Source organism: Phyllostomus discolor, chromosome X (assembly GCF_004126475.2).
Source record: "Phyllostomus discolor isolate MPI-MPIP mPhyDis1 chromosome X, mPhyDis1.pri.v3, whole genome shotgun sequence".
NCBI classification, from domain to species: Eukaryota; Metazoa; Chordata; class Mammalia; order Chiroptera; family Phyllostomidae; genus Phyllostomus; species Phyllostomus discolor.
Window position 1 is genome coordinate 1 of NC_050198.1, and position 56,268 is coordinate 56,268.

Here is a 56,268-nt window from a genome sequence, read left to right on the forward strand (position 1 = left end):
GGGACCTGGGGCTGCAACCCAGGCATGTGACGTGAGGGGGAATCGAACCAGTGACCCTTTGGTTCAAATGCCGGCTCTCAGTCTAACTGAAGCACACCAGCCAGGGCAGGGCAAGTGCGTGTGTTTTTAATACCTCACACCCAGTGGGAGGACATTCCAGCACACAGCCTGATGGTGCCCGGGGTGTGTTGGGACTCCAGAGCTTGTATTCGTGGGAACGGGGTGGGGGGGGTGCCTGTGGGTTTAATTCTTTGCAGTCCTGTTCGGGACTCGGTTGCTCATCTTTCTTCGTTCTCCCGCCAGACAAGCAGATGCCCAGGGTCCAGAAGTCAGCCCAGCAGCACGCCGGGACGCGCGGCACCCGGCCCGGGGCTCTGAGCCGTCCCATGCCCAGGACGCCGCGGAGGCGCCCCACGAGGGCCGCAACAGAGCGGGCACCCTCCCGTGTGACTACAGATACTCAGAGGACCACAGCCCTGCACACCCACTGTCCCCGCCGCCACCACCACCCGGCCCAGGATCCCAAACTCAAGGCGGCCTCTCGGCCCCGCCCACTCGAGGGCCGGACCCCCGGCCTGTGAGCGCAGCGTCCCTCGCCAAGCGGCCAGCTCCGCAGAGGCCGCCGCCACCCAAGCGCGAGCCAAGACATTTCAGGGGACCCGCCGGTGCCATTCCCACGGGCGCACCTGCGGCCAATCACCTGGCCGCGCCTGGCAGGCCCCTCCCCACGCCGTCCCCTGAGGCCCTGGAGGTGTGTGCGGACCGCCCGGCCCTCCCCCGCAGCCCCGGTGCCCTGGCGGAGAAGCTGAGCGGTGCCCAGCGCGCAGACGCCGCCCCGAAGCCCGCAGCCGCGGAGCTGGACCGGCATGTAGAGGAGCACCCAGCCTGCCCCCAGCGGGAAGCCCCGACCCCTCCCAAGGCCCGGCCCCCGCAGACGTCCAGCATGGAGACCTCGCGCTCCCCTTCTCCTCAGTTCGCCCCCCAGAAGCTGACGGACAAACCTCCCCTGCTCATCCAGGACGACGGGTCCACCAGGTACTGTCCCCCGGGGCGGTGGCCTCGGGCGTGCTTCCCCTTCCGCGAGCTCCCTTCCCACCGAGGGGGGGTTTTCGGGGCGTGTTTGCAGGGCCGCCCCTGAGGGGAGCCGCGCATCGGCCCCAGACACCGAGTCTCCAGGTGGTCCTGGGGACGAACAGGGAGGGAACCACGGCTTCCAGGGGTTGCAGCCTGTTGGGGAGCTGCCTTGCCCCACCCCCACAGATGGGAAAGACGGTGTGGACCCTCCCTTGCCCCCTTCCTCCAAGCCCCTAACCTGTCCTGTCTGTCCCTTGCCCCCTTCCTCCAAGCCCCTAACCTGTCCTGTCTGCAATATCCGCGGGCATCTCCAGAGTTTTCTGTTTGTAACCAGAACCCGTTTTCACGAAACGGGTGTGTTTCACCCCATGCGGTCCTTCCATGCGCCTTTTCGTCTGGATCTTGTCGTGGGAGGAACCTAGGCTGGCATGCGCCTCGTCTGGAAGCGGGAGGCACGTTGCTTTCGTGCCCCGGTGCGGGTGCCCGAGTTCCAGGCGCGCGGTTGTGGGCCGTCCCCTTGGAGATGCGGGTGCGTGCCGGGGCTGGGGCAGCCGGGACCTGCCAGCCAGTCAAGGGCTCTCACTGTGGGGGTGTTGGCCCCTCCCGTCTGCGTGCCTTTGAAGAACTGAGACCTGGAAGAAGCGGCGAGTTTCCGTCTCGTTCTGAAATGAGGGCAGGAGACGATTTGGGTCCCTGGAGTTTCACCGGCCCCCGCGTGTTTGGCCCCCAGGCACCCTCCTGGAGCCTGTTTCTGGGTTGGGGTGCTCTGTCCTTTGGGCACAGTGGTTACTGTGGGTTACCAGGACCCTCGTGTTTGAGTCTCCTGAGTGGGTCGTGGCGCGTACCCGAGTGGCGTGCAGGCTGACCGGCTCCGGGAGTGGCTGTGCGCGCGGCGCGGGACGGACTGTGCGATGTTTGGGGCTGGCCTGTTCGGGCGGCAGGTGACTTACCTGCAGGGGGCGCCCTATCTGACTTACCTGCGGGGGGCGCCGGATCTGAGGGCCACCGAGTCCCATAGAGGTTGCCGTGCTGCGCTCTGCCTGGTCCCTCTCAGCTAGGATTTGATGAGATCCGCTCCATGTTTTCTTCATTCCAAAGGGACCGTTTCTGAGACTCTTCCTGTGGAGGGGGGGACCATTTTCGGTGCTTGACCAGGCGGAGATGCTGTGTTGGGAAGTTACGCCCACCTGTGGCTGAGCTGGGCGCCTTCTATATTGTACTTGTGCCTTTGTTGGAAATGCCGTTTCTGCGCCCACGCGGGGAGCCGCGGGCTGCCTGAGGCGCCAGTTGCTGGCGGCCGGGGGTGGGAAGGGTGCAGTGAAGGGAGGAAAAAAGAGGGTTTCTTGATTCTTGTTGCTTGCATAACAGGCCAGAATTTTCCCTCTAAACTTTAGCAGAGCGAAGTGGTATGTTCTGCATAGTTAGCCTTTTAAAAAATTTTTTTTAATCCTCACCTAGGGATATGCTTATTGATTTTACAGAGAGAGGAAGGGGGGTGGGGAGAGAGAGAAAAAAACATCAGTTTGTTGTCACTCATATGTACCTGCACCAGGGATCGAACCCGCAGCCTTTGTGCCCTAACCCGGAATTGAATCCGTCATCTTTTGGTGTGTGGGTCGGTGCCCCAGGCAACTCAGCCAGCTGAGCCACCCGGCCAGGACTGCGTAGTCAGGCTTTTAAACTTTGCTCAGGAAGGTGATGTGACAAGAATGGTACATGAACCACTATATTTATTAAACACGTCTGCTCTGCACATTTCCACTGGAGGGGGAGAGAACACACAGTTGTTCCATATCAGCCTGCGCACCACACGCTCATGAACGGGGGAAGATCCATCCACCAGGTCAGGGGCGAGAACAGCGTTTAATTTGGGGTCTAGAGCGCCCCTTGGCTCCATAAAACTAGTTGTGCCGGGGTCTCGTTGCAGAAGTGAGGTTGAGCGCACTGAGTTGGAAATAAACTGGGAGTCGAGCTTGTGATTTTGGCTTGTTTTTTTTTTTTTTTTTTTTTTCTTTTCTTCTTTCTTCCTGGGCACCACTAGAGGGCTCTCTTTCCCGATATGTCCTTAAAAAATGCTGGGAACGCGTTTTGTCCTGGTGGTGGTCCTCTGCAGGGTCTCCAGGGGTATGGTCCAGTGACGTGCAGGGGGGGCACCAGCTGCCATTCGGGGTGTCCAGAATGCAGCCCCATCGTATTGGCCAGACTATGGCTTTCCATTTTCTCTTTCCTGTGGGTGCTCTGGATGCGTCTCCAGCTTCCTGTACTGAGACACTATTTTTTTTTTTTTTTTTAAGGAAAAGTGGGGGAAGGGTGGCTCGGTTGGTTGGAGCATCCTCCCTTGCACCGACAGGTTGCAGGTTCTATTCCCCTCGGGGCACATGACTAGGTTGTGGGTTTGATTCCTGGTTGGAGGAAACTGATGAATATTTCTCTTTCTCTCTCCCTCTCTCTCCCTCCCTCTCTCCCTCTCTCTCCCTCTCTCCCTCTCTCTTTCTTTCTCACTCTCTTTCCCTCTCTCTGTCTTTTTTATCTCTCATTCCTTGTCTCTCTCTCTCTCTCTCTCATGCGCCCAAGCATTTTCTCCCTCCAAAATCAGTAAACATGTCCTTGGATGAGGACTTTAAAACAAAAAAAAAGAAGAAGGGAAAAGTGTGTGTACTTAGTGAATGGTTTCAGGTAATCCAGAAGCCGTGAGCCCCGGGTGTGCTGCGAGGCCCTTACCTCACCGGTATGACATGCTGTGCGCGCAGGGCGCCTTCAAGTGTTGGGTGGTGGCGCGTGGAATGCAGGTGGAGAGGGACTCCGCGCCGGCCTCTCCTCCTGGGTGGGCGTGCGGCCCCGGGCGCGCACTCGGCCTTCCAGCGGCTGCTCTTGTGTTGGCAGGATCGAGCGGCTGATAGACAACACCACGGTGAAGATGGTGCCCATCAAGATCGTGCACTCGGAGAGCCAGCCGGAGAAGGAGAGCCGCCAGGGCCTGGCGCGCGCCCCCGCCGAGCCGCCCGCGCTGCCCAGCGGGCTGGAGCGCGACCAGATCAAGACGCTGAGCACCTCGGAGCAGTCCTACTCGCGCTTCTGCCTGTACAGCCGCCCGGGCGCCGAGCCCGAGCCCCGCGCCCCGCCGCCGCCACCCCCGCCGCCCTCAGCGCCCGGCGGCCCTGACGGCCGCGCCTCCCCGCCGGCGCTCAGCTACGTGAAGGCCAGGGAGCGCACGGCGGAGGACCTGAAGTCGGAGGAGCTGGCCCGGGAGATCGTGGGGAAGGACAAGTCCCTGGCCGACATCCTGGACCCCGGCGTGAAGATGAAGACCACCAGGGACCTCATGGAGGGCATCTTCCCCAAGGACGAGCACCTCCTGGAGGAGGCTCAGCAACGCAGGAAGCTGCTCCCCAAAGTCCCCTCGCCCAGGACCACGGAGGAGAAGTGAGTAGGGGCTTACGCTCCGCGCGGCCGGCACCCATTAGGCTTTTAACGGGGTGGGGGTGGGGGGGCCTAGCTGTTGATGTACTTTCTCAACTGCTTTGTGCGGGGCTGGGGGCGGGGTACCTCTCAGGACCGCCCGATGCGTAGCCCGCTTTGGCTATGTGTGGCCCTCGGAAAGAGAAGGTCGGGCATGTCGGAGCTCCTCCTGGGCACAGAAATGATATACACCTACCGTAGGTGCCGGGCCTTCTGGCGTGAGACCAGTGTGGTTGTCACTGATGCCCGTAGGACTCGTTTTTACAGCATAGCCGTTCTTAGTGGGCAGTTGCGTCCCCTCAGGGGATGGGCAGCAATGTCCACATACAGTTTTCCTTGTCTCCAGCGGGAGAGAGGCTCCTGGCCTCTCTTCGGCAGGGCTCAAGGGAGACCCAGGATCCGGGGATGCTTGTAAACCTCCTGCGGTGCCCACCGCTGGCCCTGCCACAGAGCACACCACCCCAGGGTCCCAGTGCGGAGGCTGGGACACCTGTCCCGGGAGGAGCGAAGGCGTGTCCGCGAGGAGACGTGTTGGTCAGAGAGCAGAGGCAGCTGTGTGTGCACGGGGGTGAAAGAGCTAGCTTTCCTGGGAGTTGGACACGCCTCCCTGGATGACGCAGGCAGCCGTCTGCCTGCAGAGGGGCACGTGAGCCGGCCTGTGCGTCACGATGCGCACTGGCTCCATGGGGCGGTGCGCCAGAGTCCCAGCGCAGAGCTGCAGGGGGAAATAGGGCGAGGCAGGGACCAGAGCCGCAGGGAGGCGGTGTGGCTGCCGATAGGAGGGTGCACGGGGTGCATCTCTAATGGATGGTATCCATTGCGCTATCCTCATGCGCCTCGGACACTGCCGGGGAAAACCATCTGTCTGTCCCCCTTCCCTTCCGTGGACACATGTGTACACACGCACCCGGGCTGATAGGCATTTCCCGCCTTTTAGAAACCACGTGCATTAGGTTGTACGCGTATGCCCCTGGCCAGGTATGTGCAGTCCCGATCTTACCACCTGCCTGCTTCTCCCACTCTGGCCGTGCCGCCTCCGCCCTGGCGGGCATCCTTCCGTGGTGGCCCAGGTCCTCAGCGAACGGTCTCCGTGGACGGTCGCGGCTCACTGGCCTTCCGACGTTTGTCCCCCAGGAGAGAGGAGCCCAGCGTGCCGGTGGCCGCGTTCCTGGCCACCAATTCCACCTACTACAGCACGTCGGCCCCCAAGGCGGAGCTGCTGATTAAGATGAAGGATCTGCAGGAGCAGCAGGAGCCCGAAGAGGACTCCTCGGGCAGCGACTTGGACCACGACCTGTCCGTGAAGAAGGTAGGAACGCGGGGCCCCAGAGGGGAGCCCGCTGGGAGGCAGGCAGGGGTGTGGGCTGGCGGGGACCTGCACCGTGGGTGGGGGGTGCCTGACTTGGTCTTTTGTGAACAAGAGCCACAGCTGGACATATTAAGCCCTTGTGGTTAGCCTTCCGTTCTGACTCCGGTGCTTTCCACCTGGATCCCTTTGCTTTCCTTCAGCATTGCGATCCAGTGGGAAATTACCTAAGTGGGCCTTGGCGCACTTGGTGAGGGTATCGTCCCGTAGACCGGAAGTTTGCGAGTTCGATTCCCGATCAGGGCATGTTGCCCAGTTTGCAGGTTTGGTCCCTGGTTGGGGAGCGTACAAGAGACAACAAATTGATGTTTCTCTGTGACATTCATGTCTCTCCGTCTCTCCCCCCCTCCACCCCAAAAGCAATGAAAAAATGTCCTTGGGTGAGGATTTTAAAAAAAATATCAACTAAGGTGGCACCATTCTCTTTCATTTTATTTTTTATTTTTTAAAGATTTTATTTATTTATTTTTAGAGAGGGAAGGGAGGGAGACAGAGAGAAAGAGAAAGAGAAACATCAATGTGCGGTTGCTGGGGGCCGTGGCCTGCAACCCAGGCATGTACCCTGACTGGGAATCGAACCTGCGATGCTTTGGTTCGCAGCCCGCGCTCAATCCACTGAGCTGCACCAGCCAGGGTGCTTGTCTAAATTTTTAATTGCTAATTCTGTGTAGAACATCCTTTTTAATCATGGCATTCAGTACTGGACGTGCGTCTCAGTTCCCTCTGTAAATTGGGAATTCCCAGAATACGAAGCACGGAGTTTCACATGGACCCCGAGAATTTCTGCAAAGAGTCAGGTTGACATGAGGTTTACCATGAGTAGGGCAGAGAGGTCAGCGTCTCTGTAATCTGATAAAACATCAAGAGGATGAAAAGAGGTTTATATTATTTCTTTTCTTGTAAAGACTTTATTTAGTTATTTTAGAGAGGATGCGAGGAAGGGGGAAAGAGGGAAAGAGAGGGAGAGAAACATCGATGTGTGGTTGCCTCTTGCGCTCCCCGTACCGGGGACCTACCTGTCCCACAACCCAGGCATGTGCCCTGACTGGGAATCAAGACTGGTGACCCTCTGGTTCACAGGTCGACTGACCCTCAATCCACTGAGCCACACCAGCCAGGGCGGTTTATTTTATCTCTAAATTAAATGCAGTGATGTCACCGGGAGTCAGTATCCTTCCCCTGGCCTTATGCACCCTCTGTGGTTTGGTGCTGCTGAAGCCCTTGTGTGGTTTGCCCGCTGCGGCCGTAGCGGTCGAGGGCTGGGGGCGGTGACCCTGATGCGTGTTTGCCTGCGCCCTGTGCCCCGCAGCAGGAGCTCATCGACAGCATCAGCCGCAAGCTGCAGGTGCTCCGGGAAGCGCGCGAGAGCCTGCTGGAGGACATCCAGGCCAACAACGCCCTCGGGGACGAGGTGGAGGCCATCGCCAAGGACGTCTGCAAGCCCAACGAGTTCGACAAGTTCCGGATGTTCATCGGGGACCTGGACAAGGTGGTGAACCTCCTGCTGTCCCTGTCGGGCCGCCTGGCCCGGGTGGAGAACGCCCTCAACAATTTGGACGACAGTACTTCCCCTGGGGATCGGGTACGTAGGACCGCCTCTGACCTGGAAATGGGGGGGCTGGGGCGCTGGTGTGGGAAGGTTGTCCTTGGGCTGTCGTGTGAATGGCGTGAAGCCTCACACAGCGGCCTGCCCACCTCCTAGTACAGGGTGCTGTTGAAGGGGAGTGAGCCCTCTCTTCCGGTCATGGAGGGAAACCTGGCCCTCCCGGTACCGGCTTCACCGCCCTCACCTCACGGCATCCCTCGGAGCAGAAGGGCTGGCACCCCCGTGGCTGTGTGCAGCTGCCTCGCCTCCCACCTTCCATTGCCACGTTGAGGCGCCCGTCGGTGGCCAGGTCTTCAGTGTGGCTGGTGTTGAACGAGCCCCTCCGTGTGGGTTTGGGGCAGCTCAGGTTTTCCGAGACAGACAGGCTGGCCGATGAGTTGGGAGACACAGAGTGAGGTTTTAGAAGGCTTCCTCCATGTCTCCAGATAGACAAGGAACACGCAGGCAGACCACGAGGTCCTCCCCACCAAGTCTGCAGTGTCCGGTCATCAGGGCGCTCAACCGATCTTAGCCTGAGCCGGATTTCTGGAATCTGTTATGACCTCCTTCCCTTCTGGCTTGGAATTCATTGGCGTAGCCTCCCCTCTCTCCAGCCAAGCTCACGGCACCTTGCTTTTGCAAGCACCTGAGTGCAGGTGCCCCCAGGGGCAGGTGGCACAGCCTGGCCCAGTGTGTGCTCAGGGGCTGCACACCCAGATCGGCTTCTGTGGCAGCTCCCGCTGTGTGGGCACGCTGCAGGGCGCACCCGCCTCCTGGACGCTGGCCCGTGGCCGTGGCCCACAGTCCTCTGCCCAGCTGCAAAGCACTAGGGTAGCAGGAAGTCTGTGACAGCCCAGTGAACATGAGAAAATCCCACTGAGGAAAGAATTCCTGGCACGCTCCCCACCCCCCGGCCCCCGCTGACATTGGAGTTGTGTTCCTGGCTTCCTTTGTCTGCGTTTGTGACCCTGGGGTGGGGGGGACCTAGGGAACCGATGCGCATGTTTTGTGGGTAGAGGGTGACCTCCAGTGCCCCCTATTGGGAATGGGGTCGTCTGTGTGCCCATTAGTGAGACCCTTGCAAGGAGAGAGGGAACCTACCCCCCATAGCCCTTCGAGTCTCTCCTGCCCCACTCCCTGCTCCCGCCTGAGCCTTGTCTGCACGTCTGCCCGCAGGCTCCTCCTACTGGAAAAGTTTAGAAACCCTGCCTGGAAATTTCTTTCCTTTTTTTTTTTTTTTTTTTTTGCTTCAAGATTTTATTTATTTTCTTTTTTAGAGAGAGGGGAAGGGAGAGAGAAAGAGAGGGAGAGAAACATCAATGTGTGGTCACCTCTCACAGACCTCTAAACTAGGGACCCAGCCCATAACCCGGGCACGTGCCCTGACTGGGAATAGAACCTGCGACCCTTTGGTTCGCAGGCCGGCACTCAATCCATTGAGTCACACCAGCCAGGACCAAATTCTGTGGTTTCTAGTGTCTTGATCACTCTTGGGCTGGTGGGGGCTATTTCTGGTAGCCGTTGCAGGCAGGTAGGTGCGGTCCGAGAGGACTGGGTGGATGGGGGGTGGGTGTGAGGACTGGATGGGGGCCCGCTGAGGCTGTGTGTCCACTCTGCGCAAATTCCCCAGAGTTCTGTGCGGGTCCCGTCAGGGCTGCGTAGTCCTGGTCCCAGAGCCACTGGTGGTTTGGGGGCGTTGGCCAAAGCCCCCCTCCCTGCCTCTGCCGTGGTCCCTCACAGGTGCGTCTCTCTCTCTGCCCGCAGCAATCGCTGCTGGAGAAGCAGCGGGTCCTCGTGCAGCAGCATGAGGACGCCAAGGAGCTGAAGGAGAACCTGGACCGCCGGGAGCGCCTGGTGTTCGACATCCTGGCCAGCTACCTGAGCGACGAGAGCCTGGCGGACTACGAGTACTTCGTGAAGATGAAGTCGGCTCTCATCATCGAGCAGCGGGAGCTGGAGGACAAGATCCACCTGGGCGAGGAGCAGCTCCGGTGCTTGGTGGACAGCCTGCAGCCCGACAGGGGCAAATGACTGGGTCCTCGCCGGCGGGGAGTGGACACACGGGGCCTTGGTGCCGCAGTCCCCCGGGCTGCGAGCGGAAGCACGGCCTGTGTGTGTGTCCCGCAGCCAGAACCCTCCCTGCCGTGGCGAGGCGGCCCTGGGGAAAGCAGGGACTGCCGCGTGTGTTTGGGACGATTTATGGAAGCTGTTGGTTCCCCTTTAGTGCCCGGTGGCTGCCAGTTGGCCGTTCTCCTTCCCAAGGAACCAGACGTGGCGCCTAGTCTGTGGTCCGTGGCAGTCTCTGCCCCGCACCCTTGGGCTCCAGGCCTGTGGTGCATGCAGGGCTCGTGCGTGGCGGTCAGTGGGTCCTGCCTCCCCCGCCTTCGCTGCTGAACCAGCCTCCTGGGAAGCAACGGAGGGCGTGTGCAGGGCGCACGGCAGGAGACCCCGGGTCCACGTCCTCCCGTGGGACTCCTCCCGGCCACGGGCCTCCCTCTTTCATCCACGTTTGTCCCACGGTGTTAGTGTTCCTTGTCTCTCTCATGTTAACGGCGTGCCCTGACCTCACAAAGCCCGTGATGATGATAATTTAATAACATTTTGTAAAGGTGACTACTTCGCCAGTGGTTCAAAACCAGCTGTGAAACGCGTAAGCTGTACGTCGGGTGCCCTCTCGCGAAACCCGCAGTGCAGGGTGTGAGCATGCCGCAACACCCGTGCACGGGGCGCAGGCCCTTCGCCCGCCTCCTGCCCTGGCGGCACGGGGCGGGGGTTGTCCTGCGGCGTGCAGTGGCGTGGTGAGATGTGTGTCTGGTCGTCTCGTGCTCGCTCGATATGTGTCTCATGAGACCAGCGGGATGCTCCTCAAGTTCCTTTCCCCCCAGAACAGTTGTTTTGTGTGCGTACGGTCCCGTTCGTGGTGATCGGCTACGTCCCCGTTTTTCCCTCTTTAAATTGACCAGCATGGCCGTGAAGGCTCCGATCCGTTTCCTGGAAGAATCCAGCCTCCGGTGTTTCCGAGGTCCCATCGCCAGTATAAACCTGCCATTGAGTTCACAGACTCTGCCCCGTGTGTGGATGGAAACGGCAAGATTCTAAAGACAGTCTGTTCACTTAAAACAAAACAAAACACGCCATCGTGCTGTCCATTTCTAGTTGACAAGTCACACACTGGGAGAAAATATTGGCAAGTCACACGTGTGACAAAGGAATTATCTCCAGAATATGTAAAGGACTGTACAAAAACATCTGCCATCAGAGAAAAACAGCCCCGTTGAAACGCGGGCAGGAGATTGCACCAAAGAGGACCAGCGTGGCACATACCTGCGCACAGGGGAAGGCTGGGGAGCCGCCACCGGCTTGGTTGGGACCTCCTGACTTCTCCCTAAATCGTCGTAGGGCTGTGCGTGTCTCCACGGATGCCCACCTGACCACAGGCGTGGTTGATGGCGGGGGGATCCCTTGGATGAGTTCACGTGAAGGTAACATCTGGACACTTGTTTGACGGAGGGATCATTGTCTTACACGATGCCCCTCATTGCCATAAAAGAACTTTCCCAGCAAGTGCGGAGACATCTCTTTGTCAGACGGGGGACCGCGCCGCCTTATCAAAACGCACCCGCGCACAAATGCCTCAGGACACGTGTCCGTCCTTCAGGAGCCAGAGCGGGGGAGCCGGACTCCCGTGCCCACCTCCTTGAGCCGCGCACAGGGGTCCGAACGGGCACGCCCCGCTAACACAGGCAATAAGCCTCTCTCTGGCAACCCACCCACCCCGGAAAGACAGAGGCCTTTCCAGACGTCTTCATGCCCACCGGGGGAAGCTCTGTGACTTGAGCAACCCGCCAACGAAGTGTCCTCCTTGGCGCCCAGCCGCGAGCTCCGGAGACTGGAAGGTCCAGCTGCCTGTTGGTGGACCTCCCCCGGTCTCCCTGCCCAGGGAGGCCACCACCCTCCTTTCCGTGTGTTTGCTTTTTCCTTTAGACCCGAGGTTTCGTCTGTGATGCCTTCCCCTCCGATGCAGTCTTGTGCTGGTGTCGAAGCTCTGTCCAGTGTGAAGAACAGAGTCTGTGTGTCCGTCCCCTGCCTTCGATGTGTCCCGAGCACTTTCTCATACGTGGCCACATGCAGTGCTGTTCCCCTGTTTGCCTGTTCCGTGTCTGGGGAGTACCGGGAGGGGGGGACCCAAAGATTCCTGCGAGTCGATGTATATACGTGATGTTGTACATAGTTCCATTATTGCCTAGAAAACCCGTCTGGTGCTACTGTTTGCCCCGGGCGTTCCTGGAGGGGTGGGGGTCTGCCTCCTGAGCCCGTGGCGTCGCTCCGCTGTGGCACGCCCCGATTTCAGGCAGCCCCCGTGCCCCCGCGGCTCACTGTGGAAAGCGTGTGCAAGGTGTCGCGCCCGACACTTACCTCTCTCTACACACCATCCTGCTTGACTTTCACGAAATAAATAGTGTCTCCGAGTGCACGGCGCGTGTCTCTGATTTACCGACGTGACGATGACGGCTTTTGCAAACAAGGACAGGGTCCTCCCCGTTGGTCGGATTCCGAAAGCATGGATTCACTGCGGGATGGGGTGACGCGTGTGTGTGGCTGCCGATGCCACTCGATACATCGGGCCGCTGTGTTGGCTGTCCAGAAACACCAGGGACAGGGGTGACGTGGGTTAGCTGTTGCCCCAGGCACGCTGCATGACTCGCAGCTGGAAAACACCCACTGTGTGCAGGGCAAAGCAGTTCTGAGCTCTGCAGGCTCTGGTCCTTACGTGCCTGTCATCTTCCTCCTGGCCAGGGCACCTCAGGTAGCAGGTACGGGCGGAAATGACACCAGAGACAAAGGTGCCTTTCAGGTCTCTGCTCCTCCTGCCGCACCTGCCGAGCTTCCCTTGCAGAAGCACGTCCCACGGCCAAACCCGAGGTCCACGCGGGGCAGGGCGGGGTGGGATGAACCCCTTCCGAGCAAGGAGAACCGTCCAGTCTCCTGGCCAAGGGCAGCTACAGGGAAGGATTGAGGCTGCCCACAGACTCCACCCCCTACACCAGGGCCTGCTCGCACCCAGTGGCTGTAACAGACCCCGACCCACAGCCCAAGCTCCTGAAGCAGAGACCCTCTGCCTCTGCCCTCTTGGCTTAGCCTCGCCAAGCCTCAGTTTCCCCCTTTGTGTTTGGAGAAGAGCTACTGTGAGGTCGGGTTGAGTTGCTATGTGCGGCACACGCGCTGAGAAGCCAGGCCAGCACGGGTACGCCTGTATCCCCCTGTTTCCGGCATGCAGCCCGGGTGTGGGGGAACACCTTCCCCTCCTGTGCACCCCCCAGGCACAGGGGCTGCCCTCGGTCGGGGGCATGAGAAATGCCCGTTCCGGGGCATGTCTCGGGGGCCCGAAGCTTAGACCGTGGAGAGGCAACTGGAATCTGCGGATTGGAAAGTCAAAACTCATTCTTTCGCTGGTGTTTAGCTTTCTTAAATGTACATGTAGCTCTCGTACATTTCCGTATTTCATGTAGGAGTGTTGGGGCTCTTTGTTTTGAAGTCTGGTGGTGGTTTTGTGACCAGAACTGTGTCGTAGGAGCTTCTGTGTATACCCAGTAGCTGGCGACTAGTGGAATGGGTTTCCTCAGATGTCGTTTTGCCTAGGGTCACCATTTCTGAGAACCCGTCGACAGCGTGAGGTAAGGACTCACTGTATTTCTTTGCAAGGGCATTTCAGGGCATGGTACGGTTGCCAGGTAAGCGTGCAGTGAAGAACCCCATCTGCTCTGGCTAGTTGGCTCAGCTGGTTGGAGCATCGTCCCGTAAACCAAAAAGTTGTGGGTTCGATTCCCGCTCAGAATGCTTGCCTGGGTTGTGCGGGTTCTGTCCACAGTTGGGGTGGGTACAGGAGCCAACCAGTGGGGGTTTCTCTCTCACATCCACATTGATGTTTCCCTCTTTTCATTCCCCCCCCCCCACACACAAACTCAGTCAGCATGTCCTTGGGTGAGGACTCTATTTTAAATGTTCACTTGGGGTATCGCAGGCACATGGGAGCCTGGGTTGCATCCACCCTGCGTTTACAAGTTTCATATCTCAAGTGCCAGCATATCTTTTTTTAAAGATTTCATTTATTATTTTTTTTATTAGAGAGGGAACGAGGGAGAAAGAGAGAGAAACATCCATGTGCGGTTGTTAGGGGCCATGGCCTGCAACCCAGGCATGGGCTCTGACTGGGAATCGAACCTGCGATGCTTTGGTTTGAAGCCCGAGCTCAATCCACTGAGCTGCGCCAGCCAGGGAAGTGGCAGCATATCTTGACAGACACGGTTCTGAGGATGGCAAGTTCTGGTGTCAGCGCAGGACACTCAGGGTTGAATAGAAGGGGCTCCCAGCCCCTGGGATGGGGCCAAAAGACCATGGCCTTTACACATAATCTTGTGTAGATGTCTATCCAAATAAGCTTTGGGCATGCTAGAACACACACACACACACACACACACGTGTGTCTGTGTGTCCAGAGCTAACAATATATTTTACCCATACGTGTGTGCCAGGCTACCAACTGGGCATCTCGGACACTCCGTGGAGCCGCCTACCAGTGACGGCACAGCCAGCATTAGGTGGCAGGTCTCTGGCTGCTCCCCCCTCTCCCACATCTGTCTCCCCAGCGGCCCCGCCCTCCCCGCAGCCAGCTGCACCAGCTGCACCAGGTGCAGCGTACCGGCAGCCCCAAGGCGGCACTAGCATCCGGTGCTCGGAGGAATGACGTCTCTCAGGCCCCTCGTGGGTGCTGTCCCGTGCCACCCCTGCAGTGGTCCTTTTCGCTCCTGTGAGGTGAGGACGCTGAAGACTCCTCAGAGGTGCAGTGCCAGGGACCTGATGATGCATCATGGATGTGCTTCCCCCCATACCCGTTTTCTCTCTCTCCATCCCCTTCTATTCTTCCTCCCTCGCCACCCCCCCCTTTTTTTTTTTTTTAAAGAAACAGGATTATATGATCCCATCTTTCTTTTTCTTTTTTTAAAAAAATATTTTATTTATTTATTTTTAGAGAGGGAAGGGAAGGAGAAAGAGAAAGAGAAACATCAATATGTGGTTGCTGGGGGCCATGGCCTGCAACCCAGGCATGTGCCCTGACTGGGAATCGAACCTGTGACACTTGATCCCATCTTTCTGAAAAAGATTTTATTTTTTAGAGAGGGGAAGGGGAGGAGAAAGAGGGAGAAAAACATCAATGTGTGGTTGCCTCTAGTGCACCCCCTACTGGGGACCTGGCCTGAAATCCCCCCTCCTCCATGTGCTCTGACTGGGATTTGAACCGGCAACCCTGTGGTTCACAGGGTGGCGTTCAATCCGCTGAGCTACACCACTCAGGGCTGATCTTGTAGTTTTGGAACCTGCCTCTTACTAAGACTGTTAGAAACTTTGCCCCAAATTATTCTTCAACACATGGTTGAACTCTCCTGTGTAATATGTCATTATAAAGACATAAAATGGTTTACTATAACATACTCTCTAAGTGGGCTTTTTAGGATTCCTTTTCTATTTGTCCCCATTGTAACCCCAGGAAGTTCATTGGGTGTGTTTTTCACGTACATCTTTGTACCCCTCCCCATTTGCTTGCTTAGAAAAATATCCAGATCATAGACAGTGTAAGCAGGAAATTCCAGGGGAGCTTGAACCCCCATTTAGCCCTCAGCACTGAGTGGTGTGGCTCAGTGGATTGAGTGTGGGCGTGCAAACCCAAGGGTCACCGGTTGGATTTCAGTCAGGGCACATGCCTGGGTTGTGGGCCAGGTCCCCAGTAGGGGGCGCATGAGAGCAACCACACACGGATGTTTTCCTCCTCCTGTTTCTCCCTCCCTTCCCTTCTCTCTAAAAATAAATATTTAAAAAAAAAATTAAAAAAGATACAGCCCTGGCTGGTGTGGCTCAGTGGGTTGAGCACCGGCCTGCAAAGCTAGGGGTCACCGGTTCGATTCCCAGTCAGGGCACATGCCTGGGTTGTGGGCCAGGTGCCCAGTAGAGGGTGCATGAGGCACACGTTAATGTTTCTCTCCTCTCTTTCTCCCTTCCCTCTCTCTAACAATAAATAAAGGCTATTAAAAAATAAAAAATAAATTTCTTGTGCCTGTTTGGCAGCCTCATTTCTTATATGTAAACACACACACAACCATTCGCCACTATCCCCAGTCTTGGCCGGCTACTTGCTCACTGTGCCGAGTCACCTGACACATCCCCTCCCGTCCTGCTCACGCGGACCAGGTTCCAAGAACGCGGTGATCTCAGCCCCGAGCCGCGGGTCCTGTCCCACACCTGAAGGGTGCCTCTCCTTCTGTGTTCCCCGTCCCTGGCGTTTCCTCCCTTGACCCTCACCCAATAGGTGGCCACCTCCACTAACAACACCTGCACAGGTACGTTCTCACTGTGCTTTTCAAGCAGGGGATCTGTTAGGGACCATTGGTGGGGACAGGAGAGCGTGATGAGGAGCCGCGGCTCAGGTCAAGCACACCCTGCAAGGACTCTGATGGGTCCTTGCTGAACCGCCCCCCCCACACCCCGCACCCCACCCACCCCCGCCCTGGAAAGTGGGCAGACCCAGCGGAGACACAGGGATGAAAACGAGCCCAGGCTGTGGTCATGGAGCGCAGTGGCAGAGGTCATGGTGGGTGGGGCCTAGCAACGAGAACCTTGACGGTGGGGTGGAACGCGGTAACGGGCCGGAAGCCTGTGGAGTGGCGGAGAGTCCGGCCTGCCCACAGCCGGGAGCCCACTGGCAGGACCTCCCAGAGACGCAGGGTTGGCCCAGCCCCCTCTGGGGGCTCTGCGCAGACGCCGAGAGACGCCGCGCTGGGCAGTGGAGCCCCGCCTCCTTTGCTGTGTGTGTCCTGTCGTCGGAGAGTCGAGGTAACAAACGTGTGCCCTATCACCTTCACGTTTGTGAAGGGTACGGTTCACGGCCACTGGGGCCCTGCCCCGTGTCGTGCTGCCGTCATCTCCAGAACTTGCCCACCCTCCCCCGCAGGCTGGAAGTCCGTCCCCACTGGACGCCAGCTCCCCGGCCCCCTCCCCAGCCCATGGCAACCGTGGTCGCTTCCAGCTGATAACCTTGGCCTAGGTGCCTCCTGAAAGTGGCATGAGACTGTATTCGTGCCTGGTTTCACTGGGCAGACTTCCCTTCATGGTCTACCCATGCCAGAGTGTGTACAAAAATTCCCTTCTTTTTCATGCCTGAGGACTCTTCCCCCACGGGGTAAACAGACCACATTTTCTGTCTCCAAATACCCGTGGGTGGACCCGGGGCTTGTTCCCGCCTCTTGGCTACTGTGAATAACGCTGCTTTGAACATGGGCGTGCGAGGGTCTGTGTGAGCCCCTACTGTGGTCTCTTTTGGGGTATGTATCCAGAAGTGGGGTGGCTGGATCTGGGGATAATTCCATGATGAGTTTTGGGACTCGCTCTTGTGCTTTCTTGGTCCTCCTTTATTGTATTTTGAGCCCCTGGCCACACACTGCTTGTTTCACTCACTCTTGATGGTTACCGGCTGCGTCTGGGTGTTGTTTACATTTTGATTCCCGTTGGCGGGTCCCTTGTGGCACGGACTCAAGCAGCAGAAGGTGAGTGTGCACACCTGGGGAGACTGAAGGAGGTGGGAGGAGCGAACCAGTCACGGACCACAGTGCCCGCCCCCCCCCCAGGGCGCCTCATTCCCCTGTGGCACCCAGCAGGTTCCGTGCCCATTCTGAGGCCTTGGTACAGGGCACTTTTGTGCTGTCATCGTCCAACTGCCGTCCTAATGGTTCTAGGTTGCTGGTAGTTCAGGGCCCCGGTTCAAGTTCATTCACACGCTCCGACAACATCCACCTCTCCCGGAGGCTGCTCTGCGTGTGTCTTCTTGACCTTGTTCCCTCTCCTCTTTTGTGTTCCCAGTTATCTGACACCCAGGGAGTCTCTCTGTCTAGTGGGGGGAAAATCGGACTGCCCTTGAGAAGAGGCGGCTTTGTGCACGGTGTTCCCGCCCTTAGCTCCTGGAGGTGCTCGCCTGAGCCAGGGACGCCGCAGAACCTGGGCCGTGTGTAAGGGCTCTGTGGCCACCGTCACTGGGCGCCGGCGTGTCCCAGGACACTGCACCCACAGGGTCCCCATCTTAGGGAAACTGTTTCACAGTTCCGAGAGCCGTGTTTAATTCCAAAGGAGGGACTCCATGGGCCTTTCAGGCTAGGAGCCAGAGTCTGGCTGGATATTTGTGTTTTAATCACTTTTAAAGTGCCCCTCACCCCCAAGGTCCCTGCCCACCGAGAGGGCGTAGCGATTCAGATACGCAGCCACCCAAGCCAAACAGGTAGGAAGGAGGAAGTGTCTCGGGGGAGGAGTTGTGGCTGTGGGGTTGTCCCATGGTGCAGCCACTTTGGGGAACACGGGGTGGGGGGGGGTGGTCCTCAATACATAAAGCAGCCACCTTGCGCCTCAGCAATGGCGCTCCTAGGTACATGCCCAAGACAGATTCAAACATACACCCAGCCCTAGCCAGGTGGCTCAGTAGGCTGGAGTGTCATGCCCACACACCGAAGGTCGTGGGTTCGATCCCCGGTCAGGGCACATGCCTAGGCTGCGGGTTCGATCCCTGGTCGGGGTGCGTGCAGGAGGCAACCGATCGGCGTTTCTCACATCGGTGTTTGTGTCTCTCCGTCTCCCTCCCTCTGTCTCTCTCTCCAAAATCACTATCATTATATCCTCGGGTGAGGGTTAAAAAATAAATGCAAAATAAAGTCAGTTGAACAACTACACCCACACAGGGACTCGCACATGAATGCCCAGGGCTGCATCGTCTATAATAAATAGCCCCCAAATGTCAACGACGGTCCATCCACTGCTCTACATGGGCCAATAAGCTGCAGGCTGGAGTAGGCACACAGCGCACTATGACTGCTCCGTGGAAAGGAATGAAGTACTGATGCATGTAAGGGTGAACCCCCCAAAACACGGTGCTCGGTGATGAGCCGGGCCCTAGGGCTGTGGGTCGTGTGGCTGCGTTTGTATGGCGTGTCTGCAAGAGACAGATGTGCAGAGACAAAGAGTGAGTCAGGGCAGCCCCAGAGCCTAGGAGAGAGAGAAGGAGGCATAACTGCACACAGGGGCTGAGAACATCCTGGAACGAGAGGCTGGCGGTGGTCGCATAGGCTTGTGGAGATGCAGGGACCACTGAACGGTACACTTGCAAACGCTGGATTTCCTGTGTGCCAAGGATGTCTCAGTTAAGCTGTTTTGACAGAGGAACCACAATGGAGCCGTGGTGGAAATGTGCCCGGGGGGGCAAAAAAAAAAAAAAAAAAAATGAGCTGCAGGCGCCTGTGGGCCACAGCAGAACAGTGTCTCCTTTTTAGGATTCTCTGAGGTGCTCCTGCCCTGGAGCAAACCGTGTAGAACCTACAAAGCGGCCCCCTTTCCACTCAGTTCCACGTCGAGAAGCCTCCGTATTCCAAATTTTTCTTCAAGGGTTTTAAAGTGCTGGATACGTGTAGCGTGCACTGGGTACGTTAGGGACCCACAGAAGTTTGATGAGGGGACATCTAGACCAGTGTGGCAGCACCCTTCCCAGTCCCCTTGGGCTCGTCGGGGGCTGGGCTGGAAGGGGCCCATTAGCAGAGAAGGGACCAGCTGGTGTGTGAAGGGAGTGTCGAGTTTCTGGGGGGAGTGAGCCCAGAGGGAGGGCTGGAAGTCTTGTCTTCCGGAGCCTAAAGCCGAAGTGTCCGTTTCTCTCCCTCCTTCGCATGAGGTCGTGGAGATTCATACGATTTATATCATAGCGACAAAGCTGTCCTCTGCCTCACGATGACCATGTGGTCTGGGTGGCCGAGATGCTGGGCTTCTTTCTTAGGAGTTCCGATTTAACAGCTCCAGCTCATCAGCTCTGGGTAGGAAATCGTTATCCAAAACAAACAAACAAACAAACAAAAACCAAAAAAAAAACCTTTAGCGTGGACATCGTAATTCATGCCAGCACCCTGTGTGCAATGACCCTGCAGGTCTTACGCCCCTGTGTCCCAGCACATGTGCCGGGGGGCCTGCACCGCCTCTGCTCCCTCGCAAACCGCCTTCACCCGTCCCTGCCTTGCAAAACCCCCTCACCAGGCAGACACATGTCCCTGGAAGTCCCTTTTCTGTGGGGTTGCTCAGCAGGACAGCCAGGGCTGCGACACAAACGTGCTGGGGAGAACCCGCTGAGTTGAGGACGAAGCGACTTCTCGAATGTGGCTTTGCCCGCACTACAGGATGGTTTAGCGCCCGGGTTGGAGGCCCCGGAATCTCTGGCCCACGCCTGGGACGTCAGAGGGAGGCCGGGACTTTCGCTTGTTCGTTACATTTGATGTTCGTCTCGGGATTATTCTCTTGACTGTCCCATACAAAAGGCGAGTGGGCTTGAGTGGTCCCCTGTCCCTTGGTGACAGACTGAGCCACTTGAGCCTGTGTGGCAGCAGAGGTGGCATGCTGTCTCTTCCCTGCACTTGAATTTCCTCTGGAACACCTTCCATCCCCTTGAGCATGTGGGTCCTGCTCTCCAGCCCTCGCACACACCCCCACCCCGCAGCCAGCTTGCAGCTGCTGGGTGCTGTATTTATCACAGAAGAAACACTCCCAGCCCTCTCAATACACTCAAGCTGACTGTCTCGTTCCTGCCGACGCACCAGTTAAAGTGTTCCCTCCAAATAATTTGTTCAGGATGACCTGGCCCAAAGGAATGATCTTTCTTTCTTTCTTTCTTTTTTAAAGATTTTATTTGTTTATTTTTAGAGAGGGAAGGGAGAGAGAGAGAGAGACAGAGACAGAGGCATCAATGTGCAGTTGCTGGGGGCCATAGCCTGCAACTTAGGCATGTGCCCTGACTGGGAATCGAACCTGTGATGCCTAGTTCGAAGCCCACATTCAATCCACTAAGCTACGCCAGCCAGGGCAGGAATGATCTTTCTAAATATGCATCTTCTATGAACATCTGGCCACATGGAGGGATTCCTGCCGACGGTCGCTAAGGTCTCTCGCCCTGTGCCTCTTGCTGGGACCCACAGGATGAAGTCTGTACCCTACGATGTGCTCTTTGAAGCAGCTTCAATGTCCCCTGCTGCTCCCTCTTTCCCCCCTTCTGTCCTTTTATTGCTCTATGTAAGCCCGTTTTCTCCTATGAAAAAAAAAAAAGGAATGGACTTTCACCTTCAAATACAGAGACAGAACAAAACTCACTAGTAACCCCAGTTGTTTGAGTCTTCATATAGTCTATGATGCACAAAAATAGGAGCATGCATGATACCTGCTTACAGTTTTCTTTCCTTCATTTTGTTTTTAAATCCTTGCCCGAGGATATGTTCATTGGTTTCAGAGAGAGAGAAATGTGTCAGTTGTCTTCCATACATGTTGCAGCTGGGGCTTGAACCTGCACCCTTCTGGTGTACGGGGCGATGCTCTAATGCACTGAGCTTGTTGTCCTCATTTTCTTTTTTTTATTTAAAGATTTTATTTATTTATTTTTAGAGAGGGAATGGAGGGAGAGAGAGAGAGAGAAACATCAATGTGCGGTTGCTGGGGGCCATGGCCTGCAACCCAAGCATGTACCCTGGCTGGGAATCGAACCTACGATGCTTTGGTTCGCAGCCCGAGCTCAATCCACTGAGCTACGCCAGCCAGGGGCTGTCCTCATTTTCAGTGTGCTCCACCACAGACATTTTCCCATGTTGCTGAATGCTCTTTTATTTTAATGTCTGCTTCATACCACACTGAATTAATTACTTTATTTTTAAGTATATTTGATTGATTACGCTATTACAATTGTCCCAATTTTTTCTCCCCTTATCCCCCTCCATCCTGCAGCCCCCTCCCTCCAGCATTCCCCCCCCCCCCCCTTAGTTCATGTCCATGGGTCGTACATATAAGTTCTTTGGCTTCTCCAGTTCCCATACTATTCTTAATCTCTCCCTCTCTATTTTCTACCTACCACTCATGCTTCTTATTCCCTGTACCTTTTCCCCTATTCCCCCTCTTCTTCCCCACTGATAACCCTCCATGTGATCTCTATTTCTTTGCTTCTGTTCCCGTTCTAGTTGTTTGCTTGTTTTTTGTTTTTTTTTTTTAGGTTTGGTTGTTGATAGTTGTGAGTTTGTTGTCATTTTACTGTTCATAGTTTTGATCTTCTTCTTTTTCTTAGATAAGTCTCTTTAACATTTCATATAAAAAGGGCTTGGTGTTGATGAACTCCTTTAACTGGACCTTATTTGGGAAGCACTTTATCTGCCCCTCCATTCCAAACGCCACCTTTGCGGGATAGAGTGATCTTGGATGTAGGTCCTTGCCTTTCATGACTTTCAATACTTCTTCCTAGCCCCTTCTTGCCTGTAAGTTTTCTTTTGAGAAATCAGCTGATAGTCTTATGGGAACTTCTTTGTAGGTAACTGTCTCCTTTTCTCTTGCTGCTTTTAAGATTCTCTTCTTCTGTTTAATCTTGAGTAATGTAAGTATGATGTGCCTTGGTGTGTGCTTCCTTGGGTCCAACTTCTTTGGGACTCTCTGAGCTTCCTGGACTACTTGGAGGTGTATTTCCTTTGCCAGATTGGGGAAGTTCTCCTTCGTTATTTGTTCAAATAAGTTTTCAGTTTCTTGCTCTTCCTCTTCTCCTTCTGGCACCTTTATGATTTGGATGTTGGAATGTTTAAAGTTGTCCTGGAGGTTCCTAAACCTCTCCTCATTTTTTTTTTTTGAATTCTTGTTTCTTCATTGTGTTCTGGTTGAATGTTTATTTCTTCCTTCTGGCCAAAACTGTTGATTTGAATTCCAGTTTCCTTTCCATCACTGTTGGTTCCCTGTATATTTTTCTTTATTTCACTTTTCATAGCTTTCGCTTCCTCTATTTTGCAACCATACTCAACCAATTCTGAGCATCCTGATTATGAGTGTTTTCAACTGTGCATCTGATAGGTTGGTTATCTCTTCATTGCTTAGTTCTATTTTTGGAGCTTTGATCTGTTCTTTCATGTGGACATTATATTTTTGTCTCGGAGCACCTGTTATGTAGTAGGGGGCGGAGCCCCAGGTATTCACCAGGGCGGGGCAACCCAGTTTGCTGCATTGTGGCACTGTACGTGTGGGGAGGGTCTGAGAGGGAACAATTCCACTTGCTTGGCTCTCACCCCACTTTCAGTCACTTCCGCTGCTACCCACAAGCAAATTGGGCCCTTCTGGTGCTGATTCCCAGGTGGGTGGGTTTGTGTATGTTCTAGGACCCTGTGGGCCTCTCCAATGAACTCTCCCGTGAGGCTGGGAATTTCTCCCACCACTGCAAACCCCACAGGTGTTTTCAGTTAGAGATTTTGAGGCTTTATTTCCCTGCCCTGGAACCCTGGGTTGCACAGTCTGTCTCACTCCCCAGTTGTTCCTCCTGGTTTATCCACATGCAATGGTGGGACTGCCTGCTCCACCAGCCACTGCTGGCTCACCCAGTCCTCCTGTCCCTGTCTTCCCACATGTCCTCTCCGCCCTGGCTGCCTATGTCTGCCCCTCCTACCAGTCTGGATGACTGTTTCTTTTACTCCACAGTGGTCAGACTTCTATACAGTTTGATTTTCTGGTGGTTCTTGTTATTTTTTGTTTTCAAATGTTCCGTTGTCCTTCTTTTCGTTGTGTGAGGAGGCAAAGTGTATCTACCTATGCCTCCATCTTGGCCAGAAGTCTGAATGAATGACTTTAATACCTACCAGGTATTGCAGTGTATTTATGTGCCAGAATTAATGCTCCATTACTTCACAAGTTTCTTTCCTTTTATTTCCAAAAAAAATTATGGTCATGACAAATATCTGAAAGTATTGCACAGCCACACATTACTTAAAAAATCGTAATCTGCTGTCATGAACCCCATGTTGACTGCAGGAAGCTAGTCATACCGGAGTGCCTACGGCATGGTTCCTGTCTTGAAAATCAGGCAGAATTGAACCAAGGTGTTTGGGGACACATGCTGAGGGGAAGAACTAACGACAAGCAGGGATGAGGTGATATCTTATCTCTGAAGCTGAGTTGTGGCAATGTGCATTTTTGTTGTACACTTAGATTTTGTGTGCTTTTCTTTGTGTGTGCCATTGCTCACAATGCAAACAGCTGGAAAAACACATCATCCCTGTAGCCCAGTTAAAATGTGTTTGTAACTCAGCACAAAGACTTCCATTCTGTTCATATCCACAATCCTATTGCACACGTGAGTTTGCAACACGCTGCTTGTACTTGGTATATTGTGGACATCTTCCTTTTGGTCATATGATGATTTAAAAAAAGATTTTATTTATTTCTCGAGAGAGGGGAAGAGAGGGAGAGAGCGAGAGAAACATCCATGTGTGAGACATACATGGATCAGTTGCCTCTCACATGCCCCCAACTGCCCAGCCTGCAACCCAGGCATGTGCCCTAACCAGGAATCAAACCGGTGACCTTTTGGTTCATAGGCCAATGCTCAGTCCACTGAGTCACACCAACGGGTGCTGGTCACATTATGTTTCAATGGCCATAATCAAAAGGACTAAAACGGTCCAATAATGGAGAAGCTACGAGAAAATGGAACCCTCGCACATAGCTGGGGGGAGGGGGCGGAGAGGGGAATGTAGAAATCTCCCCACCGGCAGTTCCTACCATCATCTCCAAGGGGCAGCTGCTTGGAGAAACAGTTTATTACCACTTTGTTCAGAGTGGAACACACACAGTATGACCCACGCGTCTCACTCCTGGGTAGCTACTCGCAACAGATGAGAACGTGTATGCTCGTACAAGGTTTTATGTGCAAATGTTCATCGCAGCGTGACTGTTAAGTGCCGAACGGTAGAACCGGTGGGCATGTCCCCACAGCTGAGGAGCGCCTGAGCGAACTAGGGCGCACCCGTACATCTGAACAGGACTCCGCAACGTGGGTGACCCTTGAGGGCAAAGTGAGAAGGGCCAGACCCGAGTTGGCTCTTGTGACGGGCTGTCCCGGGCCTGTGGGTCCCACACTCACGACGCCGTATATTGATTGCTTTGCAGTTCCCCTGGAGTCGCGGTCACCATGAGCTTGCTTGTGCACAGCGCCCACCGCCCAATGGCGAGCTTCGCCGTCGGCACCCTGGGCTGCATCTTCTGCATCATGTCCATGGGCCTGGCCGAGTGGCGGGTGTGGCACATGGATCACACGCCCCTTGTCCCCGGGGGCCTGGCCTGCGTGGGGATGTGGAAAGTCTGCATTTACCGCCCCAGCAGCTACTCCAAGACACACATCACCTGCCACCTGTACCGCTACACGGACGCCTACCCGCCTCCGGACATCCGCGCCGCGCAAAACCTCCTGCTGGCCGCCAGCCTCCTGGGGCTCCTGGGCAAAGAGCTGCTCGCGCTGGCGCTGCGGAACGTCTTCGTGGACAGCCGGCACGCGGACGCCGCGCAGAACCTCTTCCTCGCCGCGGGCACTCTGAAGGTCGCTGCGGGCACCTGCATCTCGGTGGCCGTGGTGTGCAACTACCGCTCGGTGACCAGGGCGGCGGGCATCGCCTTCCCGCCCTCCTTCGCCTTGCCCTTCAAGCCGAGGGCCCAGGACGTGGGGAATGCCAGCAGCGTGGCGGTCCTGGCCGCCCTCATGATGCTGCTGAGCGGCCTGCTCTCCTTCTTTTACAAAGTGCCCCCCGAGAGCCAAGTGCATCCCGTCGTGGCAGAGATCTGAGATTCCTGGCCGCGCCGGCTCTGCGGCTCTGCAACCGCGAGATGACCGGGTGTGTCCGGGGAGTGTGATCAGGGTGCTCTAGGAAAACAGTTTCCAAGGTCTGGAGACGGCGGCCAAGTGGCCCTTCGCTCTGTGTGTGCACGGGGCTCTTGCATTCATTAAAAAAATAATAATAAAATAGTCCCCAAAGACCAGCTGCCCACGCGTCTTACTGAGTCTGAATTTTAATTCCTGTTGCGTGAGTAATAAGAGTTTCTGAGAACCTCACATCTTTTACACTTTGGCTAAAAACAACAGGCCTTATTTCCTGTGGTATATCCATCTGCTGGTAACTAGTAACATCTATCTCAGAACATTTTCCGAGTGTGCAGAAGTACAGTAGTATAAGCAATTTCTCCCACGCCCACTACCAGACTCAACAATTACCAAGATTCTGCCATATCACCTTTCTCTCTCCTTTCTTCCCCTCCGAATCTGCAGGGTCCGGCAGAAAGTAAGGCCTGCTTGAGTGTGTTAGTTAGGGTAATAATATGGGTGTCATAATTTATCATTTTTATTTTAATGTTTCACATGAAATGTCATACGGTATGCTTGGTGTAATATTGTTATGTTACAGAATTACAGGCTAATCATTTTGTAATACAAGATTTTATGATAAGAGAGGCATTATTTGTGCCAGACCCTCTATTTTTCTATTTCCAAAAGACTTTATGTTTTCAATATTTTATTTTAGACTTTAGAGACAGCAAAAGGGAGAGAGAGAAACATCGATGTGAGAGAGAAACATGGATGGGTTGCATTCTGTAGGCACCCTGACTGGGGACCGAACCTGCAACCCAGGCATGTACCCTGACTTGGAATTGAACCTGTGACCTCTAGGTTTGCAGGATAATGCCCAACCAACTGAGCCATACCAGCCAGGGCTCTCCAAAGGACTTTGTTTCTTTTTTTTTTTTTTAAGATTTTATTTATTTTTTTTTAGAGAGGGAAGGGAGGGAGAAAGAGAGAGAGAGAGAGAAACACCAATGTGTGGTTGCTGGGGGCTATGGCCTGCAACCCAGGCCTGCAACCTGGCTGGGAATTGAACCTGAGACACTTTGGTTCGCAGCCCACACTCAATCCACTGAGCTACGCCAGCCAGGGCTATTCAAGTTTTTAAATGTGTTTTGAGGAATGTGTAAAGTAGTTTTCTTTTCATTGGGTTGTTTCCAGAATGGGGACCTTATGAAAAAAGTTACTGTACACAAGTGTGCTTGGACTTATGTGTGAGTGCAAATTGTCAGTATGTGCACTTGGACTTAACATGAATGCAAATTTTCATCTCTCTGGATACAGTGGAGCAGGATGGCTGGGACAAGTGGTAAGTCATTCTCACACTGTCAACACATAGTTACTTACTCTATTCAGCATCTATAGTCACTTTTGGGTGGTGGTGGTATTTCCTCTCTTTTGGGGATTAGTGATACCACAGTTCAGATAATTGTTACAAAATTTGCATTAGAAGCATAGGTCTTGTTTATACAGATCTCGGTAACTGCTCCCAGAAGCCCATGCAATAGGTATGCCCTTGTGGGGGAAAAGATGCCTTTTTCTCTCAAACCTCATGGGTGGTCTAACTAACTTGAATGCCCTCAATCGATTACATTCCAAAATTATGTTTAGGGGCAAGCCAGGAGAGACAACAACCAGCTGCTTCATTCACTGATGGCTTCTTTCAGCAAATATTAACTGGATGTCTTCTGCGTGAGACGTGCCTCCCAAAACGTTCGATGAAGAACTTTGGTGGCATAACATACACATGTCACAAACCCCTACATGATGGCTCACAGCTCTTCCAAAGTTTAAAAGGATTCCATCCAAACTAAACAATGACTTGGGGGAAAAGTTGCTTGTAGATTAAAAATTCGACGTTCTCCCTGGTGTCTCAGTTGCACACAGAGGGTCACGTGGAGTTCCCAGGACAGAAACCAGAGGGCTGACCTGAAATGTCCTTCATCTTAAAACATTCAAGTCTGTGAGAGCACAGTGTTTGAGAACAATTTTCCCCATGACATAAGTCTATCAGCTCTTCTATTTGTTTATTTATTTATTTTTAGAGAAAGGGGAATGGAGGTAGAAAGAGAGAGAGAGAGAGAAGCACCAATCAGTTGCTTCTCACATGCCCCCAAGTGGGGACATGGCCTACAACACAGGCATGTGCCCTGACTGGGAATCAAACACGCAACCTTTCGGTTTGCAGGCCGGCATTCAATCCGCTGAGCCACACCAACCAGGACTAGTCTATCAGCTATTTAAATACGTGTTCTCAAAACACTGCCTGTGGTCCCAGGTGGGATGGGTGTTCTGCTAGAATGTTCAAGAGACCCTTTGCCTCTTTGGGGTTTAAATTCTTTCTTTAATTGAGTTTTTGGGGTGGCATTGGTTCACAAAATCATACAGGTTTTGAGTGCACAACTCAACAAAACATCATCTGCACACTCCACTGTGCTCCCGTTGCCCCAAGCAAAGTCTTTCCATCCCCATTCATTTCCCTTTGCCCACCTGCACATACCCCCCTTTCCCTCTGTGTCTATGGATTATGTGTATATGTTTTTGGGCTAATGCCTTCACCTTCTTTCATTTAGGTCCCCTCCACCCACCGACAGCTGTCAATCTGTTCCATGTGTCCATACCTCTGCTTGTATGTTGTCCATCAGTTTATTATGTTCATTGGATTCTACATATAAGTGAAATCCTGTGGTACTTGTCTTTCTCTCCCTGGCTTATTTCACTCAGCACATGTAATCTCCAGGTCCATGCATGCTGTCACAAAAGGTAAGATTTCCTTCTTTTGTATGGCCAAGTAGTATGCCATTGTATAAATGTACCACAGCTTTTTTATCCACTGGTCTACTGACAGGCACTTGGCCTGTTTGCAGATCTTGGCTATTGTAAATAATGCCTCAATGAACTGATTTATAGTCAACCGGCTCTTCTTCTCTGATGGAGATTTTGTAAAATTGTGACAGCATTCTTTGGTAAATGTCCTTTCCCTGCTGGCCATTATTTGCATAATGTCCTTAGAACTGGAAGGGAATCCCATGCTTTTGCATTTAGTTAGAGATCCTGGCTTCCTTTGCATGTGTGTGAAGGAGCTGCATGACCTCTGAGTCCCCTTTGGACCTGTAGGGCTGGCCTTGGCCTCAGTCTTACCCATTCTTTGTGCAACTACAAGAATGGCTTGTGAAATGCTTCTTAGGTAAAAATCTCATTTCCTCCAATGAAATCTTGCCTACATAGTAGGTATATATAAGGCCAACCTTACAAATAGGGTTGAAAGAGGATATGTGTTATTTAAGTGGATCAAACCACAAGTTACTTGGGAAAAAAAGAAGCTTTTGGGAGACACACTTATTATGAAGTTTGCTTGCACTGTCACCACGCAGACAGTGGCATGTTTGCCAACTGGTGGTCACTGGGGGAAGTGATGGAACTGGTTTGGGCTGTGAAAAGTGATTTTTGATCCTCCACTGCCTTAAGTCTCAACATAGAGCAAGGTGATGGATCCTAAAGGCTTTAGACACAAAAAGCAAGGGGAGCCCTAGCTGCGTGGCTCACTTGGTTGGAGTGTCATCCTGTAAGCCAAAAGGTTATGGGTTTGATCCCCATTCAGGCACATTACTCATGTTGTGGGTTCAATTCCTGGAAGGGGTGTGTATGGGAGGAAACCAATCTATGTTTCTGTGTCACATTGATGTTTCTCTCTGTCTCTCTAAAATCAATAAACATATCCTCAGGTGAGGATTTTTTTTTAAAAGCAGGGAGGGGACTACCTTGGCAGGGTCTGCTTTGGGGTAGCAGGGAAAAGAATTTCAAGACCTTCTGAAGGGCTTTTTGGAGAGATTTTTAAGGGCTACACAGGTTATTTTTTTATAGGAATAAGGCAAGGCAATGTGTCCTCTGCATTTCCCTTTGGTGCAATGCAATACAGAGTGTTCTGTGAGGGCTGGCAGGATCTCTTTCCTTCTTCCTCCCCCTAGAAATCCTTCCAAGGTAAGCAGGAGCCAGGGGGTGCCTCCTGGTATTTGGGCTGCAGGCACACATTGAAGAGGCCAGGGCATTTGTTGCCGACACCAGGCAGGAAGGCGCCCCCAGTGACAGCACTTACAGTGAGAGACAGAGCAGAGCGAGTGGCACAGGTCACTGCTGGCCATGCCCATCTCCTGCCCCAGCCATCCCCTCAGTCCCAGCTTGGACTCCCCGGAAACACCCACAGGTGACAGTTGTCAGAATGCCCAGTGGTTGGAGTGTTTCATGGTTCATGGATCACTTTGATGTTTCTCTTCCTGGCAGTCCCTGGGCAGCCCTGGGCCCTGTACAAGGCAGGCTAGAGCAACAGGAGGCTTGCTGTTTTCTTGGGACAGAGACAGGACACTGGGCAGGTGGCTCCATCTCCCAATGTGGGATTGAAATGCAGAGGCTCCAAGTGGCTTATCTCTGGTCAGAGGTAGTGCTGGGACAAATCCTCAGGTCTTCCCAACACAGTCCATTGTCATCATAGTCAGAGCAAGTAATACTATTAGCATCTGCTGGAGAGAGATTTTCTGATCCTGAAAGTCATTTTTCCTGTGACTGAGGTGTCTGTTTGGAGATATCACACATCGTCATGGTGTCCTCTGCATATTCTCCTTAGGACACTTGTTCTCCCTCTGGGAGATGGGTCACAGCAGATGGAAGATCACCCCTGTTGGCCTTGCCTAGACTCCTCATGTTGGGGTGGAGGGGCCAGACTCCCCCAACAGAGACAACCAGGCTAGCCATGGTAGCATGCATGGCACTCTGGGAAATTTCAAAAGGCTACCAAGACTCCTGACTGGCCTCACTTCTGTTAGAAACCTAAACATACAAATCATAGATTTCTTCCTGCTGCTGAAGCATAGGCATAAAATTACAGAGAAAACATTGCCTTCTTTTTGAAATTACCAATAAATTCCTCCCTGGCCCTGGCTAGGTAGCTCAGTTGGTTAGAACATCATTCCAGTACACCAAGGTTGCAGGTTCAATCCCCAGTCAGGGCACATACAAGATTCCACCAATGGATGTGTCAATAAGTGGGACAACAAATTGATGTTTTTCTCTCTCTTTTTCTCTTCCTCTGTTCCTAGAGTTAAATAAATAAATAGATAGATAGATAGATAGAGAAATTTCTCCCCATAATAGCTGCAAACTGGAGACAACCTAAACATTCATCAGTGGAAGAATGGCTATACAGATTGGGTGTGTGCATACCTGCAGTGCTACACAATAAACATAAACAAAGTGATGTGACACTCAGCAACACAGGTGGCTCTCAAAAACATGATGTTGAGCAAAGGGAACCCAAAGCTCATGAGGGCAAGGGTTGAGGACAGAGAGGTGAGGCATTTGTGGCTACTGACTGGCAAGAGGCATGAAAGAATTTGGGGAGACACAGGAATATTCTGTCTCTTGATTGGAGTGGAGATTACAGGGAACACACATAAAAATTCCTTGACTAGCTACAGTGATCAGACAAGAAAAAGAAATAAAAGGCATCCAAACTAGAAAGAAGGAAGGAAAACTGTCATTGTTTGCAGACAACGTGATAGTGTACAGAGAAAACCCTATAGTCTCCACCAAAAAAAACTGCTCAACCTGATAAGTGAATTTGGCAAAACAGCAGGATACAAAGTCAATTTTCAGAAATCGAGGGCATTTCTTTTTGAAAAGATTTTATTTATTTATTTTTAGAGAGAGGGGAAGGGGAGGAGAAAGGAAGAGAAACATCAGTGTGTGGTTGCCTCTCATGTGCTCCCTACTGGGGACCTGGCCAGCAACCCAGGCATTTGCCCTGACTGGAAATTGAACCGGAAACCCTTTGGATCACAGGACAGCATTCAATCCACTGAGCCATACCAGCCAAGGACATGAAATCAAGGGCATTTCATTACACCAACAATGAAATATGAGAAACAGAAACCAGAAAAAAAACCCCATTACTATAGCAAAAAGAAAAATAAAGTACCAGAAATAAACTTAACCAAGGAGGTAAAAGAGCTCTACTTGGAAAACTACAGGACACTGAAGAAAGAAATTAAGGAAGAAGACACAAATAAATGGAAGTGTGTGTGTGTGTGTGTGTGTGTGTGTGCGCATGCAGGTTCATGGATTGGAAGAATTAATATCATCAAAATGTCCATAGTACCTGAACAAATATTTCAAAACTTTATGTAGAACCAGAAAAGACCCCAAATAGCCTCAGCAATCTTGAGAAAGAAGAACGAAGGAGGAGGGATCACAATACCTCATATCAAACTATACTACAAGGCCATTGTAATCAACATAGTGTGGTACTGGCATAAGAATAGACACATAAATCAATGGAACAGAAGAGAGAGCCTAAAAATAAACTCAAGCCTCTATGGTCAATTAATATTTGACAAAGGGGGCAGGAGCACCCAATGGAATAAAAATAGCCTCTTCAATAAATGGCGTTGGGGGAACTAGACTGGTACATCCCCCAAAATGAAATTAGACCACCAGCTTACACCATACACCAGAATAAACTCAAAATGGATAAAAGAATTGTAAGTTGTGAGAACATATAAGTCCTAAGAGAAAACAGTCAGTAAAATTTCAGATAACTCATACATTTTTACCAATGTATCTCCTAGGGTAAGGGAAATAAAGGAAAGAGTGAACAGATGGGACTACATCAAATTAAAAAGCTTCTGCACAGACTTCCAGCCACACTGTGTCTCCTCGCACAACCAAGATAGGGACAACAAAAATTTAGAAATAGAATAACAACCAAAACTGGCAGAAAATTCATCTGAATGTAAGTCAGACAACCAAGAAGTTGAAATAGACCCATTCATCCAGACCGGTAGGAGGGGCAGAGTTAGGCAGCCAGTCAGGGTGTGGAGAGCAGAGAATGTTGGGACTGGGTGTGTAAGGCATCCGGGGTGTGCAAGACTGCAGCGGGAGGACCCTGAGTGCACAAGTGGCAGCTGGCAGACCCCGGCCAAGGGGTGGCAACTGGCAGACCCAGTGAGGCGGTGATTGTGAAGCAAGGCACTGCATGCAGCCCAGGATCCCAGCGCTGGGAATTAGAGCCTCGGCACACTGATTGAGGACACCTGTGGGGGTTGAGGCACACGGAGAGACACCCAGCCTCACAGGAGAGGTCATTGGAGGGTGCCATGGCGTGCACTAGCCCACCCACACGGGAATTGGCACCAGAGGGGTCCAGTTTGCTCGGGGGAAGCAGCAGAAGGGACTGAGGTCCCACGGAAAATGGAGCAAGGCTCATTGCTCCCTCTTTACCCCGCCCCCACATATAAAGTCACAACCCAGCGACTGGGGTGCCCAGTTCTAGTGAACACCTTAGGCTCCACCCCTCACTGTAACAGGCACGAACAGAGCAAAAAAAAAAAAAGAGATGGCTCAAACAGAAGACCAAATGACAGCCCCAGAACCTATCGTTTTAAGTGAGTGAGAGATAGCCAACCTATCAGATGCACAGTTCAAAACACTGGTGATCAGGAAGCTCACAGAATTGGTTGATTTTGGTCACAAATTAGATGAAAAAATGAAGAAAAATACACAGGGAACCAATAGTGATGGAAAGAAAGCTGGGTCTCACATCAATGGAGTGGACCACAAGGAAGAAAGAAACAACCAAACAGAAAATGATGAACAAATAAGAATTCAAAAAAAAAAAATGAGGAGAGGCTTAGGAACCTCTGGGACATCTTTAAATGTTCCAACATCTGAATTATAGGGGTACCAGAAGGAGAAGAGGAAAAGCAATAAGCGGAAAACTTATTTGAACAAATCATAAAGGAGAACTTCCCCATTCTGGCAAAGGAAATGGACTTCCAGGAAGTCCAGGAAACTCAGAGAGTCCCAAAGAAGTTGGACCCAAGAAGGAACACACCAAGGCACATCAGAATTATATTAGCCAAGGTAAAAATGAAGGAGAGAATCCTAGAAGCAGCAAGAGATAATGAAACAGTTACCTACAGAGGAGTTCCCATCAGACTGTCAGCTGATTTCTCAAGAGAGACCTTACAGGCAAGAAGGGGCTGGAAAGAAGTATTGCAAGTCATGAAAGGCAAGGACCTACATCCCAGATTGCTCTATCCAGCAAAGCTTTCATTTAGAATGGAAGGGCAGATAAAGTGCTTCTCAGAGAAGGTCAAGTTCAAGGAGTTCATCATCATCAAGCCCTTATTTTATGAAATGTTAAAGGGACTTATCTAAGAAAAAGAAGATAAAAATACATGTGTAGTAAACTGACAGCCAACTCACAATTATTAACAACCACAGCTAAAACAAAACCAAAAGAAACTAAGCAAACAACTAGAACAGGAACAGAACCGCAGAAATGGAGATCACATGGAGGGTTAGCAACAGGGGAGTGGGACGAGGAGAGAGGGGGAAAAGGTACGGAGAATAAGTAGCATAGATGGTAGGTAGAAAATAGACAGGGGGAGGGCAAGAATAGTATGGGAAATGAGGAAGCTAAAGAACTTATGACACATGGACATGAACTAAATGGGGGAAATGTGTGTGGGAGAGGGTGTGCAGGGTGGAGGGGAATGAAGAGGGGAAAATGGGACAACTGTAATAGCATAATCAATAAAATATATTAAAAAAACAGGGGAGTGAGAGAGGGAGAGAGGGGGAAAAGGTATCGAAAATAAGTAGCATACAAAAAAAAACTATGGCATATTTACACAGTGAAATACTATGCAGCAGAAAGAAAGAAGGAGCTCCTACCCTTCGTGACAGCATGGACGGAACTGGAGAGCATTATGTTCAGTGAAATAAGCCAGTTGGTGAAAGACAAATACTATATGGTCTCATCCACAAGAGGAACCTAGTGAAGAAAATAAACTAGAGAACGAAACAGAACCAGAGGCATGGAAACATGGAATAGTCTGACAGCAACCACAGGCAGGGGGTGGGGATGAGGCTGGAAATAAGGGGAAGGGACTAGGCAAGGGACAAGCGTGAACGACCCATGGACACGGATAACAGGATGGGGACTGACTGTGGGAGCAGGGGTGGGGCCTGGGTAGAGGAGGGCAAAGGGGGAAAAACTGGGACAACTGTCATAGAATACCAATGAAAATATTGAATAAAAAATTGCTTGAGCTGCACACTCAAGATTAGTATGTTTCACTCTTTGTAACTTACACCTCAAGGAAAATATAAAACCAAAAGAAGTACAAAATTAAAATTAAACCATGAAGCGTTGGCCCATTGGCTCAGGTGGCTGGAGCATTGTCCCATACACTAAAAAGTTGTGGGTCAGCCCTGGCTGGCGTAGCTCAGTGGATTGAGCGCGGGTGGGAATCCAAGTGTTGCAGGTTCGATTCCCAGTCAGGGCACATGCCTGGGTTGCAGGCCATGACCCCCAGCAACCGGGCATTGATGTTTCTCTCTCTCTCTCTCTCTTTCTCCCTCCCTTCCCTCTCTAAAAAATAAATAAATAAAATCTTTTTTAAAAAAAAGGTTGTGGGTTCATTCCCCAGTCAGGGCATATGCCTAGGTTGAGGGTTCAATCCCTGGTTGGGGAGTGTACAGGAGGCAGCCAATTGACCTTTCTCTCTCTCTCTTTCTTCCCCTCTCTCTAAAATCAGTAAATATATCTTTGGGAGAGGACTAAATATTTTTTAATTAAATCTGATCAAATATGGTCAATGAAGAAACTTAATTTAAACTTTTCTTAAATAAATCCGCAAGACTTTTCCACTTTCTCCCTACTTGCCATCTCCCATCTGCCTTCCCCCGCTTCTCTGCCCCCTTCTATTCATAGTTAATGCTTCGTGATGGAAGTTCCTAGACGGAAGGGTTCAATGAAAACTGTGTACATTTAGAAGTGGAAGCACTGTCAGGTGACAGCCACACTGAAGGGAGAGTAGACTGTGAGGAGAGTGACACTTATCTGTGCAGTGGGAACAGGACAAAGCCACCCACGGGGGCCTACGTCAGTGTGGGTCCATGGCTCCTTGTCCAGGACCCTTCAGGAAGGCATGTTCCTGCTGGCCTTGACCCTGGCTCCCTCCATGACACACCTTTCTTACAAACCCTGTGGCCCTTCTTACAGTTCTCCTTAAGGCTCTCATGAATTGCAGTGACTCTTTGGTCTAGGACCTGAAAAAAGACATTTGTATTCCAGAGAGACTTAACTTTGCAAGAGGGGTTCCATGACTCTGGCCCTTTAAGGAACCTCTTGTCAACAGCCGGCCCTGGTAGCCATGGAAATATAAGAATGTTTGGAGTGCCCTATTTCTGTTAGACCTTGGCAGTTACTACTGTTGGTGAGTCTGACAAATTCTCCTGCCTTTTTGTATTTGTTGGGGGACGAGTGTGGTTTATTTATTTTTGCCCCGCTTCAGAAGAGCGTGGCAATTTTGGCGGGGAGGTAGGGGTTTCCTTTAGTTTCATCGTTTGGTGTGCTCTGTGGAGAGGTTTCCGGTAAGTGCCTTGGGAGGGAGCCCAGGTCGCCTTGGTTTGGATGGAAATGGGTATCCTCTGGCCTCTGGGCCTCTTTGCCTGTAGCTTTGTCCTCAGAAGCCACCTGAGTATCATTTGAGAGTGAATTATGACTCTCAACACTGGGTGATGTCGTTTCCACTCTCACATGTGCTTCCACGGGACAGTGACAGGGGGTGGGGGAGTGTACATGTGGGACAGCAAATGCCTAATGTGGGCCTTAGAAATGGAAGGCACAGAGGTGCCCAACCACAGGGTCTGGGTCCTGTATTTTTCAAAAAATTTATTTGTTTACTTTTAGGGAGAGGGGGAGGGAAGGAGAAAGAGGGAAAGAAACATCGATTGGTTGCCTCTTGTGTATGTCCCGACTGGGGACTGAACCCACAACGTAGGTGTGTGCCGTGACTGAGAATGGAACCGGCAAACTTTTGCTTTGCCATATGATGCCCCACACACTGAGGTACACCAGTCAAGGCAGATTTGTGTTTTTGTTGATAGTCTTTTGATGTGAATAACTATCGCTTGGTATCAGGAGAGCCAGAGAGCTCTGTGCCAATAGCAAGGGCCTTGGATCCCGGCTTTGCCATCTACACCTGTGTAGTTACTTCACCTGTCTCTGCTCAGTTCCGGCTCCTATACAATGGGGGTCATAACTATCTATACTGTGTGATCGTGAGCACTGAATGTGTGAATATTCATAAGGTGTTTGAAATAGGGCATGACCTGTACAAGACACAAGGTGCATGCAGAGGAAGTCTTCAGTGAGGGGCAGGGAGGTGTTCAGAGCCCCAAACTCTACCTAACCACTCCTCTTCCACTGCAGGTGATTCATCACTGTTTGGGGATCGCTTAACGTGGGCCGGACCTTCCCCTTCCCGTCCAACATTTCCTACTGCTACGAACAACGTCCGCTGTGCTCCGATCTTCCTGAAAGCTTCATTTCTTCCTCGTCGACAGCTGGTAAAATTTTAAACTAAGATACTTGGAGTCTTTTGAGTTTAGTCTTCAGGGAAACACTTGGGAGCTTCCCAAGTGTAATGCTGCCAGCCTCGTGCATGGCCCCAGACTGTGCAAGAGTGGGCACCCTGCTGGGGAGAGCAGGCTTCATGGCAAGGAGGCAGAGTGTGGAGGGCGCTGAGTGCTTCTGCATGGGCATGTGCCTCAGGCCTCCCCTCTGAGCGAACTCTGCCTCACTCTTTTGAGTTAATCAGCAGAGAGAGAAGCCCCGGGCACACCCTCTTCTGATTAGCCCAGCAACTTCTTCCAGGGGTTCCAATAGAAAAGAAACCCAAATCAGTTGGTCCACAATCTAGGGTTTGCTTCATAGAACGTATTTGCCTCATGCAAAAGACATCAGAGTCTTTTGATTTGCTCCCAAAAGAGGCCAACATCTAAAGGTGGAGCCTTGAGCAAGTGGTGGGTAATAAACAGGTGTGATTTGTTGTATGCAACATATTATAGATCTTCAAGGTCATGCTTATTTTTCATTACAAAAGTCCATGTGTTCTATCATGAAAAGCCATACAAATTACAGAAAAATATATAAACAAGAATGAAAGTCTACCTCTCTCAACTGATCTGCCTAGAATGACTGCTTTGGTGAGCACCCTTCTAAATTAAAAACAAAATTCACGTATCTATTTGTATCAATAAAGAAAATGATACCTGTTTTTCTTTTGACACAAATGATCATACCACATGTATTATTTATTCACTTTGTGCTTTTTTCAGTATACTGCAGAAATTTCTTCAGACAGTTTATTCTTGGTAATGGCCACTATATTCCTGGAGGTAGCATAATTTATGTAAGCATTCCTGTATTAACAAACATTTAGGTTCTTTTCAATTTTTCTCCATAATACATGGTGATAAAACGAACGTTTCTCCACATACATTTTCACAACTGTTCCACATGCCTCAGTATTCTTGGAATTAAAGGTGGTGGAGGAGAGGTATGAACATTTCACCTTTTGTAAGTTATTGTCAAGTTGTGTTTCCAAAATGCCTGGCAGATCAATGCCCTCACCAGGGTCACAGATTTCTTGGCATTTTTTAATTCTTATATGAAACATGTAAAACACTAACTGAAGATCAATCTGTATGTGAGCCCCCTAAATGTAACTTAGAGATAAGAAGCACAAGATGTGAACTTTTAGCATTCCGTACATGGCTCATTGAGTCTGTTTTTTTTTTTTTTTTCCTCTTTGGTTGTTCCTGGCTTGACTTGATGATGCCTTGGCCTCGTCTTCAGTGAAACCTGATCAATGCGCTTGTTCGGCAAAAGGCTGGCCCTGGTCCTTAGTTATATGTCCTGGGCTTTCAGCTTAAGCATATCCCTCAGCAAATCCTGGCGTGTGTGGGAGTTTGACAGCGATGTCATTTCCACGATGTACTTCGGACTTTGGGGAGCTTCTTACATGCAAAGCATGAACGTGTCTGGCCAAATGATGAATGTTTCCGTGCATGTCGTGTTCAATGACAGCTGGACCATTCCAAGCGAAATCTACTATGGGCAGGATATCCTCCTGTTGGCAAACTTTATGATACCCATCACGTTGTACTTTGGCTCCCTGGCTGTTTGGGCCAGCTGGACCGAAACCCTGTACCCAGATTTCTTCCAAGTCTGCTATAACATCTCTGCCTTGTTTCTCTACCTTAGCAGCTTTTGTATCATGCTCACCGTGAGCTGGAATTTCATTGTAGAGATGTTTGGCGAGACCACTCTTGACTTCCCACCTGGTTTCCCAGTGGGAAAAGACATGGTAGAAGCGCAGCGCGTTTCTTATGTGTTGCCACTAGGCATCACATCTGCCAGCCTCGCACTAGTGAGTGCCCTGCTGTTCTCCTACGATTGGTATTCAAACGTACAGTGGTGCCAGGAGAAACCAACTCTTGTGCTGACAGATTTACAAAAAGAGGACTGAATACAGGGCCTTCTCTTTAGAATGGCTGGGGCGATTGTTTTCTTCAGGACATTTCCTATGTACACATCCTCTTTTCATCACCCAGTCATCCCCAATAAAAGAGACTTGGTTTCCCAGCATGTGTCTGAAGTTTATGTGTTCCTTTTCTGCTCTGTTCTGCAAAACTATTCCTTTCTTTCAAGGTTTTCACGTCCTCAAATCTGTAGGCAAAAGTATTCTGTAGAAACCGTCAACATTGAAAAGCAGGTGAAAAATGCGATTTCTGGCTGGCGTGGCTCAGTGGATTGGGTGCTAGCCTGCAAACCAAAGGATTGCCAGTTCAATTCCCGGTCAGGGCACATGTGTGGGTTTGGGCCAGGTCCCCACTAGGGGGTGTGCAGGAGGCAACCACACATTGCCTCTCTTCCTCCTTTGCCCTCTGTCTAAAAATATATAAATAAAATATTTTAAAAAATAAACCTTACCAATCTTGAGGACATCCTAACTGGTTACGTTAGAGCAGGGTTTTTCTACCTCATCACAGCTGACATTTTAGCCTGGCTTGTTTGGGGGCAAAGGGCCATAAGTACGTTGCAGGGTGTTTAAGCAGCATTTGTGGCCTCTACCCAGTAGATGGTGGTTGCACCCCTTTCCCTCCAGTACAGACTGAACAATGACTCCAGACATTTCCCAGTGTCCTCCGGGGGGACGCAAAATTGCTCCTCATTAAGAACTGCTGGGGGAGGGCTACTTCTGACCAAGATGGAGGCATATATAGACACACTTTGCCTCCTCACGCAATCAAAAGAAGGACAACAACAAATTGAAAGAACAAAGACAATAACCAGAACTGCCAGAAAATAGAAGTGTATGGAAGTCCGACAATGGAGGAGTTGAAGAAGAAACACTCACTCAGACTGGTAGGAGGGATGGTGATGGGCAGCTGAAGTGGAGAGGATGCACGGCCAGGCAGCAGCTGGTAGACCAGGTGGTCCTACATTTGTGTGCAGATAAACCATGAGGAACAAGACGGGGGTGGGGGTAAGACAGACCATGCAACCCAGGGTTCCAGTGCAGGGAATTAAAGCCCCAAAACCACTGACTGTAAAAACCTGTGGGGGCTGTGGTGACGGGAGAAACTCCCAGCCTCACGGGAGAGTTCATTGGAGAGACCCACGGGATCCTAGAATGTACACAAGCCCACTCACCTGGGAATCAGCAGCAGAAGGGCCCAATTTGCTTGTGGGTAGCAGGGGAAGTGACTGAAAATGGTGCAAGAGCTGAGCAAGCAGCACTGTTCCCTCTGAGAACCCTCCCCTACGGACAGTGCCACGTCTCAGTGATGTGGGTGACCCCACCCTGGCAAACACCTAAGGCTCCGCCCCTTACTTCCTATCAGGCGTATCAAGACAAAAGCTTGTGGCAGGAGCTCCCTACACTGCCAATGTCCTAGCTGTCCCCTTCTGGCTGTCCCCTCTGGGCTGTCCCAGCAAACGTGCCCAGTGCCAGACACTCTCTTGGCACATTGCCCAAAAGCTAAGGGCCCACGCTTGGAGTCAGAAAGAGCTAGATTCAAATTCTCCCTCTGCTACATGTGCGTGATGGGACCTGGGGCCAATTGCTAACGCTTTGTGAGCATCAGCTCCCTCCCTGACGGTGAGATGACCTCCTGGAGCTGTGGCAAAGGGAAAGGACCGTGGATGCTGTGGCACAGTGCTGGCCCATAGAACCAGCTCAGCAAACTATACCAGCTATCATGCGTGTGACCAGCCCCGTGCATGGGACAATGGAGGCCTCGAGACTGGCCAAGGAGACCAGGAAGAGAGGGCTCTGAGGAGGGTGGTGGACATGTAAAGCCACACTGAAAAAGGAGGAGCCTGTAGCCAGGGGAGGAGTGAGGGGAATGCCAGGGTCTGGAGACTCTTCCAGGAGAGGAGGAACAGGTCGTGCAAAGGCCCAGAGGTAGGAGCCTAACGGTTGGGCCTGGGAGCAGAGGTGGGTGGGATGTGTTGAAGGACGTGGCTAGAGATGAAGCCCTGCCACCTGCCATGCACCCAGGCGGCATCCAGTGGGCTGAGGGCAGGTGGCTGGAGAGCCACCAGAGCTTGCGGAGGGCAGAGCTGGGGCAAGTGGCTGCTGTCGGGCTGGGACGACAATGTGGAGGTGGAGGGGCTGAGCCAAGGGCATGGCAGCTGGTGGAGGGAAGAGGGACAGATCAAGAAGGCTTGAGTGTTAGCACTGGGGGTTGTTGAGAAATAGGGGCTAAGCAAGTGTGATGATGAGAGACAAAGCCCACGCGTCCCCCTTGAGCAACATAAGCACTCATTGACCTGTCTTATCGTGCCTGAGCTTTGAGGGAGACCACTCAAAACTAGCCTTGGAAGATCTTAGCTGACAAATGCACCCGTAGCCTCTGATTGCCTGGGAACTGTGGACTCGCCAGTTTGGGTAACTGTGAGGAGACTGTAATTTCAGAGGGTGTGTTTATAGATCCCAAACCAAAGAGGGGGCAAGAACTCTGTTGGGCCAGTGAATGGGACTCATCTAGGATACGGTCGGACTGGAATGGGGTGCCCCATGTCCGTGAGGATATCCACCGCCACGCTGTTTGCATCTCCAGCTCCTTGAACCCGCTGAACTTGGTTAGAAGTCAGGAAATGGCTTCATTTTTCTCCTAAAACTACGTGGATGAACCTTGGAAACATGACTCGAAGGGAAAGAAGGCAGGTGCAAAAGGCCGTAATGATGGGGTCCTATTGGCAGGAAATAGCACAAATACGGCAAATTCAGAGGGGAGGAAGCTGGGCTCCTGGCTACCAGGGCCTGGGAGGGGGGACGTGGGATGCACAGTGACTGTTCATGGGGAGAAGGTGTGCTTTTGTGGCGACAAAACTTCTAAAACTGACTGTGGAGACAGTTCACTGTGAACATGCGTGTACGAAACACAGCTGAATCATGCAGGTTCAATGGGTGAATTGTATTGTATGTGGCTTATAGCTCAGTGAAGTTGTTATACTATCTCTCCATCCATCTATCCATCTACTATCTATCTATCTATCCATCTATTGTCTATCTATCTATCTATCTATGTATCTATCTATCTACCTATCTATACTATAGAGAGCCAGAGATAAACGCTATTACATGAGTAATTCCTGATAAACACTGTGTAAACTAAGAAACAAAAGACACTTCAAAAAAACCACAAAGGCACTTTACTTAATCTTTTCTATCTTAAATAAACACGTACATATTTAAGAGGGAAACATTGATACAGGTTTTCCTAAGGTCGGTGTGCTGGGGGCCTTTTCAGAAACCCTTGTAGGGCTTTTGCAAATGAGTAGGGCTCCCCCCTCAGCTCCACTGACCCTGGAGTCCTCATCTGTGAATCACTGGATTAAAGCAATTCCTGGAAAATAAGGACCCAGGCTTAAAACCTCGTCCTTAGCACTGTTAACCCAAGACGGTGCTGGAAGTTCTAGCCAGGGTGACTTAAGTCAGGAGACAGAGCCAAGAAGTATAACCGTGCCAGAGGCGGGTATAAGTCACTGTTCAGATGCACTGCTGTCATGCTGGAAAAAGGCCAAGAGCAGCTATGCTAGTCCCCGAGAAAGCTCAGGTACACAGCTGGATACTAAGTACACAAAAATCAACAGCGCTTGATTTCTGAGTGGAAGCAAAGTCCTCGCACAAAAGCCACAAACTCAAAAACCTAGCAATAAACTTGATGTACTAGATGCAAGGATGTTCATGGCAACATTCTGTATTATAACAAGGAAACAAAAACGAACCAAAAACCAATAATTAGAGACAGAACTTGGAACAATGAAAGCCTCTGAACAGTGTCAAATACTACTTTGAAAAAAAAAAAAGAGGCTTGGTGATAGGTGAGCAAAGTAAGAAACAAGTATCAAAACCAAGTTTGAGGTTAGCACCTCAACAGCAGAAAAGTTGACTTTAGATGGAAAAACGACTGCACCTTGATCTTTCTGTCTCCCTACACAGGAACTCAGAGTGCTGAACCAAAGGCAAAGTGATGTTATTGATGATTTATTCTTTCTTTAGAGTTTTCTGGCTACTCTACATTTTCCAGAGTCAGCATGCATTCATTTTTATTAAGTTATATGTGGTATCTTTATCAATATAAAAGTAACACATCTGGATTTCATATATTCTTCTACATTCATGAAGCATTCCTCTATTTTTCCACAGGGTGGCAGCAGAAGCACATGAAATAAAGAGCAAAAATGGTTTCAGAGTATTCAGTCTGAAATAATATATACTTGCTGTATACCTGCTATATACTTCACTGATTTTTAATATTTTAAATTTATTGTTTGATTTTAGAGAGATAGAGAGAAGGAGAGAGAGCAAGAGAGAACAAGAGAGACAGAGAGCTGGCGAGAAAATCAATAATTTGTTGGTCCACTTTTTATGCATTCACTGGTTGATTCTTATGTGTGCCCTGACTGGATCAAACCTGCAAACTTAGCACATCGGTACGATGCTCTAATTAAGTGAGCTAATCGGCTAGGAGAATACCTTTTAAATTTATAGATGCGTGTAGCCATTGAGGAAGACCCTGTTTGGAATTTACACTAAAATATAGTTGTGTAACTTGGCCGATGTATTTCTATATATTACATATAAGATGTTCATGGCAACAATTTTTTTTATCATAGCAAGAAACAAAATCAAAACCAAACACAAGATGCAAAACTTGAAGCAACCAAAGTCTCTGAACTGGGTCATATTACTAGTATTTTTTTCTAAGAGTCTTGATGATAAGAGAGGAAAGCAAGAATCAAGTGTCAACACTAAGTTCAAGTTTAGCACCCAAATAGTGCAAAATCTGACTTTATACAGAAGAGCAACTGCACCTTGATGAGGGCTGAACCAAGGACAAAGTGAGATTATTGGTGATTGTCTCATTCGTTGTACTTTTATGGATACTCTAGATTTTCTAGAATGAGCATGTATTAATTTTTACTGATTTATATGTGGTACGTTATCAGTACATAAAGAACACATCTGGATTTCATATATTCTTCTTCATTCACGAAGCATTCCTCTAGTTTTCCACTGGGTGGCAGCATAAGCACATGAAATAAATAGCAAAAATGGTTTCAGGGTATTTGGTCTACAACTGAAATTTTTCTACACTCATAAAACATTCCTCTATTTTTCCACTGGATGGCAGCAGAAGCACATCGAATAGCAAAAATGGTTTCATGGTATATGGTCTGAAATTGAACACATCTATTATAAGCATGTTAAATAGCAAAAATGTCTCAATGTTTGGTCTGATATTGAATGAGTCTATTTTACAGTTCAGTAATTTTGAAAAAAAATTTTATTGATTGATTGATTTTAGAATACAAGAAAATAGAGAGAGAGAGAGAGAGCGAGCTATACAGAGTGAAACATCAATTTGTGTTCCACTTATTTACACATTCATTGGTTAATTCTTGTATTAGCCCTTTATGGGATCGAAGCCACAACCTTCACATATCTGAATTGCTCTAAATGAGCTACCCGACCAGGGCAATGTCTATTAAATTTATAAATGCAGGTAGCCATTGAGCAAGACCCTGTTTGGAATTACACTATAAGTATAGTTATGTAATTTTACTGATACATACAAGGTCTGTCCATAAGGTATCCAGCCATGTAATATGAAATATAGAGACATCTATTGAAGATGATATAGATACAAGAAACATTGTCCATAGGACAATGATGCCTCAGTCCCCTTCAAAGTAGGCACCTTGGGACCTCACCCAATTCTCCCAGTCACCATAAGCTGCCCCGTTCTATTCCTGAATCTCATTGAGGGTCTGAAGTCTCTTCCCTTTCAAAGGTGATTTTAGTTTTAGGAAAAGCAAAAATCCCCAGGGCACCAAATCTGGGCTGTAGTGGGGCTGAGTCACCTGGGTGATTTTATGTTTTGCCAAAAAACTCTGCACGAGATGTGATGTATGAGCAGGTGCACTGTTGTGATGAAGCTGCCAATCACCAGCTTCCCACAGCTGTGGCCTTCTGAATCATCCAAATAATTTATGCAGAGGAATGCTCAAGCTTAATGCAAAATTTGATGTAGATTCGTTACTCTACTTGCTCAGTCATTTTGAATGCAACAGCCACACAGTACACATGCTCACTCTATGGCATCTACCACCCCCCAGTGACTAGTACAGTGAAGTCATCAGTGTTCACACATGCGCATTCTAGTCCACTCTCCTTGGCTGCCAGGTTATGTCGATGTCACACAACTATTCTCATTATATTAACAATGGCTGGACATTTTTCAGATAGACCATATCTCATACACACATACATGTTATATATAAGATGTTCATTGAAATGTTTTTTAACTACATTTTATTGATTATGCTGTTACAGTTGTCCTGATTTTTGCCCCTTTGCCTCCCCTCCACTCAGTGCCCCCTACTCCCTCAGGCAATCCACCACCATTGTTCATGCCCATGGGTCTTCTGTGTAAGTTATTTGGCTACTCCATTTTCTACACTATACTTTACATCCCCATGGCTATTCTATAACTACCCATTTGTATTTCTTAATCCCCTCACCTCTTCACCCATTCTACACCCCTGCTACCATTTGGCAACCATCTGGTAACTAACTTTTTTTTGCTGCTTTTAAGATTCTCTGTTTATCTTTAACCTTTGGCATTTTAATTATGATGTGTCTTGGAGTGGGCCTCTTTGCATCCATCATAAGTGGAATTCTGTGCTTCCTGGACTTGCATGTCTATTTCCTTCACCAAATTGGGGAAATTTTCTTTCTGTATTTTTTCAAATAGATTTCCAATTTCTTGCTCTTTCTCCTCTCCTTTTGGCAACCCTATGATGCAAATGTCAGACCCCTTGAAATTGTCCTAGAAACTGCTTATACTATCTACATTTTTTTGGATTCTTTTTTCTTCTTGTTTTTCTGTGTGGTTGTTTTTTGCTTCCTTATGTTCCAAATCATTGATTTGATTCTTGGTTTCATCCACTCTACTCTTGTTTCCCTGTACATTGTTCTTTATTTCAATTACTGTATCACTTGTTTCTAATTGAGTCTTTTTTATGCTGCTGTGGTCCTCACTAAGTTCTTTGAGCATCCTTGTAAACAGTGTTTTGAATTCTGCATCTAGTAGATTGCTTATCTCCATTTCCTTTAGCTCTTTTTCTGAAGTTTTGATCTGTTCTTTCATTTGGGTCATTTCTTTGTCTCCTCGTTTTGGCAGCCCACCCCTCATCCCCATGTTTGTTTCTATGTATTAGGTATAGCTGTTTTGACTCTGTGTCTTGGTAGTGTGACCTAATGTAGCAGGTGTCCTGTAGGGTCCAATGGCACAGCCTCCCCTATCAACCAAGCTGGGTACACGAGGTGCATCCTTTGTGTGGGACGAGTACACTCTCTCTCCTCTTGTAGATGAGCCTTGGTTGCTGTTGGAAGATCAATGGGAGGGATTTTCCCAGACTAGTCAGCTGCAAGGACTGGCTGTGACCATTCACCACCAACCTCTGCCCTCTGTGGAGGATCAGCTATGCAGGGGCAGCATGGTGGTGCTCCGACATGGTCTGTAGCTGTCCACTGGGTGTGCTGGCCCTGGGTTTTCCCAGATGGTGCAAACCAAGGTCAGACCCCACCTGTGATTTTCCTGGGGTCACCCTGCCTGATCTATAAAGCAATCTGAGATGGCTGCTACTCATGCTGGGCTTGGAGGTTCCCAGGCAAAGCCAAGCTGTGAATCTATCTGGCTGCCAGTAGGGCTCACTGAAGACAGCTGTTGCTTGTTTGGTGGGCTTTAGGAGCCAAGACCAGCTATTCTTAAGGAAAAGCAACTTGGGTGGGCATGTAATTTGGGCGGGGCAGAGCTTCTGGGGATCTCCATGGTGGATCAAAGAGTGTGAGCCAGATTGATGGAATCTAAGATATGGCTCCAGCTCTGTGGCTCTGTGTGGGGAGAGTTTAGCGATGGGACAATGGCCTCTGCTTGCCTTGATGCCAGACTCTTCAGTTTCTCCCTCTGTACCAATGCTGCCTTTCAAGCTGCTACCTCAGGGCTGGACTCAGAGGGAGTGAGTCTGAGTAGGTGAGTCCATGTGTGGGTTCTTTAAGAGGAACTGCTTGAGGCTCCAGAGGTTTCTTCCACTGACTCAATCCCCACTGGATTTTGCAGCCAGAAGTTGTGGGGACTTATCTACTTAGCACTGGAATCCTGGGCTGTGGGGCTTGGGTCTCCTCTCTCCTAAGATATCCCTATCAAATTTTTATCCACATGGATGTGGGACCAGCCTGTTCTGCATGTGCACCCCTCCTACCAGTCTGGATGGATATGGTTTCTTTAATTCCATAGTTGTCAGACTTACATTCAACTCAATTTCATAGTGTTCAGACTTCGATTAGGCTTGATTTCTGACGTTCCTGAGTGATGGTTGTTCTTTATTTTAGTTGTAATTTTGATGTGGTTGTGCAAAGAGGTGAGCAATATCTGCCTACGGTGCCATCTTGACCATAAGTCCAATTTTTTTCATCATAGCAAATAACCAAACAATAATCAAAAACAAGAGACAGAACTTGAAGAAACCCAAAATCTCTGAGACAGAAATTTGAAGAATGAAATTACTACGCTTTTTTAAAGAGTCTTAGCCCTGGCTGGCATAGCTCAGTGGATTGAGCGCGGGCTGGGAACCAAAGTGTCCCAGGTTCGATTCCCAGCCAGGGTACATTCCTGGGTTGCAGGCCAGAACCCCTAGCAACCGCACATTGATGTTTCTCTATCTCCCTCCCTTCCCTCTCTAAAAATAAATAAAAAAAAATCTTTAAAAAAAAAAAAGAGTCTTCATGATAGGTGAGCAAAGCAAGATTACAAAACCAATTTCAAGCTTAATAGCAAAATAGCAGAAAGGTTGACTTCATATGGAATAACAACTGCACATTTTCCCTTTAAATTATATTTTATTGATTATGCTGTTGCAGTTGTCCCAATTTTCCCCCTTTACCTCACTGCACACATCACCCCCACTCCCTCAGGCAATCCCCCCACCATTGTCCATGTCCACGGGTCATGCGTATAAGTTCTTTGGCTGCTCCCTTTCCTACACTGTACTTTACATCCCCATGGCTATTCTGTGACTACCAGTTTGTATTTCTTAACCCCTCACCTCTTGACCCATTCCTCCACAGCCTCCTCCTATCTGGCAACCATTAAAACACTCTCTATATCCATGGTTCTGTCTCTGTTCTTCTTGTTTTCTTAGTTTTGTTTTTAGATTTGATTGTTGGTAAGTATATGCTTATTGCCAGTTTATTATTCATAGTTTTGATTTTCTTAAATAAGTTCCCTTGACATTTCATATAATAATGGTTTGGTAATGATCAAATCCTTTATTTTATTCTGGTTTGGGAAGCTCTTTATCTGCCCTTTGCGTGTAAATGATAGCTTTGCTGGATAGAGCAATCTTGGCTGTAGGTCCCTGATTTTCATGACTTTGAATATTTCCTGCCAATTCCTTCTAGCCTGAAAAGATTCTTTTGAGAAATTAGCTGACAGTCTTATGGGAATTCCCATGTAGGTACCTAACTGTTTTTCTCTTGCTGCTTTTAAGATTCTCTCTTTATCTTTAACCTGTGGCATTTTAATTATGATTTGTCTTAGTGTGGGTCTGTTTGCATTCACCTTGTTTGGGGCTTTCTGTGCTTGCTGGACTTGCTGTCTATTTCCTTCACCAAATCATGGAAGTTTTCTTCCATTATTTTTTTTAGTATTTATTTATGTATTTATAAAAATTATTTTATTGTTGTTCAATTACAGTTGTCTGCATTTTCTCCCCACCCCAGCCAAACCTCCCTCCCTCCCTTGCTTCCACCCTCTCCCCTTGGTTTTGTCTGTGTGTCCTTTGTAGTAGCTCCTGAAAACCCTTCTCCCTTCTGTCCCCTCCCCTCTCCCCTCTGGCTATTGTTAGATTGTTCTTAATTTCAGTGTCTCTGGTTATATTTTGTTTGCATTTTTCTTTTGTTGATTATGTTCCAATTAAAGGTGAGATCATATTGGTATTTGTCTCTCACTGCCTGGCTTATTTCACTTAGCATAATGCTTTCCAGTTCCATCCAGGCTGTCACAGAAGGTAGGGGTTCCTTCTTTCTTTCTGCTGCATAGAATTCCATTTGTGTAAATGTACCATGGTTTTTTGATCCGCTCATTTGCTGACGGGCATTTAAGTCGCTTCCAGCCTTAGCTATTGTAAATTGTGCTGCTATGAACATTGGAGTGCATAGGTTTTTCTGGATTTGTGTTTCAGGTTTCTCAGGGTATAATCCCAGCAGTGGAATTGCTGGGTCAAAAGGCAGTTCCATTTTCAGTTTTCTGAGGAAATTCCATACTGTTTTCCACAGTGGCTGCACCAGTCTGCATTCCCACCCACAGTGCACTAGGGTCCCCTTTTCTCTGCACCCTCTCTAACACTTGTTTGTTGATTTGTTTATGATGGCCATTCTGACTGGTGTGAGGTGGAATCTCATTGTGGTTTTAATTTGCATCTCTCTGATGGCTAGTGATGCTGAGTATCTTTTCATATGTCTCTGGGCTCTGAATGTCCTCCTTGGAGAAGTGTCTGTTCAAGTCTTTTGCCCATTTTTTAATTGGGTTTTCTGTCTCCCTGGAGTGCAGTCATGTGAGTTCTTTATATATTTTGGAGGTATCATTGGCAATTATGTTTTTCCACATACTTTGTTCTCCTTTCATTTTAATGTTGTTCTCTTTAGCCATGCAGAAGCTTTTTAATTTGATGAGGTCCCATTTGTTTACTCTTTCCTTTATGCCCCTTGCTTTAGGGGACATATCAGTGAAGATGTTGCTGTGTGGAATGTCTGAGATTTTCCTGCCAAAGTTTTCCTCCAGGACTTTTATAGTGTCATGACTTATATTTAAGTCTTTTATCCACCTTGAATTTATTTTTGTGTATGGTGTAATTTGGTGATAGAGTTTCATTTTTTTTCATGTAGCTGTGCAGATGTACCAACACCACTTGTTGAAGAGGCTATTTTTACTCCAATTTATGGTTCTTCCTCCTTTGCCAAATATTAATTGACCGTAGAGACCTGGGTTTATTTCTGGGCTCTCTGTTCTGTTCCATAGGTCTATGTGCCTGTTTTTATGCCAGTACCAGACTGTTTTGATTACAGTGGCCTTGTAATACAGTTTGATATCAGGTATTGTGATCTCTTCTGCTTTGTTCTTCCTTCTCAAAATTGCTGCAGCTATTCAGGGGTTTTTTTTATGGTTCTATATAAACTTCTGAAATGTTTGTTCTATATCTGTGAAATGTGTCATTGGTACTTTAAGAGGAATTGCATTGAATCTATAAATCACTTTGGGTAGTATGGCCATTTTGATGATGTTAATTCTTCCAATCCATGAGCATGGTACATGCTTCCATTTGTTTGTGTCTTCCTTAATTCCTTTCTTCAGTGTTGTATAGTTTTCTGAGAACAGGTCTTTTACCTCCTTGGTTAGGTTTATTCCTAGGTACTTTATTTTTCTTGTTGCTATATGAAATGGGATTTTCCCCCCTGATTTCTGTATCTGAGATTTCACTGTTGGTATACAAAAATGCCTTTGATTTCTGAGTATTGACTTTGTATCTGGCTGTTTTGCCAAATTCATGTATTAGGTGGAGTAGTTTTCTTTGAGGAATCTATAGGATTTTCTATGTACACTATCATGTCATCTGCAAACAATGAGTTTTACATCCTCCTTTTTCATTTGGATGCCTTTTATTTCTTTTTCTTGTCTGATTTCTGTGGCTAGGACTTCCAGTACTACGTTGAATAGGCATGGTGAAAGCAGGCATCCTTGTCTTGTTCCTGATCTTAGTGGGAAAGCTCTAAGTTTTTGTCCATTGAGTATGATGTTGGCTGTAGGTCTCTCATATATGGCCTTTATTATGTTGAGGAGTGCTCCCTCTATTCTCCCTTTGCTGAGTGTTTTTGTCATACATGGGTGCTGTACCTTATCAAATGCTTTATCACATCTATTGATATGATCATGTGGTTTTTGTCTTTTATTTTGTTTATATGGTGTATTATGTTCACTGATTTGTGAATATTGTACCATCCTTGCACCCCTGGGTTGAACCCCACTTGATCATGGTGTATGATCTTTTTAACATATTGCTGGATGTGGTTTGCCAATATTTTGTTGAGGATTTTAGCATCTATGTTCATCAGCGATATTGGCCTGAAGTTTTCTTTCTTTGTTATGTCTTTATCTGGTTTTGGAATTAGGATGATGCTGGCTTCATAAAAAGAGTTTGGGAGTCTTTCATCGTCTTGAATATTTTTGAATAATCTGTGGAGGATGGGAATTAGCTTTCCCTTAAATGGTTTGTAAAATTCTCCTGTGAAACCGTCTGGTCCAGGGCTTTTGTGTGTCAAAAGCTTTTTGATTACTGTTTCAATTTCATCTGCTGTTATTGGTCTGTTTCCAATACAGGTTTCCTGCTTCTTCTTCATTAAGTTTTGGAAGATTATATTTTTCTAGAAATTTGTCCATTTCACCTAGGTTTTCAAATTTGTTGGCATCTAGTTCTTCGTAGTAATTTCTTACAATCCTTTGTATTTCTGTGGTAGAAGTTGTAATCTCTCCTCTGTCATTTCTGATTGTGTTTATTTGGGTCCTCTCTCTTTCTTCCTTGATGAGCCTGTTTATCTGTTCAAAGAGCTAGGTCCTGGATTCATTGATTTTTAGAATTGTGCTTTTAGTCTCTATGTCATTTAATTCTGCTCTGATCTTGGTTATTTCCTTCCTTCTACTTGCTCTGGGCTGTCTTTGTTTTTGTTCCTCGAGTTCTTGTAGGTGTAGGGTTAGGTTGTTTATTTGAAATGTTTCTATCTTTAGGCCTGTATCACTATGAACTTCCTTCTCAGGACTGCCTTTGCTGTGTCTCATTAGTTTTGGATTGTTGTGAGTTCATTTTCATTTGTTTCCAGAAACTTTTTTATTTCTTCCCTAATCTCATTCTTGACCCATCATTGTTTAATAGCATGCTATTCAATCTCCATGAGTTTGAGTGTTTTGGGTTTTTTTTCCTTGAGGTTGGTTTCTAGTTTCAGTCCCCTGTGGTCAGAGAAAATGCTTGATATGATTTCAATTTTCTTGAGTTTTTTGAGGCTTGTTTTGTGACCTATCATGTGAACTATCTTTGAAAATGCTCCATGTACATTTGAAAAGAATGTGTATTTTGCTTCTTTGGTGTGAAAGACTCTCTATATATCAGTTTAATCCATTTCATCTAGGGCGTTGTTCAATGCCACAATATCTTGGTTAATATTTTGTTTGGAAGAGCTGTCCATTTTTGACAGTGGGGTGTTAAAATCCCCTACTATAATTGTGTTGCTGTCAACATGTTTCTTGAAGTCCTTCAAGATTTTCTTTATGTATTTGGGTGCTCCTATCTTGGGTGCATATATATTTACAATATGTATGTCTTCTTGATGGATTCTTCCCTTGAGTATTATGAAGTGACCTTCTGGGTCTCTTTTTATGCTTCACTTTTTGAAGTCTATTTTGTCTGATATGAGTATTGCTACCCCAGCTTTTTTTTTTTCATGTCCATTTGCTCGGAATATTTATTTCCAGCCCTTCACTTTCAGTCTGTGTAGGTCTTTTGTTCTGAGGTGGGTCTCTTGTAGGCAGCATATGTGTGGGTCATGTTTTCTTATCCATTCCACTATTCTGTGTCTTTTGATTGGGGCATTTAATCCATTTACATTTAAGGTTATTATTGATAGGTACTTACTCATTGCCATTTTTTCATACCTGTGTTCCTCTCTCTTTTACTGTTTTTCTTCCTGCTCTTATGGCACACCCTTTAGCATCTCTTGCAGAGCTAGTTTGGAGGGGATATATTCTTTGAGGCTTCTTTTGTCTGGGAAGCTCCTTATTTGGCCTTCTATCTTGATTGAGAACCTTGCTAGATAAAGTAGTCTTGGTTGCAGGCCTCTGGTTCTCATTACTTGGAATATTTCTTACCATTCCCTTCTGACTTGGAGCATTTCCATTGAGAAGTCAGCTGCTAGTCTTATTGGGGCTCCCTTGTACGTTACTTCCTGTGTTTCCCTTGCTGCCTTTAAGATTCTCTCTTTATCTTGGAATTTTGCCATTTTAATTATGATGTGTCATTAAATAGGCCTCTTTGAGTTCCTCTTGATTGGGACTCTCTGTGTTTCCTGGATTTGTGTGACTTTTTCTCTCATCAAATTAGAGAAGTTTTCCATCACTACTCTTTTTCAAACAGGTTTCCTATCCCTTGCTCTTCTCCTCCTTCTGCTATCCCCATTATATGGATATTATTACATGTCATGTTATCCTGCATTTCCTTTAACCCCTTCATTTCATTCTTTCTGAGCCTCTTTTCCTTTTCTTGTTCATTCTGGGTGTTTTTTTCTACCTTGTCCTCCAGCTTGCTGATCCAATCCTCTGCTTCATCAAGCCTGGTTTTGATTCTTTCTGCTGTGTTCTTTAGTTCAGAGATTGTGTTCTTCATTTTCCCTTCACTTTTGTCGATAGTTTCTATTTCTTTTTTCATGTTGATGTAGTGTGCAGTGAGCTCATTGTAGTTTCCCTGTAGTTTTTGGTAATTCTCTGTGAGCTCATTGAGCTTCCTGATAACCATTACTTTGAACTCAGTATCTGATAGTTGACTTGCCTCTATTTCATTTAGGGTTCTTTCTGAGGCTTCCTCCTTTCCTTTCACTTGGAGATTGTTTCTTTATCTTCCCATTGTTTGTGAGACTCTTCTTGTTAGCCTCTGCTTCTTCAATTGATGTGTTCTGACTCCCTGGCTTTATGGTGTGAACTTCTATGGTAGAACACCTGTGAGATTCAGTGGTGCCATCTCCTTGATCTCCCGAGCTCACTGGTCTTGGGCTGTCGTTTATGTTGACTCTGTATTTGTCCTTGGGTTTTGAATGTTGTTGGGTCTTTGGTGGGTCCTTCCCTCCAGCTGGTTTACTGAGGGTCACTCTGTCCACCACCTCTTGTATTCTGTTGTACAGGTGTGGGCAGGTTGTGTTGAAGCTGGTTCTTTATTGTGTACAAGGTTTTGAGGATTCTCTCTTGCTCTTGTTCAGTTGTTTGTTCTGAGTCATTTGTCCAGTATTTAGCTGTATTTCCAGATAGGTCCTGGGTTGAGGTAGTGTGGCTTCCACACCCTCCTTCACCTCCTGTTGTTATCTGTTGGTGGTTCCTTTGCTGGTGGGTTTCCTCTTCCAGCAGGTATCCTGGTGTTCATAGTTTCTAACTACTCATCTGATTTTCAATGTCCTCTACAATTTTTGCTCTCCAATCTTTATATAGGCCGGGGTACTGTTGGCTGTTCGCTCTGTTCTTCAGCTAGGTGTTTCACCCATGTGCAGGGTGAATGGACTCCACTCCCATCTATCTTGCTGGCATCTTCCCCTCCCCCATTGTTTTTTTAAATAGATTTCCAATTTCTTACTCTTTCTCCAAGATATACATACAAATATATTCACAAACTATATATAAGATATTGATGGCAATATTTTAATCATACCAAAAAATGCCCCAAAACCCATAACTAGAGAGAAAATGTGGAGAACCAAAGCCTCTTAATAGAGTCAAATTACTAACTTTTTTTTTGTTAGAAGCTTGATGGTAGGTGAAAAAACAAGAATCAAATATCAAAATCAAGTTCAAGGTCAGCAGCCAGATAGCAGAAATCTTAACTATATATGTGTGTGTACACACGCACACACACACACACACACACACAGAACAACTGGCCCTTGATCTTTCTATCTTCCCTGCACAGGAACTTGGAGAGTGCTGAACCAATGGCAAAGTGAAATTCTCAGCGACTTCTCTTTGTTTATACTTTTTTTTGGTATTCTGAATTTTCTAAAATTACCATGTATTACTTTTGATGAAGTTATATGTGTTACCTTTATCAATTTATAAAGAACACATCTGGATTTTATGAATTATTCTATTTTCATAAAGCATTCCTCTATTTTCCCACTGGGTGGCAGCATAAGCCTATGAAATAACAAAAATGTTTTTAGAGTGTTGGGCTTGAAATTGGAATTATTCTACATTCATGAAGCATTCTCCCGTTTTTTCGCAGGATGGCAGCATAAGCACATGAAATAAATAGCAAAAATGGTTTCAATGTATTTGGTCTGAAGTCGAATGTGCCTGTTATATAACTCAGTGATTTAAAAAATTTTAAATGTATTGTTTGGTTTTAGAGAGAGAGGAAGGAGAGAGAGCTAGCGAGAGTGAGGGAGATGGTGAGAGCTGGAAAGAGAAGTAATGAGTTTTGTTCCACTTATTTATGTACCTATTGGTTGCTTCTTGTGTGTACCCTGACTGGGGTTCAAACCCACAACTTTGGTGCATCAGGGCAATGCTCGAAGTCAGGGGTGTCAAACTCATTTTCACCGGGGTCCACATCAGCCTTGCGGTTGCCCTCAAAGGGCTGAATGTAATTTTAGGACTGTGTAAATGTAACAGCTTCTTAACTAGGGGCAAGGAGCTCGGCGCTGCTGCCAGGTAGAAACTAGGTGCCGGGCCGGATAAAACAAGGTGGAGGGCCGGGTTTGGCCCACGGGCCTTGTGTTTGCCACCTGTACTCTAAGTAAATGAGCAACCCAACCAGGGCAATACGTAATAAATTTATGAATGCATGTACCCACTGAGCAAGACCCTGTTTAGCATTTACAGTATAGTTATGTAATTTTACATATAGATTATATATAAGATGTTCACTGAAAAAAAATTTTCATCATAGCAAATAACAAAACAAAAACCAAACACAAGAGACAAAACTTGAAGCAACCGATCTCTGAACAGGGTCAAATTAGTATTTTTTTTCTAGGAATTTTGATGATATGGGAGTAAGAGAAGAATCAAGTATCAAGACCAAGTTCAAGTTTAGCACCCAAGTAATTGAAAATCTGACTTTATATGGAAGAACAACTGCATCTCGATCTTTCTAGCTCCCCTGCCAGGAACTCAGAGTACTGAACCAAGGGCAAAGTGAGATTATTGGTTATGTTTTCATTCTTCGTGTTTTTCTGGGTACTCTAAAATTTCTATTATGAGCATGTGTTAATTATTAATAACTTATAGGTGGTATCTTTCTCCATGTATACAACACATCTAGATTTTATAAATTGTTACATCTATAAAGCATTCCTCTCTATTTCCACAGGGTGGCAGCCAGAGCACATGAAATAAATAGCAAAAATGGCTTCAGGGTATTGGATCTGAAACTAAAATTATTCTACATTCATAGAGCATTTCTCTATTTTTCCACTCGATGGCAGCAGAGGAACATCAAATAAGTAGCAAAAAATGGTTTTAGGGTATTTGGTCCGAAATGGAATCTGCCTAATTTATGAATATTTCAGTGATTTTGACTTTTTTCCAAAAACAAATTATTCATTAAATTGTTTATTTTTCTTTTTTAAAGATTTTTATTTATTTATTTTTAGAGAGGGAAGGGAGGGAGGGAGAGAGAGAGAGAGAGAGAGAGAGAGAGAAACATCAATGTGCGGTTGCTGGGAGCCGTGGCCTGCAACCCGGGCATATACCCTGACTGGGGATCAAACTTGCAACGCTTTGACTGGCAGCCGGCGCTCAATCCAC

The 56,268-nt window shown here is 48.7% G+C and overlaps 2 protein-coding genes across 2 annotated transcripts; both read left to right on the forward strand.

The window, feature by feature from the left end:
• Positions 1–257: 257 nt before the first annotated feature.
• On the forward strand, positions 258–11,956 carry LOC114504967 (protein Shroom2-like; the record flags this gene model as incomplete). Its single annotated transcript, XM_028522794.2, has 5 exons — positions 258–1,035; positions 3,958–4,497; positions 5,668–5,842; positions 7,209–7,481; positions 9,249–11,956. Coding segments are annotated over 5 exons (2,033 nt in total), but the record flags the coding sequence as incomplete, so codon positions are not given.
• Positions 11,957–24,531: 12,575 nt separating this feature from the next.
• Positions 24,532–25,179, forward strand: CLDN34 (claudin 34). The gene has a single exon (XM_028523411.1). It carries the CDS (start codon positions 24,532–24,534, stop codon positions 25,177–25,179), a length of 648 nt encoding a protein of 215 aa, XP_028379212.1.
• Positions 25,180–56,268: the final 31,089 nt, after the last annotated feature.

Bases quoted from the DNA above. Each gene is read 5' to 3' on its own strand.
- CLDN34 (XM_028523411.1), top strand. From the start codon at position 24,532: ATGAGCTTGCTTGTGCACAGCGCCCACCGCCCAATGGCGAGCTTCGCC.